The 72,089-nt window shown below is 49.1% G+C and overlaps 2 protein-coding genes and 1 pseudogene across 2 annotated transcripts; 2 read left to right on the forward strand and 1 right to left on the reverse strand.

The window, feature by feature from the left end:
- Positions 1-12,829: 12,829 nt before the first annotated feature.
- Positions 12,830-17,409, reverse strand: LOC127326354 (sugar transporter ERD6-like 4). The gene is made up of 17 exons (XM_051353221.2): positions 17,004-17,409; positions 16,811-16,900; positions 16,381-16,440; positions 16,204-16,269; positions 15,862-15,927; positions 15,678-15,753; positions 15,399-15,463; positions 15,228-15,320; positions 14,907-14,987; positions 14,743-14,827; positions 14,362-14,408; positions 14,201-14,263; positions 14,060-14,119; positions 13,872-13,937; positions 13,734-13,793; positions 13,295-13,409; positions 12,830-13,220 (listed from the first exon to the last, which is right to left on the reverse strand). The coding sequence occupies exons 1-17, from the start codon at positions 17,298-17,300 to the stop codon at positions 13,108-13,110; spliced, it is 1,503 nt and encodes a 500-aa protein (XP_051209181.1). The 5' UTR covers positions 17,301-17,409; the 3' UTR covers positions 12,830-13,107.
- A 1,740-nt stretch (positions 17,410-19,149) lies between these two features.
- LOC127326294 (DNA-3-methyladenine glycosylase 1-like) lies at positions 19,150-20,507 on the forward strand. Its single transcript, XM_051353146.2, has one exon. The coding sequence runs from the start codon at positions 19,165-19,167 to the stop codon at positions 20,104-20,106; it is 942 nt and encodes a 313-aa protein (XP_051209106.1). The 5' UTR covers positions 19,150-19,164; the 3' UTR covers positions 20,107-20,507.
- A 2,119-nt stretch (positions 20,508-22,626) lies between these two features.
- Positions 22,627-40,308, forward strand: LOC139834985 (uncharacterized; annotated as a pseudogene).
- The last annotated feature ends 31,781 nt before the right edge of the window (positions 40,309-72,089 follow it).

The raw sequence follows: 72,089 nt of genomic DNA on the forward strand, positions 1-72,089 counted from the left end.
AGAACTCTTCTAAATCTAGCATAGACAACTTCTAGCTCATTGTGCTACCTTTTAAACAACACTTAGTCTAATTTGAGATTGAAATTATATTTTATATGTGACAAAACCAATATCGGTGTAACACCTTACAGCGATTTGTTTGTCATTTCTTCATACAAAAATATATATATATCCTTAGTTCTTCTAAAGTACTCAAGGATATTCTTACTGTCGTCCAATGATCATCATATGAATCATTCTGGTATATGCTCATAACACTTTATAGCACATGATATCTGATTGTGTACATATTATTCGTGATCTATAATCACTCATGTGTTTTTACTCATTGAGTGTCAGATACACTCAAGTCTTGTTAAACCTTCACATGACAAGAACATTTTCTTAATATTTCTATATTGAACTACTTCAATATCCATCATATGTACTTTGACTTAAACTTATTTATGTGTTTCAATCTATCTTCATAGATCTTGACACTAAATTTGTTTCAGTCCATATCCTTTCATTGAAGTTAATTCTCAATGAAACCTTTTAATCAAGTATATAATTACATCATTTATAACCAACTATATGTCACCTACATAAAGTATTATAAATGTGTCTTAGCGCTCCCACTTAATTTCTTGCAAATGCAAGCCTCTTCATCGTCTCTGATGAAATCAAAAACTTTTTGACTATTTCATCTGGTGAAGATTCCAACTCCGTGATACTTACTTCATCCAATTGAAGCTTGTATAGCTATCTAGTATTCCACGGACCAGCAAAACTCTTGGTTGTATCTTGTATACATACTTCTGTTAAGTAGTGTATTTTGCCATCCTACTAGCATATCTCATAAAAGAAATATGTAGTGATTACTAGAATAATCCACATAGACTATAAGCATTGCTACGGAAGATCTAATCTTATCGTATTCAACTCTTTGAATTTTGTCGTAAACAATTTTTCGACAAGTCAAGCTTTCTTCAAGGATATTTCATCCAAGTCTATCAATTTCATAGATCCATTTACTTTCAAAAAGTATTCATCTATCTTGGATTTTATGGCGTATAGCCATTTTAACGAAGTCAGGGCCCATCATAACTTCTTTGTTTGTAGTTGGTTTATCATTGTTCAAAATCAATCCTTTGTCCACAAATCATTTATTTGATCACAAAGTAAACCATACCTACAAGGTTCAATATGTACTTCGATCTCCATGGCTAAAACACTTTGTAGTCATGAGAGCCATGATCGTCGTGGCCGCTTCCGAAACCAATTCCGATGCTGTGCTACTCTGATCATTATGCTTAGGTTCATAAACCTTATCAAATTATATTGTCCTCCCACTCAAATACTTCACTCGAAACAATTTCTCGGAAATAAGAAACATTGACAAACACTTTTGTCTTTGTCTCGTGGGAAGAATTCCCAATTAAATCTCTGGGATAACCAACAAAGACATTCATCCGATTTTGGTTGACTATTAGGGTTTATACCCATGCCATAACTTGTATGGTGTCATTTCAACGGATCATGATGATGCTCTATTCAGTGTAAAAGCGGTAGTCACTAAAGCATAATCCACAAAAATATAATGGCATCAATATTTTATCTCATCATTGATCCAACAAAATTTGGATATATCTCTTGGATACTTCATCATCACTATGATATTCCAAGAAACGTAAGTTGTAGAACAATTTCATAACTCTCTTAGATGTTCGCTAAAACTCGTAATTCAAATATTTCCACCATGATCCAATCATAGATATTTGATTTCTATTACGATGATTTCCACTTCATACTGAAATTTATTTGAATCCATTCAAATGTTTCAAACTTCTTCCTTATTGAATATATCCACATATATATACTCAATTCATTGTTGAAAGTTTTCATGAAGTAGAAGAATCTCCCGCACACAACTATGCCCAGTGAACCACATACATCATCATGTATTTTTCCACTAAGTTAGTTGTCCGTTCTACTTTTGGCCTATGAACGGTATTTTAATCATTCTCTTTAGAAAAGATTTGCAAGCGCCAAATGATTCAAAAATCAAATGACTCCAAAAATCCATTTGCATGGAGTTCCTTCATGCGTTCCTTTCTAACATGACCTAAATGGCGGTTCCACAAATAAGTGGAATTCAAATCATTTGCCTTATGGCATTTTAGCGTCAGTGTTATGTATGTGTGTTTCACCATTAAGATTTATAATAATTTATCCATCGTATATGGAGTAATGTCGTAATTTGAACAACTCATTGTTTTCATTTGACCAGAGCAAAATAACAATTATTAAGTTCTTTATTATAAATTCTAAGGGCTAGATAGAATGCTAATGACGAACATAATAACACTTTATTTTGTTCCAAAGTGAACATTCTTATCATATTCCTTGTCAGTCCACTTAGGCCATTGTATTCTTGTATTGCGTTGTTTTGTATGACACTTCATACCAACCAATATAGTACTAATACCCAAGAATTTCATAGTGTGACTTAACTAGAAATACAACCATAACATGTATATCATTTATATACACCCGAGCTAGACTTTCTAGTCTTTTCTTTTTCTTTTTGCCAAAATATCTTTTGCAGTTTCTCTTTTAGCTTTCCTCATTATTCAGAGAAACATATCAACTTCAATAACTTCTCGGTTTGTTGGTCGAATACCAATAACCTTGAGGTTCTTACTTTGAAGTTGATCATCATATGACAAGTGTTCCAGATTTCACTATTAGTAACTTTGTAATATGATGAACAATTTCACTCATAATTTTATCCATCATATCATGACGACTTTCCGAGACCATGTCTGTACATGCTAGGCTCGTAAAGTTTTAACCTTGGTATTTGCATGTGCAAATCTAGCTTGCACCCGTTGTATGCACTCGTAGAATCTATCACACCCGATCATCACGTGATGCTTCGAAACGACGAGTCTTAATAACGGTGCATATTAAGGATGGTCACTTCATGGATATGTGAATATTGTTAGTGCCCCAATAGTTGGAGGATTGTGACGCCTGGCGTCTTCAACCTTCATACATTCCCATAAAACTTATGAGTTTATGTAGTCTCACCAAATTATATTCTATTATCTTGTAATAAGGTCTTAGATATCACATATATCTCATACCTTGATTATTTCTGAAAACTAAATTTTCAGCTCCTTACTTTTCAAACAAATTTGAACTTCAAGTTTGACGGAGACAAGATAACTTTAGGTACTAATTGAAAACATAGCTCTTTGAATCAACAATGTGAGGTTTACTAAAAGTTTGCAATAGGACTTAAACAATTCTTGATTCTTTAACAATACGGTACCAATCCGTAAAGTTTCTTGTCAGATTTTAACAGTATTTCTATCTCAATAACAAGACTAGCGCATAGTAGAAAACGGATGCCAATTCTACAAAATTAATTCAAAATACTACTCAGACTATGTTTATGATAATTAGTTCATGTTTTAATCTAATTACTAATGAACTCCCACTTAATACAACATCCCTCATAGTTGTTAAGTGGTACACGATCCAAATCCACTACACCAAAACCGATCATCACGTGAGATGATGTAGCTTCAATGGTGAACATCAACATGTTGATCATATCATCCATATGACTCGTGTTCAACCTTTCGGTTTCCGTTGTCCCGAGGCCATGTCTGTACATGCTAGGCTCGTCAAGCAAACCCACGTATTCCGCGTGTGCAACATGGCTTACACCCGTTGTATGTGAATCGTTGAATCTATCACATCCGATCATCACGAGATGCTTCGAAACGACGAACTATTACAACGGTGCATACGAGGGGAGAACACTTTATTATCTTGATATTAATGTGAGGGATCATCTTATAATGCTACCGTCGCGATCTAAGCAAAATAAGATGCATAAAGGATTAACATCACATGCAGTTCATATGTGATATGATATGGCCCTTTTGTCTTTGCGCCTTTGATCTTCATCTCCAAAGCACGGACATGATCTCCATCATCAACGGGCATGATCTCCATCATTGTCGAGCGAAGGCCAAGGTTCATGGCGCCGTCTTCATGGTTGTTCACCTCATGTAGCAACTATTACAACTACTTTGAAAAACTACTCAACATGAAAATTAAAGACAACCATAAGGCTCCTGCCGGTTGCCACAATACAATAATGATCATCTCATACATATTCATCATCATATCATGGCCATATCACATCACCAAACCCTGCAAAAACAAGTTAGACGTCTCTAATTTGGTTTGCATATTTTACGTGGTTTAGGGTTTTCGTGTAAGATCTAATCTACCTACGAACATGAACCACAACGGTGATACTAGTGTTGTCAATAGAAGAGTAAGTTGAATCTTCACTATAGTAGGAGAGACAGACACCCGCAAAGCCTCTTATGCAATACAAGTTGCATGTCGAACGAGGAACAAGTCTCATGAACGCGGTCATGTAAAGTTAGTCCGAGCCGCTTCATCCCACTATGCCACAAAGATGCAAAGTACTCAAACTAAAGATAACAAGAGCATCAACGCCCACAAACCATTGTGTTCTACTCGTGCAACCATCTATGCATAGACACGGCTCGATACCACCGTAGGATAACGTTGCATAGAAAACAAAAATTTTCCTACCGCGAACACGCAATCCAAGCCAAGATGCAATCTAGAAGACGGTAGCAACGAGGGGGTATCGAGTCTCACCCTTGAAGAGATTCCAAAGCCTACAAGAGGAGGCTCTTGTTGCTGCGGTAGACGATCACTTGCCGCTTGCAAAAGCGCGTAGAAGATCTTGATCACGATCGGTTCCGACGCCACGAACGGGCAGCACCTCCGTACTCGGTCACACGTTCGGTTGTTGATGAAGACGATGTCCACCTCCCCGTTCCAGCGGGCAGCGGAAGTAGTAGCTCCTCTTGAATCCGACAGCACGACGGCGTGGTGTCGGTGGCGGTGTAGAAGTCCGGCGGAGCTTCGCTAAGCTATGCGGGCAATATGGAGTGGAGGAGCAAAGCTAGGGTTTGGGAGGGGGTGGCCGGCCACTCAAGGGGGGCGGCCAGCTTATGGTCTTGGGGTGGCCGGCCCCCTCCCTTGGCCCCTCATTATATAGGTGGATCCCAAGTGTTGGTGTCCAAGTCTTCGAATAAGACCCGAAACCAAAACCTTCCATAGGAGGGGGAAACCTAGCCCAACTAGGACTCCCACCCAAAGGTGGGATTCCCACCTCCCATGTGGGGGGTGGCCGGCCCCCTATGGTGGAGTCCACTTGGGACTCCACCCCCACTAGGGCTGGCCGGCCATGGAGGTGGAGTCCCTTGTGGACTCCACCTTCCTTGGTGGTTTCTTCCGGACTTTTCTAGAACCTTCTAGAACCTTCCATAGAACCTTCCGCGACATTTTATTTCACATAAAATGATATCCTATATATGAATCTTATTCTCCGGACCATTCCGGAACTCCTCGTGATGTCCGGGATCTCATCCGGGACTCCGAACAAATATTCGAACTCCATTCCATAATTCAAGTGCTACCATTTCAACATCCAACTTTAAGTGTGTCACCCTACGGTTCGAGAACTATGCGGACATGGTTGAGTACTCACTCCGACCAATAACCAATAGCGGGATCTGGAGATCCATAATGGCTCCCACATATTCAACGATGACTTTAGTGATCGAATGAACCATACACATATATTACCAATTCCCTTTGTCTCGCGATATTTTACTTGCCCGAGGTTTGATCTTCGGTATCACTCTATACCTTGTTCAACCTCGTCTCCTGACAAGTACTCTTTACTCGTACCGTGGTATGTGGTCTCTTATGAACTTATTCATATGCTTGCAAGACATTAGACGACATTCCACCGAGAGGGCCCAGAGTATATCTATCCGTCATCGGGATGGACAAATCCCACTGTTGATCCATATGCCTCAACTCATACTTTCCGGATACTTAATCCCACCTTTATAGCCACCCATTTACGCAGTGGTGTTTGGTGTAATCAAAGTACCTTTCCGGTATAAGTGATTTACATGATCTCATGGTCATAAGGACTAGGTAACTATGTATCGAAAGCTTATAGCAAATAACTTAATGACGAGATCTTATGCTACGCTTAATTGGGTGTGTCCATTACATCATTCACACAATGATATAACCTTGTTATTAATAACATCCAATGTTCATGATTATGAAACTAATCATCTATTAATCAACAAGCTAGTTTAAGAGGCATACTAGGGACTTCTTGTTTGTCTACATATCACACATGTACTAATGTTTCGGTTAATACAATTCTAGCATGATATATAAACATTTATCATAAACATAAAGATATAAATAATAACCACTTTATTATTGCCTCTAGGGCATATCTCCTTCAATTACTCCATATGCTAGTTTTTGGTACTGCGGGTACCGCTGTTTGGAAGGCGATAAAACTTCACTGATGAAATATACTGGCCATTGCACTCCATGGAGTTTTCCTTCTTCTTCTCTTTCAACAACTAGCACCGTGCTAACTACTTGGGGCGTGGCTGCAATATATAGCAGGAGAGGTTCCTTTTCCTTCGGCGCCACCAAGATTGGTGGTGTCGAGATTGTGCGCTTCAAATCCTCGAAAGCTCTGTCGGCCTCTTCGTTCCACTGGAATTTCTCTCCTTGCTTTATCAGAGTGTAAAATGGTAACGCTTTTTCTCCCAACCTGGCGACGAATCTGCTCAAAGCTGCGACTACTTGATTAATCTGCTGTATTTCTTTCAACTTTGTTGGCTTCCTCATTGTTACGATAGCTTGTATTTTGTCGGGATTTGCTTCAATTCCTCTTGCTGAAACTAGAAACCCCAGAAGTTCTCCTGCTGGAACGCCAAAAGAACACTTCGTCGGGTTCAGCTTGAGGCAGAATTTGTCGAGGTTGTCAAAGGTTTCTTTGAGATCTTCGATCAGCGTTGCTCCCTTTTTTGACGTTATGACGACATCGTCGATGTATACTTGCACGTTTTTCCCAATCTGTGTCGCCAAACACTTCTGCATCATCCTCTGATATGTTGCTCCCGCGTTTTTTAAACCAAAAGGCATTGTTCTGTAACAAAACACGCCGTAAGGTGTTATGAACGCTGTTTTGGCCTCGTCGTCTTCTTTTAGTCTGATCTAGTTATAACCAGAGTATGCATCCAAGAAGGAAAGACGTTCACATCCTGCCGTGGAGTCGATGATTTGATCGATCCTTGGGAGGGGAAAGTGATCCTTAGGACAATGTTTATTGAGACACGTAAAGTCGACGCACATGCGAAGGACTGTCGTGTGTTTCTTCGGCACCATCACTGGGTTGGCTACCCATGTGGCTTCTGTAGATATCTCTTTGATAAAACCAGCATCCTTAAGTCGATCTATTTCTGATAGCATAGCTTTGCGGTTTGGTTCCGAAAAACGCCGCAAGGGTTGTTTGATTGGTCTCGCGAGAGGATCCAAGTTGAGGTGGTGCTCGGCAAGTTCCCTGGGTACTCCTGGCATGTCAGCTGGACACCATGCGAAGATTTTCCAGTGCTCACGGAGGAACTCAACGAGCGCGCTTTCCTATGCGAGGTCCATGTTGCTTGCGATGGACGTCGTCTTTTTCGGGTCTGTCGGGTGAATCTGCACCTCCTTAGAATTTTTCTCGGTGTTGAAAGTTGATTCTTTATTTGGCCTTCCAACGTCTGGCAGCACGTCGTAGTCAGTCATACTCCTTGAAGCCAGGTACTCAGCTTGCATCCCGAAAGTTTCTGATATCCGATGAAAATCCTTATCGCATTTATCGGCTAAGGCGAAGCTTCCTTTGACTGTGATTGGTCCCTTAGGTCCAGGCATCCTCCACAACAGGTATGTATAGTGTGGCACCGCCATAAATCTAGCATATGCTGGTCGTCCCAACAGAGCGTGGTACTGCGATGGAAAATCCACAACTTCAAATTCCAGCCTCTCGATTCTATAATTCTCTCGGGTTCCAAACTGAACGTCAAGATTGATTTTCCCCAATGGATAACTTGGTTTCTCCGGTGTGATACCATGGAACCTCGTGTCTGTTGGCTTCAAGTTTGCTAGGGATATGTTCATCTTCCTTAATGTATCTGCATACATAAGGTTTAAGCTGCTGCCGCCGTCTATGAATACTCGAGAGACATCAAATCCCGCAATAACTGCTGGTAAGATAAGTGCTGACTGTCCTGGTCGAGGAACTTGCTGCGGATGATCTGCTATGGTGAAGCCAATATCTTGTCCTGACCAATTAAGATACTCGACTGTTGGTGGAGGCATTTTTTCTGCCATGAACACCTGTCGTGAGATTACTTTCTGAGCTCTATTGGATGGCCTTCCCTTTTGAATCATCGACACCGCTCCGTTGGAGTTAGGATCAACGTAAGGTGGTGGTGGAGGTGCTGCCGCTATTCTGAGCTGATGTCGATTGTCTTCTGTAATCGCGGGGGGAGGTGGCAAGTGAATCTCGCTCCTGGGTTCTCGAGGATTTCTCTGTGCTGCCCGAGCGTTAGCGTGCTCTGCCCACCTTAACATTGCTTGGAAATTGCGACAATCTTTCTGCAGATGTCCTGACTGTCTTTTTTCCGTTGCTGTCGAGGAAAAAGTGCATCTGACACGGCCCATTCATCATCTCTTCAGGAGACACGAAAGGCCTCGGGAACCTAGGCCCGCTATTTTGCTGTTATTTCGAGAATCGTCCATATTATCGCCTCGCTGCTCATTGCTTCTCTGATAATCATCTCTGTTGTTTCCTCCTGTGTTTGCCCGAAAACCTGCCGAAATTTGTCCTGGAGCGTCATAGTTCGGGTACTGCCGAGGAAATCGTCGCCTCGGTTGATAATTTCGACCACGGTCCTCCTCTGGCGACCTGTGCCGTTTGTTGTGGACAGCATCTTCTCCATCTGCCCATCTGTTTGCTATTTCCATTAACGCGGATACTGTCTTTGGGTTGGTCCTTCCCAAGTCCTCGACAAAATCTCCACGCCTGATTCCTGCGACAAACGCATCTATCGCTCTCTCGTCAGATATATTTTCTGCCGAGTTTTTGATGATGTTCCACCTTTGGATATATTTTCTCATTGGCTCATCTGGCTTTTGTCGACATGCTCTCAACTCCTCTAACGACGCAGGTTTTTTGCATGTGGACCGGAAGTTCTTGACGAACACATCCTCGAAGCTTTCCCAGCTGTCGATAGATCCTGGAGGAAGTTTCTTTATCCAAGATCGTGCGGCTCCACTCAAATGCACCTGGATGCTTTGCATAGCTGTTGCCCTGGTTCCTCCTGTGAGCTTCACCGTCTCGAGATAATCAACTAGCCAGTCCTCTGGATCTTGAAGGCCGTCGAATTTCTTGAAGTTGTCAGGTAACTTGAATCCTGAAGGTACTCGAGTTTTTCGGACTCTCCTTGTGAAGCACGGCAAGCCACACATATCCTCGTCGTTAAGCTCTGGGGATTGCCGATGTTCCCTTCTGCTTTGCCGCGCTCTGTCGACCCTTGCTTGTGCTGCCGTGTCTCTTGCTCCACTTGGTCCTTCAGGGGCTGCCGCTGCTGCTGCTGCAGGTCGTGGACTATTTTGCCTTGCCGCTCCTTCGGGAGGCGTTGATACAAATGCTGTCCCCATAGCTCCAACTCCTGCTATCGCCATATTGTATAGTGTTTCCCTTGGATCTCCTGGAGGTGGTTTAGATGCGAGGATAAAAGCATGTGTCGCCATATACCCAGCCTCTGGTGTCTTAGGGATGATGTTTCCTCTTGTATCTATCGACATAAAGGACATGTCGAGGTTTTGGACCAAGTGCTCTCTTTCTGCTTCGGGTATGTGTTGTAACCTTGATCTTGCTCTGTTCCGAGCCTCCCTGTGGCTATCACCCAAAGTTCTAGATTGTCGACTTAGATCTGCCCTTCTCCTGCTGGATGCAGAAGCTGCCTCCTTTCTCCTGTTTAACTCAGCTGTCTGTTTTTCCAATTCTCTTGCAGCTCGTGCGAGCCTATATTGATATGCTTGCAATTCCTCTGGCGTGGCTGTGGTGGCCATTGGTTCTGAGCCGTCCATAGCTCTCGCGGCTCTATCCCACGCTGCTTGCGGGAGTTGAACTCTGTGTCGTGGCTGTGGCCCGACGTACTTATTGCCCAGGCCTCGTCGCAGATCGGAGGGATCGACGTATGGATTTCCCAGATCGTCGAAAGCCTCGGATGTTTCCTCTTGATCATTATTTGGCTCTTCAATGGCATAAATCTGATGATATTTTGTATTCAGATCTATGTTGGGTTTGGTGACACCATCGTTGAGATTGATGAAGACCTTGCCCACTGTAATAGATTTGTCGATGAAGTCGTAACTGTCGACACTGCTTGAGCCATCACTTATATATGAGTCCGCAGATGACTCAAACGACATGTCGCTGAAGATCTTGTCGAGTTTCTCTCTTGCCCTTGTGCTGACGTAGTGTGTCGACGAAGTTTCTTCTTCTCCTGATTCGGTTGGCGATGTATAGCTTGAAAAATCGGAATCGACCGCCGACGATCCCGACGAAATCGGAATTTCGACACGATACGATCCTTCCTTCTCGACGCGAAAGCGAAACTTTCCGAACGTCATCTCCATAGGCTCCGCCAGATACGCATCTTGATCCATTGCGTTGCTTGCGGTTGATGATGTCGAAGATCTTGAACGTGCCATCGAGATCAGATCCTTACGCCTCTAGTTCCCACAGACGGCGCCAATTGACAAAGTATTAACTTGTCAATGCCTATGGATTGTAGGCTAGGGTTTAGTTGGAAGTAGAGGGCAAGTAGATCTCGAAGGTTTCAGCCGAAAAGTACTCGATGATTATGAAAACTAGGGTTTGTAAACAATGATTCGATCCCTTCCTCGTCCCTCGACTCCCCCTTTATATAGGAGGCGGAGTCGAGGGATTCGTGTTGTACAAGTTACAGAGTCCGGTATGGTTTCTAACTCATCCCGCAAGATTACAAATAACGCTTCCTATTACAACTCCAGCTTTCCTTAATAATATCTTGGGCTTCTGAATCTTCTTATTCTTCGGGTAGTGGGCCTTCAGTAAACCCCGGGTACTATCTTCGGCAGGCCCATTTGGGATGCCTATGTCAGACACGAACAAAACACGTCCCCCAAACGCTCAATCCGGCGCGGTTTGGGGGACGCTTTGGGGGACGCGACTGGAGATGCTCTTAGTACCGTTGTTGGAACCCCACATTCTTGGTATATTCACGAAGCTTGCATATCTCCTATCTGCAATTCCAGATTGCTTTTGATCTTGCCCCCACTCATTGAGCGGATGAATGTTTCTGGTACTCATCCAGGGAACTATACTATCCTGATACCGTGCGGTGAGGGGCAGAGTTAACGCGCGCTGTGTGATAACAATGAGTTATGGATCTTGCTCCCGTTGGCTGATAAATAGAAATGGGAATTAGCTTTTAGTATAAACATTTGTCAACTTTGCACTTGGTCTACATTTCTACGGCATCATGGTTATGTGTACCCGACAATTGCCATGCCGGGGATGTTGAATCATGAGGGTGCAACAGCCGGCCAAATAAAATCTTCATAATATAGGAAAGTGGGCCTGGACAAATAGTCTCGTTTTTTTTTGTGATGTACAACAAATAGTATCATCTGCCCATGCACAATTCTCTCCTCAGTTGCAACTCAACTTACAACTGAAAAAAATCTCAGTGGCAATTCGACTTACAACCGGAAAACCTCAGTTACAAACACACTTGAAACTGAAAAGAAAAAATCAGCTGCAACCCAATGTGCAACTGAAAAAAAATCTCAATTGCAACACAACTTGCAACCCATAGAACATGAATCATGATGCAAATCTAATGGTGTAGGGCTCGGCTGAGAACTAAGTTTGTTCTCATCATGCTAAAAAATAGCAAACTCGGAAAATATAGGTAAGTTCAATTTAGAATAAAAAAAACTTTGCAATTATAAAAAATTATTACTCCCTCCGTTCCAAAAAAAAAAAGCTTCTAAGTTTTTTGTAGATAGGGATGTATCTATAGCTAAAGCATGTCTATATTTCTCCGTATTTAGAGAAAGTTGAGAAGCTTTTTCAGGAACAGATGGAGTATTATTATTTTGGTTGAAGAGAAAAGTCACAAGAATATCTCACAATTCCAAGGGAGTTACATTAAAATCTGAAGGTTTGATTCCTGGGTGAAAAAAAAGAGAGAACACATCTATATGCTAGTCAAGGTCTATTTAGCTCAAATTTGAAATTAAGCTAGCAAATTGTAAAAAAAAAATCCATTACTCCTTAGATGATGACACTTATCCACAGAATATGATGAAATCACACTGAAAAAAAGCTGTGTGTCGCTCCGAGCGCAATGGCCAGCGGTACCGGGCCGTGAGCCGCACAGTCTGGTCACGACCCCGTGGCCTTCCTGCATGGGAACTAATGCGCTGGTCTGTGTGCCAGAATGGTCGGCGACCATCGGTCTATGCGCCGGGATGCCACGGGATGAACTCAAAACGTGACTTCAAACCACAAATCGGAGGATCAAATGGAAGAACTGGTGTCAATTTAAGTTCGCGCTATTTTTTAGAGCGTTTTTAGATTTTCTCGAAACAAAAATTGGATGGGGTGGAGGTCAAATTTCTGGCGACCAATCCAAATGACAGAGCAAACTGATCAAGCCCAATGAGGAGGCCCAAATGTACATTGTGCTATCCATGATCATGGTCTTTTTGCACAAGATTTCAGGCACAAAGGTAACATATTACAACTACTACCACATGTCCGTTGAATTATATAATATATCACTTGCTGAGGGACCCAAAAATCTATCTGAACAAAATTTATTATTGGGCATTACAACTCAATTATTCTACTGGGCACTTCTTAATGAGACCAAGTAACCAACAAAACTTGCTTTCTCCTACACACTTCCTGACTTGCAAAGGGGCTGGGTGACTGTCTTGCTGCACTCCACCCCCAAAATTCTATTGCACATACAACACTGATACACTACTACTATTACACAACACATGATACAAATCCCTGCAAAAACCATGCCTGCATGTCTACCACATCCAGACCTTGGGAATAGTGCCTTCTGGGCTTCAGCGGAAAGAGAACGCAATCTCCTCTAGCGTTCTTCCCTTGGTCTCTGGCACCCACAGGCACACGAAAAGAAGGGACCCCATACACACCGCGGCGTATATAGCGAATGTTCCTGTCGAAGGAGGGCAATGCGTTGTGAGATACGGTGTCACCAAAGACAGAGGGAGGCTGGAATGCGGGACATACCTCCGTTGCTCCAGCTTAACATCAGGCTCGCTGTCATCGTGACGAGCCACGCTGTCATCCAGTTTGCGAGGGTTGCGACACTTCCCGCAAGACTCTTTATATTAACAGGGAGAATCTGCAGGAAAATAACCGCGAAGATGTTAAGTTCCAGATAGAAATTTGCTCTACATAGTCTGATAACTGCAACTTAAAATCACAGATCTTAGGAACACTAAAGGGGGACAAATTGCAATCTGTAGCTGCAGGATCTGGATCCATTTCACAGGGAAAGGGTGTTGTGAGGAGGGTCTGGACTTGGGGTTGCAGTGCCACTTGATAAAAAAGGAAAAGGAGGCTATGGAAGAGATTCATAGCTATGAACAAAAAGTGGCAAGTAATAGTGGTAACAGCTACATAGGGAGAAGGTCATATAGATGCATTGAACATAACAACTGTATACCTCAGACATTATTATCCATGGGATGGCTCCCAAGCCAAGAGAAAATGCAATCACAAATGCCTGCAGTAGAAAAAGTGAGGCATGAAACCTGCTTCTCTCAACCAAGAATAAATAAGTGTATATAGAACTGCAACTAACCACAAGTCCGGCCAGTGAAAGCATACTCATTACAGAGTATAAATGAGAACCCTCCGTTATGTTGTCCTGTTTCAGAATTGACAATAAAATAAATCACAAAGGGAAACTCGAGTAGTATTCATTAATCTAGATTAGACAATTGTACAGCTAACCATTATGTATACCATTAACACTTTAAGTGGTGTTACCTTCACAAAAAATGACACGGAAACAATGAGAAGAGTGATGGTCATTCCTGTAGTAGAAATCTGGAATAAATAAAGAATTTAATGAACACAGCTGATATTTTCTTAGAATATTGTGCAATACACAATTGTGATGCAACTAACAATGAGAAGTAGCCGTCGACCAGCTTTGTCAGTCAACCAGGTTGTTACTCCAGTAGCAACCACCTAACAATGATAAGATTCCGTTAAGTATGCAATACCAAGACCACGATTCCACTAAGTTCATAGGCACAATGTGGATGTAACTTATAAGATAAGTATACCTGAACAGCTCCCAAACCACATGTTGCTAGATTAAAATTTTCAATACCTGTTCAGGAAAGAACTTCGTCAGATATCAGACTTGAATTACAAGCTATTTGTTATTGCTATTGCCAAGGTATTAAGGCCCAGTATTGCAATATGAGCTTCCAGCAAGTTAAAATCAAACAGGGTACCATTGAATTTTTCAAATGTTCCAAATATCCCTATCAAACTGCTATGGATACGCAGCATGCTTAACGCTATTTCAGTTTTAGCATTTAGTTCGATCACAAGTTCACAAGTATTGTGTAGAATTATTAAATACTATGTAAGTGAAACTATAACACGCAGGCATGCTTAATTAGCAGAGCATCATCATGTCATATATAACACAAACGTACCAGCAGCTTTGAAGATACTTGCAGCATAAAAAAATATCCCATTGACACCACTTAGTTGTTGAAGTACAAGGAGACCAATGCCTATCTACAGAAATTAAACCAGGAGGCAAATGAGGAACATTGATGTGTCCACAAAGCGAAGTACTTAATGGTAAACCACCAACCATAAGAGGAACACTATATCTCTTCTGCTTGATATCTGCAAATTGTATCGTTGTCCTCCTCCTCGATGATTGAACTGATCTCTGTGTTGTCAAATGTAAAAAATATATAATTTACATTTATTTGTGAACTTGTTAAACATTTAAGCATAAAATGGCAGGTGAAACATTAAGAATGTAAAAAAGATATATTCCTCCTCGTGTTCCTTAAAAGAAAAGGATTGTCATGTGAAACATTAAGCATAAAATTGTCGACAATGCATACATATGGCCTGTAGCATATGACTTGACTGCAACAAAATTACTCCTGCTACTAGTAGTTACCTTTATTTCATTTACTTCTGCTGAGATGTCAGTCTCAAATCCTCGCAGGACCTGCAGCGAAGATTCAAAATCCTCCATCTTTCCCATTTTGGCCTGAAACAACAATCTGTTCTATTTAGATCCTGCTGATAGTGTCAAAAAAGGATAATGAAAACATATCAAGTCACTTACCAACCACCTTGGTGATTCAGGAATAAAGAACAATCCAGGTATCAGGATTGAGCAAGGTAAAATTCCTACAAAATGTGAAAGTGACAGAAAAGAGTTAAGGCAAACAATTTTTAGCGAGGTCGTGAAGGGAGGGTCCTCCTAATTATTTCATAACAAGTGAAAAGTGCAACCGATAGCTATAAGCGAACAAATGATTTATAACAATGAATGTAGCAACTTAGCTAAACTGAGTTGGACGAGTGACACATTTTTAACATAATAGTGCATTGTCCATCTTACCAAGAACAGCAAGTATTCTCCAGGGAACAAACATGCCTAATGTGTACGCAAGCAATATACCAATTGTAACAGAGAGCTGCATAAGAAAATCCGAATAGGGTTAAAAATGGCAGATAAAACGGTCAGACAAGAAGACAGATACGCATAAATATTTTGTTATTGCTTATATGTAAAAACAAATGACCTGATTCACTGCACCCAGAGCTCCTCTCATGTTTTGTGGAGCTATTTCTGCTATATAAACTGGCACCTGAGACCATGAAACGGAACTTTCAATTCAGAAACTGATACCAGGCGTGAAAATATCCAAGTTTAAGCAACTATCAGGCCCGTAAATCATAACATTGTTGGACAATGAACACCAGCTCGAAAAACTTAAAACCAAGTGGCACGCGCGAGTTAGAATGATGCCTACCTATGCTGCTACTATAATGCAAGGTAACACTATAGTTCAATAGCATACACGATTATCAGTTTATGTTTGGACTGAATTTTTTTACAAGATCAAGAGCAGAGGGAGACAGACCACATAGGAAATTACACCGACGCCAAATCCTTCGAGCAAACGGCCCATGAACAAAAAGGAAGAATCCTGCGCAAACAAGTCAGACATAAATTACACAGACATAGGATATCACTGAAGCAATCAACCTAAATGAACAAGCCTTGAGATAACCGCGGGGGGAGGTTAAATCATTCTTACATTTGCAAACGATATTGCAAGCCACCCGATGATGTTTGGGATCGCGGCGATCATCAGAGACTACAAGCCAGCAAAAAAATAAGCATTGTCAGTCGGTGCACGAATTAATGAATCTCATTTCTGTCAGAAATCCACAGCCGTAAATAAATCCTTGTAAGCTCTCACGCCAAATCTCAGTTACTACCATGGCCACACACAGAAAAAAAGAGGGACCATGGTCAGTTACTGCACGAGTGAATCTCGTTACCATTGAACGCATAAATCCTTGTGGTCTCTCACCACCAAAGCTCGTTTAACACTCTACTACTAACGACGGTGAAACAAAACATTCAGGATCCGGTCTGACAGTAGACACACTGAATAGTTAACACCCAACAGCTGTCAAAATGTAGGATGAGACATGGGTCAGAGGAGGGCATGGAGATCTCACCCCCTTCCGGCCGATGTACTCGGCGATCTGCCCGCTGGCAATGGCGCCCACCATGGCCCCGACGTTGGACAGGGATCCGAATATAGAGAACTGCGCGCACATTATAAAAAAAAAAAAATCAACAACAACAGCAGAGCATCATAAGCACCATCGAGTGAGGTAAGCGTAGAATGTATGCGAATGATATGTTCACCTCGGAGAGGGATAGTCCGAGGTCTGCGATGATTGCGTCCTGCGTGGGCGAGGAGTAGCCGCATGTGAATCCGAACTGGATGGGTCCGAGCGCGACGATGAGCGTGCAGAGCACGGCGGAGACGGAGCTGTCGCGGAGCGCGTAGGCGGAGGACTCGAGGCGGTCCATGACGCCGCCGCCGCCCGCGGCGGACATCCGGTACCAGCTCCCCGTGTGCAGGAAGGGCTTCCGCAGGTCCGAGGCGGACGACGTGCGGCCCCCGCCGTCGTCGCCGCCGCTCTCGTCCCGGAAGCTCATCGCTGTGGTCAGATCGGGTTCGCTGGTGACGCGATTTCTTCTCGCCACTGATTGCCTGATTGCGGGAGGGAGGGAAGAAAGACAAACGACCACGGTTGTGTCCGTCCTTGTTTTCTCTATATGCGCATGAGATCTGGTGAGCTGGACAGACGTACCTTTCCACCTGTTTCTTGTCATACAAAATGGACGGCTCTCCACGATTGTACCTTACAGTATTATTTTTCATCAAACAAGAAAAGGTTAATCTTTAGTAATTGGTTATTACACGCTTAGTCTGCAACCGTTCGTTCACTATCGAACAAGAGGGGAGTTGCTATCTTCTCTTCTGCTCCAAAGAAAGAACTAGTAGTAAAATCTATTTTAGCTAGTATTCCTATTTATTTGCTATCCTTGTTCAAATTCTCTAAATGTTTCTTGAACCTTATTATATTAATACTCGATTGGCCAATTGCCTATGGAACGACGAGGAAGGGAATCACAAACTTCACTTAGCTAACTAGCCTTGTGTGTGTATATCGGAAAAGAATTTGGAGCTAGATATGGGTATCCCTAACCTTCAAGATTTAAACTTGTGCCTATTAGGATCTTGGATTAGAAGATAGTACATCCAAGGAGAAGGAACTCTTTGGAAGAAAACTGTTGATAGCAAGTATAATACTAGGGACCAAAATATACTTTCTACCTTCTCGGAGGGGTTATGTGGCCAGCTGAGGCTGTTAAATTTGGTTATGAATGGAAATTATGGAATGGTAGGAAAATTAGGTTTTGGGAGGATATTTGTTTTGGCAATACCAATCTAGCTACCCAGTTTTGGGATATTTATATTATATATCCAATAAACATACTAAAACTGTAGCTGAGCCGTGGGATGGGACTAATCTTAGATGTGATTTAAGGAGGACTTTATATGAGAAGATTATGGTCCAATGGCATGAATTGGAAGTTGTTGCTAATACTTTTAGCTTTGTTGATGAAGAGGGTTAGCTTATCTGGTCTTATGAGACTAATGTGGTTTATTCTTCTAAAACTATGTATGCTATAGTTAATTTTAGAGGGCGTGGAATCTCAAAATTCTCCCTAGGGTACATGTTTTTCTTTGGTTGCTTTCACATAATAAAATCATGACTAGGGATAATCTTAGAAAAGGGGATTTCCCAACCCATAATCGGAGATGCAGAAGGAGTTAGATTCCACGAGGTCACGCCGGATCCAGACGAGGCAACGTGGCGAAGATCACAGAGGAGGTGAGGTGGGAGAATCGGGAACAATCCAGAGTTGGCCGAAAAATTCCTCAATTACCTCTAGGTTAGATGAGGTCGGGTCCCTAGCGTGAACGGCCAAGATATCCCAGGTGTAGAGCATCCACGTGGCGAACATGGCCGATCCCCATACGCGCTGGCAGGTGGGGTAGAAGGGGTCAAACTTGTGGAGTCCGCGCGTGGGGTCAGCGGGGGGAAACATGGTCAAATCCCTCGGCCATGGCGGCAACGACGGCGCTGGAAGGTGAATGGAACCAACGACCTAGTGCGGCGACTCCCGGAGCATAGGAGCATGGCGCCCGCCCGCATCCATAACTAGGGAAGGGTAGAGGAGCACCCGTCCATGGCGGTCATGGCGAGCCGGAGTGGGGCAGGGCATAGAGGGAGGAGAAAAATGCCACATTCAATTTCAGAAAAGAGAAGAGATCGAAGAATTCCACATTCGACACGTCTAGACAGCTCTTGGGATGAGATTAGATCTACGCCTTAGGCTGTGTTGCACTTTAAGGGCGTTTGCAGCTCCGAAATACCACAAACGCCCCCAACCCCCAATCCCAACCCAACCAGGTCAAAGAACCTAGCTTTTTTCCTCTTCCTCCATCTCCATGGGCGAGCAATCCCTCTCCCAGCCCCTCTCCCCGTCGCCCCCCGCCTCCGCCGCCTCCACGCCCGCTCTCTCCGCATCCACCACCCTCGCCGCCGCCTCCGCCTCCCGCCCCAAGAAGAAGCAGCGCTCCTCCGACTCCAGCGCGTCCAAGAAGCCCCGCCTGGCGCTGTCCGTCCGGGGCCGGCCCCTGTCGGCGGACGGCGAGGTGGCCGCGGCCATCCGGCACCTGCGCGCGGCCGACCCGTCCCTCGCCGCCGTCATCGACGCGCACGAGCCCCCGGCGTTCCACTGCCCGCACCGCCCCTTCCACTCGCTCGTCCGATCCATCCTCTACCAGCAGCTCGCCTTCAAGGCCGCCGCCTCCGTCTACTCGCGCTTCGTCGCGCTCCTCGGCGGCGAGCCCGGCGTGCTCCCCGACGCCGTCCTCGCGCTCACCGCCGACCAGCTCCGCCACATCGGGGTCTCCCCGCGCAAGGCCTCCTACCTCCACGACCTCGCCCGCAAGTACGCCACCGGGATCCTCTCCGACGCCGCCATCGTCGCCATGGACGACCGCTCCCTCGCCTCCATGCTCACCATGGTCAGCGGCATCGGCACCTGGAGCGTCCACATGTTCATGATCTTCTCCCTCGCGCGCCCGGACGTGCTACCCTCCGCGGACCTCGGGGTCAGGAAGGGCGTGCAGATGCTCTACGGCCTCGACGACGTGCCCCGACCGTCGCAAATGGACAAGCTCTGCGAACAGTGGCGGCCCTACCGCTCCGTCGCGGCGTGGTACATGTGGAGACTCATGGAGGCCAAGAACACCACCATGCCTCCTCTCATCACGCCGGCACTGCCCGCGCCAGGTCAGCCCTTCACGCTCCAGCAACAACAGCAGCACCAACCGGCTCCCATCCAAATCATCGATCCGGGTCACATGCTTCCAGGGTTGGGCTGAATTCGCTACTATCTCAACCCTGCTCATTACATCTTCATCTTAGATGGATGCTTGCTTGCTTGCTTGCAATCTGAATCTGTCGTCGCTCCATTTGTGTACCATCATTCATTTCTCTATAGCCCAACAAGTAGTAGCACTTGATTGTTAGTTAGTACTAGTACCCAAGAGTCTTCCCAGCATGCCTCTACTTTATCTGCAATTATAATAATAATACATTTAGAGCCTGTTCTGTTCTGTTCTGTTCTAAGGGCATGTTATCTCTACCCCCATCTTGATTATACTTCATCAAATGTTATTGGTTGTTTGCATAATTTTGTATCCCCATGCTGATAATAAATTGTCATCGGTCGCTTGTGTAACTCTAATGTTTCCCTTGGAATAAAAATGTTCTAGTTGAATCACCTGGTGGAGCATATATGTATTTCAAGACCATAATGCACAAACAGAACACTTTCTTTTTTGCCATGATTCAATTGAATCAGTTTTCATCATAGAGATGTCTGACAATGTGGGCTATCATTAGGTTGGCATGCCATACTTTCTCTTCGATGGATTACTTCAGGTGTTCAACTGGATAAAATGTTGAGCCTGTTGGCAGAAATGTCTGCCCAGTCAATACGGAACAGTGGTCTGAGTTTTTGTAGTTATGACAAACATAACAGAGTGCCAAGTCCTGATTTTCGAAAAGCACTACTCAAGTTGTCAATGCAGAATGGCCTAAATCCCTTGCTCTAGTCACTTCACAGCCATATGTGCTATAGAAAACCATCATCGATGATTGCAATAGTAACTTGGTAGATCCGTTGCTGTTCAGATGTCCATCAGCTGAAAACATATACCCTTTGAAAGGCAATGCCCGAGGTATTCTGCTGATACCTCCCTTCTCTCAGATCATCAACCATATTGGTCAGAATTTAGTTGAATCAATTGTCATTGAAATGTGGGCATCTAGGTTTATCATTAGTTGGACAGTGCCATATTTCTCATTAATATATTAGGGCGGGCCTGGTGCAGCGGTAGAGCCTCGCTGCCTGTGACCGAGAGGTCCCAGGTTCGAGTCGCGGTCTCCTCACATTGCACTTCGTGAGGGTAAGGCTTGCCACTAACACCTTCCCCAGACCCCGCACAGTGCGGGAGCTCTCAGCACTGGGTACGTCCTTTTTATATTACCCCGGTGTTTAACTGGAGAACATGTTGAACTTGTTGGTAGATATGCCTGTGGAATCAATACTAAGCAATAGCCTTAATTTTTTAGATGTGATAACTGATAACATGCCAGCCTCTCAATCCCAAATGCAGATTTTCTAAATACAGTACTCAAACTTGTCAGTACAGAATGACCTGAACCCCTTGCTTAGTTTGCACACAGTCGTTGGTGCTACAACATTTGAAAACCATCCTCAGTGCTGGCCATAGTAACTTGGTAGATCCGTCAATCTTTAGATGTCCAGGTATTGAGCAATTTTGAGTGTTTGAAAACAAAGAGCTACATGTAGTCCGGCCTCTTTTTGTCCACTCTAATATTTTATTTTATCAAGTGCAACCATATGGAGGTCAAGACTAGTTCAGCTTATTCTCTTGTGTTGACGCTGTGAATTTTGAAAGGGTCAAGTACCAGGTTTGCTCACGAGTTAATCTATGATGTTGAGTTTTGAATGAGCCATCATGGTCATTTCAGTGTACTTTGTGATGCACCCTTGACAGTTAACAGGGATGAAGTCCTGAAATTACGACGAAGAAAGATCACAGAACATACAGTGTCTGACCTTTTGTCTGTCATTTGTCCCACTTAACATATGATGCAAAGAGAAGTAGCGGTGGTCAAGTTTAAACTCGATAAACCTCTTGTTGATTTATGGCAAGAGTGCACAAGAATGGCTCGCAGCTGCTGCCTAAGATTGGCTGGTCTTTGACAACAGATTAACAGGTGCAGGCACAAGTAGCTGGGCGGCAGAACCTCTCAGGTGAGCTCACCCACACATCATCTATCATGCCAGGATATGCCCCCTTGCTCTTCCCAAAAATATTAGCCCTCTGAAAGAAGAACATATTTCTGTGACTGTGATTGCGTGAATATACCCCGAACAGATACCAAATTCCATGGGGCCATTCTCCAGTTTCCTCGTCATTAACGAGCTGAGGAGTAGATGATTTTGCTATCATCAGTGATGAGTAGGAAGGATTAGTGCAGGTCTCGATCATGAGGCTGTGTTAAGCGCGGCAAAAATAAGCAGCTAGCTAGCATGGTAAATGCTCTCAGATATCCGCCATTGCCGGGATGCACCCAAGAGAGTGACAACAAGCACCTCGACCGATCGCCTTGATCCGTCTGATCATCGGGCGTGCAGTGTTGGTGTTGCAATGGCACACTATAAATAGCACTGCATGCATAGCTGCATGAGTTTTATAGTACTAGTACACAGGCAGCTGACAGCTGATCCAGTGAGTAGGATGTAGGAAGAGAAAGGTTCAGGTTAATTTGGCTAGCTAGCTGTAGTACGTACACGTAGAGGTGCGGCCATGGCCACCGAGAACTACGACCCGGACCAACCGGTGTGGTGCACCGGTACCTGCCCGTCCGGGCCAAGCTTCCGGCGTTCGGAGCCAAGCCGGCATTCGTCTGGGCCGACGACGGGACGCGGCCACCGGCGGCACTCACCTACTCCCAGCTCGACGCCGCGGTGGAACGCATGCATGGCGTCCGGGCTCCTCGGGACGCTCCGGCGAGGTGACACCGTGCTCGTGCTCGATCGCCTCGTCAAGCTCCTCTTCGCGCGCGGGGCTCACGGCGGTGCCCGTCATACCGCCCAACCCGTCCAGGCCCGGCCCGGCTCACGCGCACCTCCTGCGCCGCCGATGCCGACGCCGTCGCTGGCGCGTCGGGCACGATCGCCGCCGCGCTGAGCGGGCTGCGGTGGCTGTCCGTCGAGGAGCTGGAGGGAGGAGTGGCGGCGGGGTGCAGGCAAGGGGCGGACGACACGTACCTGATCCAGTACACGTCCGGCGCGACGGGCGTGCCGAAGCCAGTGGTTGTGACGGGACGGCCGGATCGGCAGCACTACGGGAAAATCAGGCGCTGCCGTGCAGCCAAACTTTGCCGTGAGCTGCCGCACGGCAAAGATTTCTTTGCCGTGCGTAGCAAGAAGAGCGCACGGCAACGAAAAAATGCACGGCAAAGTATGAGCGCAGCGCACGGCAAAGAAACGTATCACGGCAAAGAAAGATATGGCGCACGGCAAAGAAATTTCTCACGGCAAAGAATGGGAGCAGCGCACGGCAAAGATTTTCGGACGGCAAAGACCCTGCAAGCCGCACGGCAAAGAAAGAGCGCACGGCAAAGGCCTGGGCACTGCCGTGCAGCCAAACTTTGCCGTGCAGACAGACAAGTTGCACGGCAAAAGGTCCTTTGCCGTGCGCTTCTCCCTTTGCCGTGCGCCAATCTACATTTTTTTTGTTTTTCTAACTATTTTATTTCATCTACTACTTATATTTATTTTGTTAATTAGTTTTTCTTTTTGATGACTATTTATTACACTATGTGAAATACAAAATTAGTCTCCATGCTCATCCCCCACATATATCAGGGTTCCGGTGCTCCGGCGGCCGTCCCCCTCCTTCCCCCCAAAACAGCGGGACGGCGGGTCTACCCCCTAGATTTCTCCACGCGACGTTCCACCAATATACCTTTTCATAGTTTTAGGTTTGTTTAGTCCATGGACATATGGAAAACCATGTGTGGTACCCTTTGGCACAGTCTAGCCCCCGATATACCCGCGGCGGGACACTTCACCGTACACGTCCAGGAATCTGTTAAGTGTTATCGCCCGAAGGTGAGGAATGTCAGACCGGGGATCCATGCCATGCACCATTTGGTGAATTACACCTAGCATCACACTTTGAAACATAGAATAGGTCCACATGCAAGGTTTGGTGGGGTTCCGGTGCTCCGGCGGTCGTTATCCCCCTCCTCCCCCCAAAACAAATGGAACGTGTGCCCGGCGGGACTACCCCCTAGATTTCTCCGCGCAAGGGTGCACCAATGTAACTTTTCATTCTTTTAGGTTTGTTTAGTACATATACACATGGAGAACCAAAGATTGGGACCCTTTGGCACATATACCAAGCCTAGAGCCATTATCACACGATCGACGGTGTGCACGGTCTACCTGGTTAGGGTTAGGTGTAGGGTTAGGGCTAGGGTTTAGGGGCTAGGGCTAGGGTTTAGGTTAAAGGGTAAGTATTTATGGTTAGGTATAGGTTTAGGGTTTAGGGTTAGGGTTAGGGTTTATGATGCATGGTTCTGCAGCTCCGGCGTCGTGGTTTAGGGATTTAGAGGGGTTTAGGGCTCGAAGCCTCCCCAGTTTAGGGTTTAGGGTTTAGGGGAGCTACTTTTGCACCATTAGACCTTGCACCACACTTTGACACATATCATAGGTCCACATGCAAGGTTTGGTGGGGTTCCGGTGCTCCGGCGGTCGTTATCCCCCTCCTCCCCCAAAACAGCGGGAACGTGTGCCCCGGCGGGTCTACCCCCCTAGATTTCTCCGCGCGAGGGTGCACCAATGTAACTTTTCATAGGTTTAGGTTTGTTTAGTCCATGGACATATGGAAAACCATGTGTGGCACCCTTTGGCACAGTCTAGCCCCGATATACCCGCGGCGGGACACTTCAACAGACACGTCCGTGAATCTGCTAAGTGTTATCGCCCGAAGGTGAGGAATGTCGACCGGGGATCCTTGCCGAGCACCTTTTTGTGAATCACACCTTGCATCACACTTTGACACATAGAATAGGTCCACATGCAAGGTTTGGTGGGGTTCCGGTGCTCCGGCGGTCGTTATCCCCCTCCTCCCCCAAAACATCGGGAACGTGTGCCCCGGCGGGTCTACCCCCCTAGATTTCTCCGCGCGAGGGTGCACCAATGTAACTTTTCATTCCTTTATGTTTGTTTAGTACATATACACATGGAGAACCAAAGATTGGGACCCTTTGGCACATATACCAGCAGCTAGAGCCATTATCACACGATCGACGGTGTGCCTGGTCTACTGGTTAGGGTTAGGTGTAGGGTTAGGGCTAGGGTTTAGGGGCTAGGGCTAGGGTTTAGGTTAAAGGGTAAGTATTTATTGTTAGGTTTAGGTTTAGGGTTTAGGGTTAGGGTTAGGGTTTATGATGCATGCTTCTGCAGCTCCGGCGTCGTGGTTTAGGGATTTAGAGGGGTTTAGGGCTCGAAGCCTCCCGCTTTAGGGTTTAGGGTTTAGGGGAGCTACTTTTGCACCATTACACCTAGCAGCACACTTTGACACATATCATAGGTCCACATGCAAGGTTTGGTGGGGTTCCGGTGCTCCGGCGGTCGTTATCCCCCTCCTCCCCCCAAAACAGCGGAACGTGTGCCCCGGCGGGTCTACCCCCCTAGATTTCTCCGCGCGAGGGTGCACCAATGTAACTTTTGATTCTTTTAGGTTTGTTTAGTACATATACACATGGAGAACCAAAGATTGGGACCCTTTGGCACATATACAGCAGCTAGAGCCATTATCACACGATCGACGGTGTGCTCGGTCTAATCGGTTAGGGTTAGGTGTAGGGTTAGGGCTAGGGTTTAGGGGCTAGGGCTAGGGTTTAGGTTAAAGGGTAAGTATTTATGGTTAGGTTTAGGTTTAGGGTTTAGGGTTAGGGTTAGGGTTTATGATGCATGGTTCTGCAGCTCCGGCGTCGTGGCTTAGGGATTTAGAGGGGTTTAGGGCTCGAAGCCTCACCATATTTGGGTTTAGGGTTTAGGGGAGCTACTTTTGCACCATTAGACCTTGCACCACACTTTGACACATATCATAGGTCCACATGCAAGGTTTGGTGGGGTTCCGGTGCTCCGGCGGTCGTTATCCCCCTCCTCCCCCAAAACAGCGGAACGTGTGCCCCGGCGGGTCTACCCCCCTAGATTTCTCCGCGCGAGGGTGCACCAATGTAACTTTTCATTATTTTAGGTTTGTTTAGTACATATACACATGGAGAACCAAAGATTGGGACCCTTTGGCACATATACCAGCAGCCTAGAGCCATTATCACACGATCGACGGTGTGCTCGATCTATCGGTTAGGGTTAGGTGTAGGGTTAGGGCTAGGGTTTAGGGGCTAGGGCTAGGGTTTAGGTTAAAGGGTAAGTATTTATGGTTAGGTTTAGGTTTAGGGTTTAGGGTTAGGGTTAGGGTTTATGATGCATGGTTCTGCAGCCTCAGGCTGGCCGTGGTTTAGGGATTTAGAGGGGTTTAGGGCTCGAAGCCTCCCATCTTTAGGGTTTAGGGTTTAGGGGAGCTACTTTTGCACCATTAGACCTTGCACCACACTTTGACACATATCATAGGTCCACATGCAAGGTTTGGTGGGGTTCCGGTGCTCCGGCGGTCGTTATCCCCCTCCTCCCCCAAAACAGCGGGAACGTGTGCCCCGGCGGGTCTACCCCCCTAGATTTCTCCGCGCGAGGGTGCACCAATGTAACTTTTCATAGGTTTAGGTTTGTTTAGTCCATGGACATATGGAAAACCATGTGTGGCACCCTTTGGCACAGTCTAGCAGCCGATATACCCGAGGCGGCACAGTTCAGGTACACGTCCGTAGAACTGCTAAGTGTTATCGCCCGAAGGTGAGGAATGTCGACCGGGATCCATGCCATGCACCATTTTGTGAATCACACCTTGCATCACACTTTGACACATAGAATAGGTCCACATGCAAGGTTTGGTGGGGTTCCTGGTGCTCCGGCGGTCGTTATCCCCCTCCTCCCCCAAAACAGCGGAACGTGTGCCCCGGCGGGTCTACCCCCCTAGATTTCTCCGCGCGAGGGTGCACCAATGTAACTTTTCATTCCTTTATGTTTGTTTAGTACATATACACATGGAGAACCAAAGATTGGGACCCTTTGGCACATATACCAGCAGCTAGAGCCATTATCACACGATCGACGGTGTGCCTGGTCTACTGGTTAGGGTTAGGTGTAGGGTTAGGGCTAGGGTTTAGGGGCTAGGGCTAGGGTTTAGGTTAAAGGGTAAGTATTTATGGTTAGGTATAGGTTTAGGGTTTAGGGTTAGGGTTAGGGTTTATGATGCATGGTTCTGCAGCTCCGGCGTCGTGGTTTAGGGATTTAGAGGGGTTTAGGGCTCGAAGCCTCCCCAGTTTAGGGTTTAGGGTTTAGGGGAGCTACTTTTGCACCATTAGACCTTGCACCACACTTTGACACATATCATAGGTCCACATGCAAGGTTTGGTGGGGTTCCGGTGCTCCGGCGGTCGTTATCCCCCTCCTCCCCCAAAACAGCGGAACGTGTGCCCCGGCGGGTCTACCCCCCTAGATTTCTCCGCGCGAGGGTGCACCAATGTAACTTTTCATTATTTTAGGTTTGTTTAGTACATATACACATGGAGAACCAAAGATTGGGACCCTTTGGCACATATACCAGCAGCTAGAGCCATTATCACACGATCGACGGTGTGCCTGATCTACTGGTTAGGGTTAGGTGTAGGGTTAGGGCTAGGGTTTAGGGGCTAGGGCTAGGGTTTAGGTTAAAGGGTAAGTATTTATGGTTAGGTTTAGGTTTAGGGTTTAGGGTTAGGGTTAGGGTTTATGATGCATGCTTCTGCAGCTCCGGCGTCGTGGTTTAGGGATTTAGAGGGGTTTAGGGCTCGAAGCCTCCCCAGTTTAGGGTTTAGGGTTTAGGGGAGCTACTTTTGCACCATTAGACCTTGCACCACACTTTGACACATATCATAGGTCCACATGCAAGGTTTGGTGGGGTTCCGGTGCTCCGGCGGTCGTTATCCCCCTCCTCCCCCAAAACAGCGGAACGTGTGCCCCGGCGGGTCTACCCCCCTAGATTTCTCCGCGCGAGGGTGCACCAATGTAACTTTTCATAGGTTTAGGTTTGTTTAGTCCATGGACATATGGAAAACCATGTGTGGCACCCTTTGGCACAGTCTAGCCCCCGATATACCCGCGGCGGGACACTTCAGCGTACACGTCCAGGAATCTGTTAAGTGTTATCGCCCGAAGGTGAGGAATGTCGATCGGGATCCATGCCATGCACCATTTTGTGAATCACACCTTGCATCACACTTTGACACATAGAATAGGTCCACATGCAAGGTTTGGTGGGGTTCCGGTGCTCCGGCGGTCGTTATCCCCCTCCTCCCCCAAAACAGCGGAACGTGTGCCCCGGCGGGTCTACCCCCCTAGATTTCTCCGCGCGAGGGTGCACCAATGTAACTTTTCATAGGTTTAGGTTTGTTTAGTCCATGGACATATGGAAAACCATGTGTGGCACCCTTTGGCACAGTCTAGCCCCCGATATACCCGCGGCGGGACACTTCAACAGACACGTCCAGGAATCATTAAGTGTTATCGCCCGAAGGTGAGGAATGTCGACCGGGATCCATGCCATGCACCATTTTGTGAATCACACCTTGCATCACACTTTGACACATAGAATAGGTCCACATGCAAGGTTTGGTGGGGTTCCGGTGCTCGGCGGTCGTTATCCCCCTCCTCCCCCCAAAACAATGAACGTGTGCCCCGGCGGGTCTACCCCCCTAGATTTCTCCGCGCGAGGGTGCACCAATGTAACTTTTCATTCCTTTATGTTTTTTTTAGTACATATACACATGGAGAACCAAAGATTGGGACCCTTTGGCACATATACCAGCAGCTAGAGCCATTATCACACGATCGACGGTGTGCCTGGTCTACTGGTTAGGGTTAGGTGTAGGGTTAGGGCTAGGGTTTAGGGGCTATGTCAATGTTTTAGGTTAAAGGTTAATTATTTATTGTTAGGTTTAGGTTTAGGGTTTAGGGTTAGGGTTAGGGTTTATGATGCATGCTTCGCAGCTCAAGGCCGTGGTTTAGGGATTTAGAGGGGTTTAGGGCTCAAGCCTCCCGGGCTTAGGGTTTAGGGTTTAGGGGAGCTACTTTTGCACCATTAGACCTTGCACCACACTTTGACACATATCATAGGTCCACATGCAAGGTTTGGTGGGGTTCCGGTGCTCCGGCGGTCGTTATCCCCCTCCTCCCCCAAAACAGCGGGAACGTGTGCCCCGGCGGGTCTACCCCCCTAGATTTCTCCGCGCGAGGGTGCACCAATGTAACTTTTCATAGGTTTAGGTTTGTTTAGTCCATGGACATATGGAAAACCATGTGTGGCACCCTTTGGCACAGTCTAGCCCCCGATATACCCGCGGCGGGACACTTCAGCGTACACGTCCAGGAATCTGTTAAGTGTTATCGCCCGAAGGTGAGGAATGTCAGACCGGGGATCCATGCCATGCACCATTTTGTGAATCACACCTTGCATCACACTTTGACACATATAATAGGTCCACATGCAAGGTTTGGTGGGGTTCCGGTGCTCCGGCGGTCGTTATCCCCCTCCTCCCCCCAAAACAGCGGAACGTGTGCCCCGGCGGGTCTACCCCCCTAGATTTCTCCGCGCGAGGGTGCACCAATGTAACTTTTCATTCCTTTATGTTTGTTTAGTACATATACACATGGAGAACCAAAGATTGGGACCCTTTGGCACATATACCAGCAGCTAGAGCCATTATCACACGATCGACGGTGTGCCTGGTCTACTGGTTAGGGTTAGGTGTAGGGTTAGGGCTAGGGTTTAGGGGCTAGGGCTAGGGTTTAGGTTAAAGGGTAAGTATTTATTGTTAGGTTTAGGTTTAGGGTTTAGGGTTAGGGTTAGGGTTTATGATGCATGCTTCTGCAGCTCCGGCGTCGTGGTTTAGGGATTTAGAGGGGTTTAGGGCTCGAAGCCTCCCCAGTTTAGGGTTTAGGGTTTAGGGGAGCTACTTTTGCACCATTACACCTAGCAGCACACTTTGACACATATCATAGGTCCACATGCAAGATTTGGTGGGGTTCTGGTGTTCCGGCGGTCGTTCTCCCCCTCCTCCCCCCAAAACAGCGAAACGGGTGCCCCAGCGGGTCTACCCCCCTAGATTTCTCCGCGCGAGGGTGCAACTATGTACATTTTCATTCTTTTAGGTAAGGATTTATGGTTAGGTATAGGTTTAGGGTTTAGGGTTAGGGTTAGGGTTTATGATGCATGGTTTTGCAGCTCCGGTGTTTCAAAGACGCATAGTCATCGATCATCGCATGCCGGCCTGGCATGACAGGATACGATCTACTGAGGAGGGTCAAGGTAAAGATATTTGCATAGCCTTTATTCTTGCTCTGCTAATTTGAGCATGCATTCATTCATTTCATAGCATGGTACACATTTTCCTCCTTCTCTTCACGATCGAGTCTTATTTACGGCTTTCTCTCAAGTTAGTAGTTGTATTCTATATATGTAACCTCCTACAATGGTTTTGAGTGAACCAAAGCATACTATCTAGCCTCAAATACCTTATATCAATGTCAGCACTAAAGGGTACAAAATCATCCTAGCAACCTTATAAATGAAATGATAAAAAAAAAAAAAAAAAAATCGTTGCCGTGCGCAGGCGCACGGCAAAGAAGCCTGCCGCACGGCAAAGGCCGCCCTGCGCACGGCAAAGGGGCGCCGCACGGCAAAGGCTCTTTGCCGCACGGCAAAGAACCCCGCACGGCAACGATTGCGGATAAGAAAACCTGGTCGGGACGCGCCCGAGCCACAAACGCGCGCCTCTCTCGTCCCCTCTTCTTCGCGTTGCCCGCCTCGTCCGCCGCCTCGCCCGCCGCCTCGCCCGCCGCCTCGCCCGCGGCCTCGTCCATCCACCTCGCCGCCTCGCCCGCCTAGACCCCATCCACCTCGCTCGCCGCCTCGCCCGCGCGCCCGCGCACATCGCCCTCCCAGCCGTCGCAGCCGGCACCGCCACCTCCGCCACCGGCCGCCCGTCCCTCGCTGCTCGCTTCGAGCTCGCCCGTGGCCTCGCCCCTTCTACTTCGCCCCGACCCGCCTGCCCCGTCCGCCGCCGCGCCTCGGCCAGTCTCCCGCGCGACGTGTATGGCTCCCCGGCCTTCTCTTTTTTTGCCTATTTTTGCCTATCTTTGGATTGAGGGTCGAGCAGCGAGAATGGTGTGGTCTGCTGCGTGCGCAGCATCTCGATATTGAGAAGAGAGAAGAGAATAGAGAGATTTAGTATGCGGACAATTGTGTTATATTAATTCGGTAGTTGCAAGAAATTAATATGCTGCGAGATTTAGTATCATGGCAAAGTTTTAAATCGAGAGAGTCTGAGCGATGAGACATCCAAATCGAATATCTAATAGGAGTATATATATTTTCCGTAGCAACGCACGGGTATTGTGCTAGTTGATATAGGGTAGTTATAAAATAATTAGCATGCAAATAGGAGGGAGTGGTGCTAGTAGATTATATCCCAAACGGGGTTAATAGAAAGTTAGAGTTGTGGAGGCGATGTTGTATGTCGCGGAGTGTTGGCCAACGAAGAGATGACATATGAAGTGTTGGATTGGTTGATGCGTAAGAAGTAATACAGGGCGTTGGAGTGGGGAGACTTGAGATTGCTTTGCAGTTGGATGCTTCCGTCCTATCCTATCCCATATGAAGCGATAGAAATCAACCAATGACTATTTTTAAAAAGTCGTGTTCACTTGCATGACTATTTTATTTCCTCGGTATGCAGGTGATGCTTCGAGGTGGACACGGGGGGCAGCGTCGCAGGGGTGTTTGACGGGGGGCAGCGTCCCGGATCTTCTTCGGCGATTCTCTCACGCGTCTAGGGTATAAATCTCCCTCCCACCTTTACATGTACCTAGGTTTTCTTTTTGTCTAGATCACCAAGTCTGTCGCGATACCTAGGCGTCTCTTCCCGACCGTAAGGGTTACGCGGATAAATATGCATTAGTGGTCTCGCATATTATGAACCGTAACTCTTACGGCATTTATCGGGACAGCCGGCGGATGCGTAGTTGGGTACGTTCTCCCAGCTCTACCCCGATCCGAGACAGGATTTCGGTAGCGCCTCCCCGTTGTTCTCCGGATGCACACCCCTCTCGGCTTTTTGCCGAGACGTGTATCGGGAGAGCAGCGGGGAGGTGCTGCCGAAATTCTGTCTCGGATCGGGGTAGAGCTGGGAGAACGTACTCAATCTACGGATCCGGCGGCTGCTAGGAGCCCACCTAGTAGAGTTTCAGGTTGATGCACGCGTAAAAAAATAAAGATATGATGCATTTATTTCCTATTTGATATATAAATGCTATGTTCGTCTGTTTTGTTGCTGATTAGAGGATGGATAATCGTGGCTGGATGTACGATGGCAGAATCAGCCAAGTGCAACTATACCGATGAATGGGGAGAAAAGACCGAGCAGCTTTGTGGATAGGGCGTTTGCCATCCCTACCAGACCTATAAGTGTTTGGTGCCCTTGTAGTAAGTGCGCTAACCGAAAGGCACAGGACAAGGAAACTATGAGTATGCACCTGATCAAGTTTGGGTTCACACCGTCCTACAGGATTTGGACTTACCATGGAGAAAAGGCAAAGAAACGTGCTAGGAAGGAGGTGCGGCAGATTCAACCTAGGGGGGAATATGACACTGGTTTTGATAGGTGCTTAGAAAACTTGGCTAATGGTAATGTGCCTGAAAGCTCTCATGTAGAGGTGGAGACACCTCAGGATGCGGAGACAAGTGAGGACCCGGAGGAAAACACAAAGGAGTACTATGAGGCTCTGTTTGCTTCGCAGAAACCCCTACATGAAAATACAGAGGTTACCCAACTAGATGCCATCGCTCGCCTTATGGCCTTGAAGTGCCATAGGAACTTGTGCGAGAGATGGGTTCGATGAACTTCTGGTCATTGTAGGCAGCCTTCTCGCCGAAAGGGCACCTCTTGCCGCAAAACTTCTACTATTCGACCAAATTGCTCGTTGACCTTAAGATGTCATCTCAAAGATACACGCTTGTCCAAAGGGATGCATGCTATTCGAGAGGAGCACGCTGACACAAATTATTGCATCAAATGCAATTCCTCTAGGTACTTTGAGGTAGACCGCAATGGTGATGGTCGAAGAGGCAGACCACGGTTGCCAAGAATATCCTCCGCTATCTTCCAAGCTTCTACCGAGGATCCAGCGGCTCTTCATGACCGAGGATACTGCCCAACAGATGAGGTGGGCCGTGGAAGGAAACAGGATACACCGACAAGATGATACATCCGTCGGATGGTACCGCATGGAAGAACTTTGTGAAGAAATTTCCACCGAAAGCAGGTGACCCGAGGAGCGTAGGCAGCTTGCGATATCAACCGATGGGTTCAATCCATATGGTATGTCGGCTGCAGATACGGTTGTTGGCCGGTGTTTGTTATTCCCATGAACCTCCCCCCGGCATCCGCATGAGATCGGAGAACATGTTTGTGTCGATGATAATCCTGTGGCCCAAATACCCGGGCAAGAACATGAATGTGTACCTGGAACCGCTGGTGGATGACTTGGTTCGTGGCTGGGAAGGTCGCGGGATCCGAACATATGACGCATCAAAGAAGGAGTACTTCGATATGTATGTGTGGTACCACACGTCCCCGCATGACCTGCCAGCACGTGCTTTGTTCTGCGGGTGGTGTACACATGGGAAGTGGCCTTGCCCACAAGCAAGTGCATGTGCCGTGACTTTCTTCTGGCTAAACAAGGGAGGCAAGTATTCATGCTTTGATGAAGCTCGACAGTTCCTTGAGCGGAGGCATGCATACAGGAGTGATGTAAAGAGTTTCAAGAAAGGCCGTGTTGTCCGTGGCCCGAAGCCAATTCCGAAGACCGGAACGGAAATCAAGGCCGAGTTAGATGCTCTTCAGCCTAGCCCCGATGGGAATGGTTTCTTAGGATATGGGGAGACACACCAATGGACTCACAAGCCGTGCTTATGGAAGCTCCCTTACTTTGAGTTTCTCGAGCTCCCGCATAACATTGATGTAATGCACACCGAGAAGAATATCAGTGAAGCCATTTGGAGCACGATTGTGGACACTGAGAAGACGAAGGATAACATAAAGGCTCGAATTGATCAAGAAAGGTGGTGTGATAGGCCAGAGTTGAACATGCAGCCACCTAATGGTGCCAAAAAAACTTGGACTAAGCCACACGCTCCGTTACGCCTCACAAAGGCCCAAAAAGGGAGGTCTTCCAATGGATGAAGGACTCCTTGTTTTTCCCCGATGGGTTCGCAGCCAACCGGATGAGGGGCCTGAACATTGAAACGCTGCGAGTACAAGGACTCGAAGAGTCATGACTACCACATATGGCTTGAGCGGATAATGCCGGTGATGATTCGAGGCTATGTCCCCGAGAAGACTTGGCGAGTGCTAGCGAGGTTGAGTTTTTCTTCCGCCAGATTTGTGCTAGGGAGTTAGACACTAAAGTGATTGAGAAGCTGGATGAAGAGGCACCCGTGTTGCTTTGCGATCCGGAGAAGATCTTTCCTCCGGGGTTTTTTAATCCGATGCAACACATGATCCCGCACCTCGCGGAGGAGTGCTTAAAGGGGGCCCGAATTGGGGCCGTTGGCAGTTTGGTCCCGAGAGAGAAACACAAAAGCTTCGTCAAATGACTCGGCAATAAATGCAAGATCGAAGCATCCATAGCCGAGGCAGTCCTGAACGTGGAGGTGGCAAACTTCACCACTAAGCACTATGATCCCAACATTCCCACAAAGCACAACCCGGTCCTCCGTTACAATGCCGCCAACAATGAAGAAGTACCCAAGCTTAGCATCTTCGTGGGGCTTGGTGGCAAGTCAAGTGGCTCGAAGCCGTACGTAACGGACCTACCCGAGCGGACCTTGATCCACTCGTATGTCTTAAACACCATGGTCGAAGTGAAGCCGTACATCGAGTAAGTGCGAACCATTTAATTATTCGCAAACATTCACTCGTATGTTCGTGGCTAACTCTTCCTCTTTTCATCGGTATAGGAAATTCAAGGCTATACATTGGAAGAATACCCACAGGGAGCCTACCCGGAAGAATCCAAGCAAATTTTCGATAAGGGAGGCGGTTTCGGTTTCAGTAGCTGGTTTTGTAATTTGGTACTATTCTATCCAAATTAGCTAGCACTTCCTACATTTATCGGTCATTTCTCGTTCTAAACTTCTTGTGCTAAACTTGTAGGCAAGAACTGACAAAGAGATGAAGTCGTAGCTAAGAAAAATTGCTAGGGGCTTTGACCATTCCGTAGAAGCGTTCAACTCCTATGACGTGAACGGGTATCGCTTCTGCACCCATCAATACACAACAAGCCGGCCCAACGCGAAGACAATAAATAGTGGGGTGGTATGTCAAGGTGATGATGGGCTCCATTACTATGGAAGAGTCGAGGGTATATACGAGCTGAATTACGGGTTTCACAAAGGGCTAAATCCCGTCGTCTTCAAATGCCATTGGTTTGACCCACGTCGGGTGAGACGGGATCCTGAAATTGGGTTGGTCGAAGTTGAAAGGAACTCCGTTTATAAGGGAGAGGATGTGTACATCTTGGCAACCCAGGCCTTTCAAGTATTCTATCTCCCGTACGCGTGCAGAAACCCGACAAAACGTCTACATGGATGGGATGTTGTGATGACGGTGCCTTCACGCAATAGGCCGCCCCCGCCAAACAAGGACGATTACCGCCGCGTAGACCCCACAGCAAGGAGTGTCGAGTTTTATCAGGAAGAAGGGCTCCCCGGCCATTTCACAATCGGCTTGCCGACTATCGATGACATGGTCGTAGACGATGAACAAGAAGACGCGGGCATGGATGGAGACAATGCAGAAGATGAAGCCGAGGATGTTCCGTGCCCCGGAAGACCTGAGTTTGCTCGAGGCGTTCAAAGCAGGGATTGACCTCGATGCAGATGGACCACCTCCAGGTTTCATTGATGATTATTGGTTCGCCGAGCCTGATGACGATGAGGAGACACGCGGTCCAATCACGGATGGCGACACAGGCTACTGATCTATGTAGTAGTAATTGTGAGGCTAGCCTATTTGTAATAACTCCGTGTAATAGAGATTGTCTAGCTAGGTTATTTGTAAGAACTCCGTGCTATGTTTGAGAGAACTCTATGGTAGCTATTTGTTGCTTCCACTAATTAATTAATGTTCATCCTTTTGCATTATTTGTTGCTTTCATTAATGTTCATCTACTTATATTTCTGTTGCTTTCACTAATATTTATCTCTTTACAATATTGCGTACTAATAAACCTCTCTCTTCATTTGTGTTTGCAGGTGATTGAAGCATGCCGCCAAAAAAAAGGGGTGGCGGTCTTAAAAAGAAGCTCAAGGACTTGGTAGGTGCAGGGACTTCGAGGCGGGGCCGAGCTACTACCCCCCCTCCTAGCCCCCCTCCTGTCGCTCCCACAGGGCGGCCGCGTAGGAAGAATGCGACGCGGGTACTCACTCCTAGTCCTAGCCCCCCTCCCGCAGCCGATGATGATGACGAGGAGGAGGACCAGGAGCACTACGGGGGTGGGGAGGACCAGGAGGAGGAGGTGGGGGGGGAGGACCCGGAGGTGGTGGGGGGTGGGGAGGACCAGGAGGAGGAGGGGGACGAGGAGGACCTCTCGGAGGATGAGGGGTTGGGGAACTTAGTGTTCGATCCTGATCCAAGCCTAGAGTGGTGTGAGCCGGAGGATTACCAGTACGTTCCAGCTTTGGAGAGGCTGAGGCCACGTGATAGGAAGCCATATCGGCGTGGGATAACACAGCCCCCTCGCCGAGGAGCTGGCGCCACAGTGCACGTTGTTCTTGTGCCCTATGGAAGGAGGTACATGTTATTTTTTGGCATTTCGTTATCGCAATATTGTCATTATCAAAATAATTATCACATACATATTGATGTTGTCGTTTCATGGTGCAGCTCGTTCCAGCTTTGAAGACCCGACGCAGAGACCGCCACGTGGGTACTCGAACATCCTTGGGGGCCTACTTAGGTGGTATTTCCCTGGGATAGTCAACTTGCCTACTGGTGGCTGCGACGTAGCTTGGAGGTGGGCGCACTACAGCCTCGCGGAAGATCCTCTTGGCCGCGGCACCGCGGCGGATATGGTTGTTGCCAAATTCTGGGTACGTGACTTTTGACTTCTTACCATTCATACACTCTCCTTGGTTCACAATAATTGCACTAATGCCCCTTGTTTTACCTATGTGCATGGTTGCAGAAATACTTCAAGAGGGCCGAGGGCAAGGAGAATGCGTGCGATGATGTCCTACACCAGCTTGCAAGGAAGAGGGTGATCGGCATGCACTACGAGGCACGTGTTCGGTGCGTCCCGCGATCGGCACGCCGACCGCTTCGTCCACATGAGTAAGGAGGACGCTCGCGACACGCTCATGCAGCCGTGGCAGTACTTGTGTATTTGCATTTATGTGTTATTGATTTCTTTATCGCCATGTAGTTTATTTTACCATAATGGGTTTATCTTGTGCATGTAGAACCCTCCTCAGTACGTCGGCAACGACGATAGGTGCTTTCGTGCGATGGTCATGTGGTGGACATGCCCCCAGTACCTCAAGAAGCACGAGGAGGGCAAGGCGAAGCGGGCAGAGATGCGAGGTGGATCGCATATCCAAGGCAGCATCCCCATCTCTCTTCACCTGCAGAAGGAGGTGAGCAAATTAATGGTTCCTTCATTCTTTGAATTCATGTTATATATTTGTTAACTCCGCAAGGGTGTGTCACTTCACTCAATTACATGTTCTCTTTTGCAGGAAGTCAGGACAGGAGCGAAGCCTAACGTCTTTGCCGTGCTAAAGAAGATGAAGCAAAGGAAGACGCCAGATCCCGAGACGGGGTCCGTGTGGGTTAACCCGCAATCCGAGACCCAGTGCACGGCGTATGTCTCCAAGTTCAAGCGAAGCACGGCGAGGACGCCAATCCAGAGGCCGAGGACTTTGACCACGAGGTCGCGGTGCTTGCGGGAGAAGGCTTGAAGCATGGCCGCCTATGGTTTGGTGACGGGTGCGTCGACCCAGCGAGGGTTCCCTCTCTCCGCGATCCGTCGTGGTCGTAAGAGCGGCCAGCCTGAGGTAGAGCCCCGGCCACGGGCTTCGGATCTAGCTGTCGAGCGGTTACGGGTATGTTCTTCCTCGGGTCTCTACATTTCCTTTACATGCTTTCCATTGAAATGTTAATGACATCGCGGCAACACAACGTAGGAGGAGATGGCAGCGAAGGAGCAAAGTGCCCAGGAGCACGCACGGAACATGGAGCGGCAGATTCTGGAGTACCAGACGAGCAGCAGATTACGAGATGATGCAGCAGATGCAACAGCAGCAGCAGCAGATGATGCAGCAGCAGCAGGCACAGATGAGCTGGCTCATGAGCCAGACGGCTCTGTCTTCTCCACCGGGGAGTCTTCCTCCTCCACCTTACTCCATGTGGATGCCGCCACCGCCCACTCAGACCCCGGGGACACCTATCACCGTCAACAACATGAACATCATCCGGAGCATGAACCTCGGTGAGTCCTCCTACGCTTGTGCCCAACCCGCTACTTGTGCTTGTTCAAGTGTTCAATATGCAAATGCATGTTAATTCCATCAACCTGCTTATAGATTTTATGTCACAAGGCAATGACAATGAGGCCGGCGGAAGCGGAGGAGGACAATAAGGTTGATGGCATGGTCTTGATGGATTTGTGGACTTTCCCGTTATGGATTGTACTTGTACTTGATGTGTGTTGATGTATTTGTGGACATTGCACTTGTACTTGATGTATTTGTGGACATTGCACTTGTTATGCATAAACTATGTGTGCTCGATGTATTTGTGGTGTTGTTCATGTGTTTGGTGATGCTATGGTGAATATATATGTTGTATATGTTATATATATGTGAAATGCAATTTTGAAATGCAGGGAATAAAGAAAAACAGAAAAAAATGAAAAAACCAGGGGCCTTTGCCGTGTGTATGCACACGGCAAAGGACATTTGGTCACTTTGCCGTGTGCATACACACGGAAAAGGCGCCACGTGGCGCAAGCCTGTGCTCCTGGGAAGCCAGTGTGTGTCCCTGGAGAATCCTTTGCCGTGCGTGCTTTGGGGAGTGGGCGCACGGCAAAGAGGAGAAGCACGGCAACGAGCGGGCGCACGGCAACGTCGGGGCGCACGGCAGCGTCGGGGGCGCACGGCAGCGTTTGGTGGCACGGCAGCGTCGGGGCGCACGGCAACGTCTGGGCGCACGGCAGCCTCCAGGACGCACGGCAGAGACGGCGCGCACGGCAAAGGAGTGGGCGCACGGCAACGAGCGCGCGCACGGCAAACGCTCGGTCGCACGGCAACGAGAGCGCGCACGGCAACGAGCCTTTGCCGTGCGGTTTGGTCAGGCGCACGGCAATGTCTTCTTTGCCGTCGAGGGCGTTGCCGTGCAGACGCTGCCGTGCGCCGACGCACGGCAAATCCTTTGCCGTGCAAATAGGCCCCTTTGCCGTGCGATTGGTCGCACGGCAACGTAGTGTTTTCCCGTAGTGCAGCCCATAACGTGCGGGCGGCGAGAAGGGCTTACGACCGACCAGCGTGATCGTGTCGTGGTCGTGGTCGTGGCTGCCACAGTACCACGACTGCGGCCTCATGTTCCTGCATGCTCCTCACCGTCGTCTCCGGCGCCACCCGCGTGCTCGCGTCCCCCGACGCAATCCTCCGCCGCCCGCGCCTCTGAGTTCAGGGCGACGTGCACGCCCGTGCCGTCCTTCACGCCGCCGCTAGTGCTCAGGCGCGGCGACCGGTGCAGCTGGGCAGCCTGCGCAACCTGATACTGATAAACGAGCCGATGTACAAGGCGTGCGTGGACGAGTTCGTGCTGCACGCGGGGTCCGTACGGCCTCGCCGAGAACTGCACGTTCGTGTCCACGGCGTGGCGGCGGAGCACCAGCCAGCGCGCGGAAGAGCTCCCATCGCACAGGGAGGTCCTGCCGTCCGCGAGGCTCGCTTTCGTCGAGATCACCGTGGTGAACGAGGAGCGCGGCGAGCCGGTGGCGGACGGCGTACGTCGAGGGGGGAGGTGTGGGTTTCATCGCACAGCAACGTCTCGAGGCGTTCTGCGGGGAGGGCCGGGCCGGGTCGTCGTGCTTCGTGCGCACGGGCGACGTCGACCGCGGCGTGATCACGGGCGGTAGGGATTTATGGGCACCTTACTCTGACTCTGGAGCACTTTTTAAAATGCCCCTAAATACCTTTTTTGGAGGTACTTTGGTCAAAATGCCTCTAATGTCGTACCTATTGGGGTAATTTGGAGAAGTGCCCCAGTAGGTATATATATATATATATATATATTGGGACAGTTTGGAGAAGTGCCCCAATTGGTATATACCTATTGGAGCAGTTTAGAGAAGTGCCCCAATAGATAAGCACTTTAGATAAGTGCCTCAATTGGTACGTCTAAAATGGTCAAGTCAAATTTTGTCTACAGAAGCAATACCAAACAAATTATGTAGAAAACAATAATAAAATCAAGTGCTCAGTTATAAAATAATAAGATTGCTTACTAAATAACAATAAATTCTGTTCAAACTACATAAACAATAGATATAAACATCTAGTCAAACTAGGCTAGCTGGTATTGATGATTTTTAGGCCTAGCTCTGTCCTGCTTGGGCAGTATTTCCATCGCACGACCAAAGTACCATGGTTCTTTCTTCAGCTATAGTAGCACTCAAGTAACTAGCAATCCACCAGACAACCGTTCTATTGCTAATTCAGTATCTAATACAGATGCAAAGTATGCTTGATAATTTTTAGATGCAATCTCAGCTGTGAATTCAATCCCAACAAGATATAGAAACGGCACAACAAAGCCGATTTCGCTACCTTGATGATGGTGGGGACGAGGGAGCTCCCGTTGGGATTCTTGCGCTGCGGCCGCTTCCCGCCGCCGATGTCTGTGCGCATGTGGGGATCACCGCCACCATGCGTGCGCACCTGTGGTTAGCCTGCGTCTGCTCGTCGCTGGACTTGGTGGCTATTGAATGGAGGCACACAATCGGGGAAGGAGGCGTGGAACCGACGAAGGAGTTGAGAACTTGAGGCAGTGAAGGAGTAAAGGGAGAGGGAGAGGGCCCCGGACCCGGAACCGGAGGAGGAAGATCGGCCATGGAGGCTAGTGGCGCTCCTGTGACAGAGGCGAAGGAGAAGACCCTATCATATCGCTGAAAGAAGTCCATATACCCCCCTAAGTTTCAGGTTCAGCAAATGAGAGCTCAAAGCGCTGTGCTTTGTTTGTCAATCTGGAACCTTGCATCGTTACCATTTATCTTCTGCTGGATTGCAAAGGCCAAGATCTCAAACAATTCCTATGTCAGAGGTAGTGCCTGTTGGGGCAGCCCGAGGCTGCACCCTCTCTCTCTTGGACCTCTGCTCTCGCACGAACAAGAACAGAAGGTGGAGATGACTGGAGTAGAAAGTAGAGACTCGGACGCCCGAATTCTTAACACTGACTACAAGCAGTACACGGGAGAGTATATATACACAGAGTACACACGCACGCACTCCCCACTCGTCCACGTGCTACGAATGCGCTCCCATGATCCGCTCGCCATGCACGCCACAACGCACATGACTCGCCCAGCTCCAACAAATTGCCCAGGATGCTCCTCCCGCTACTCTCGCAACAGCTCGGACGCGGCCACACACCGGCCTCCGACCCGAGAGCCAGAACACAGACGCGCCCGATGGACACACCCGTCGTGGTTTATTTGCTAACAGTGCCAACTGAAGGGAGGATGCAATGGCTTCAGTATTTTCCTCCAATCGCTGAAGCCCACTGGACATCACCACGGAGCAGCGATCGCTCGAAGCTCCACCCTCTCTGCTCAATCGAGGTCAGAGCGACGGCAGACGCGCGTCTGCTCGAGTCGGGAGGAGCTCCAATATCGCTGAATCGGGGAGGACCGCGGTGGATGCAACCTCTCTGAGCTCGGCAAGATCGACTGGAACGCGGCGCAGCAGCGGCCCAGGACGGGCAGAGCGGCGGCGCAACGTCAGGCAGAGTGGTGACGCAGGACGGGCAGAGCGGATATTTTGGTGTCGCTATGCGTCAGAACACCTAAATCCGGGTTTGAGGGGTTGGAGGGGGTGATTTGCCCGGTTTTATATAGTTAGGAGGTGATTTGATCCAGTTTAAAGTTAGGGGTTAGCATCCTGAACCCGAAACTTAGGGGGGGTATATGGACTTCTTTCTCATATCGCTAGGCTGAAGGAGTAGTCTTTTTTTTTTGAGAACCAGGAGTAGTCGCTGCGTATGCGGCGTGATGCGGCAACTGCGGGCCGGCCCGCACACGCCGCTTCATTTTCTTGCAATTCCGTGGAAACTCGCATGTGTAGCTAAATGGGCCCAAATTTGCGGCGCCGCGGACGGCCCACACCCGCTTGCAGCTAAATGTTTGGCTCTGCTCAAAAAAAAAAGGAGAGAGCTCACGCCTCCCAACCTCGCTCGAGCCATGCAGGAAGTCCTCCCCGTCTCGAAACCCTAGCGCCGCCGCGATCCGTCTCCTCTAGCACCGGTGACCTGGAACAGGCTAGCACCGTCCCTCTCCTCCCTTGCCACTCTTCCCACCTGCGACCCCAACCACGGCCTCGTGCCGCGGCGGCCGTGACCTCGTCGCCAAACCCTAGGTACTCCCCGAGCGTGAGCCATGGCAGCGAGGAGAGGGAGAAGACGACCTTCGCGGCCCACCCGCTGTACGAGAAGCTACTGGAGGACCACGTCGCCTGCTTCCACGTCGTCTCCCCGGGTGAACAGCTTCGCCCACATGGACGCGCAGATTGCGGCCAGGCCGCCCCCGCTCGTCGCTGCAACCGAGACTGGGAGCGGTCTCTCTCATAGATGACGACGTCTCCACCACCACCGTCGTGTCCGCTCCTCCCTCCGATGCGGTCACCGTTTCCATCCACTTCACCGTCGCCAAGGTGAGCAAGGTATCCGGATGATCTCTGACTTTTCCTGCTTCTCGAGTTCCGATTAGTTGGTGCTCGAAATTCCACAGTCCGGGCAGCAGGTTTGGGTACTCGGAATTGTAATAGCTATGTTTCAAATTGACACGCGTGAGAGTGAACGTCACGCGGAATCTTGATCATAACCTGGAGCCGCTTGTCCAGGGCGTCAGAGGAAAGATTGTCTTTGATTGCCCTTTGACTTCGCCTTCACGAGGTCGAGCTTTGGATTTGTTGGCGGCCACTTCCTCCACCTTCTTCTCCATTCGCTCCTTTCCGGCTTGTTCCGCCGGATCGGTGCTGGCTCCTTCAATGGTTTTGCCGGATCATTGAGCAGGATCCAACCTGACTGGGACGAGAGGCGGAGGAGCAGAAGAGATGGGCGTGGCCGCGATCGGCTCCAACTGCGAGGGAGGCGGAGTAGAAGAAGACATCTACATTGAATGAAAACTAAATTTAGCCGGAGCTGCAATTACTCACAGATCATCCCTACCAACACCGATGAAAAGCTCGAGGCCGGAATACTTACCGGAGATGGACGCTGCGGCGGTCGGAGTTGCCGGTGGTGAGGTTTTGCTGCGGTGGCTCGCCGAACTTAAGAACACCGAAGAACACGGTGCGGCGGCGTGAACTCAGGTAGACTCCGGCACAGGGGAAGATGAAGCTCGGTAGCTCGGAGGAGAGGTGAATCAGGAGGAGAATGGTGCGATTAGAGTGGGCAGCGGTGATATTTATAGGCGTGGGCTGAGATTTGTGCTCCGCATCCTGTGGTTGGAACGCAAGCGTTGGCTGTTGGATGGGCCACACGTGTCCAAAACCCTAGCGGTAAAAATGGCTAAGGATCAAGTTACCATTCGAATTACCCAAAAATGGCACCAAGATTGGCGGAACCGTTTGAACCTTTGGAGGATCCGGGTAAAAGTTCCAATTGTTAAGCCATTATCTCTACAGGGTAGTAACCCAGAGACTCATTTCACGATGAGGTCAATGGATGAAGTCCCGCGGGATGAATGACTTTTCCGCCTTACAAGCTGGAAAAGAAAGTTTCATGAAGTCGGAGTTCTTCAAGTTTCCCCGAGTTTCCGGGAAGCTTGCCCGACATGAAGATGGTTCGAGCAAGACGGAAAGGGAGGTGAACCTCGGAGAGCTCTGGGGGCTACTGTTGTGGGTATACTTCATGGGTGTACCATCAACAGTGGCTAGATCCAGCAAGCCCGGGTGGCCCATAGATGGTGATGGTGGCATATGGCCCTTCGGACGGCCCAGATGCTGTTGATGAAGATGGAGGAAGTCCAGCCCAGAAACAAGGAGCCGGATCCACCGACCTACTCTGGAAGTCGGATCCGGCTTGGCCCATCAGGGGTAGCCGGATCCAGTACGGCATATAGGGAAAGGCAGACCCTTGACGTGCACAGCAATGTAATGTTCCATAATTAGACATATTGTATTCCGGCTAGGACTCTCCGTAGAAACCTTAGATCCTGGCGCCTTTATAAGACGGATCCCGGGATCCCTAGAGGCACAACCAGAACTCGTTGTAATAACGCAAAAAGCGCCCAGATAATTCCAGACAAGCAACAGTAGGCCCTGTCCTCGAGCATGTGTTCCGAAGCTGGGTAAATCGCGTACCACCGTCCCGAGGACTCTCCGCCCAATGGCCCCTACTTCTTCTTCCCTCCATGAGAATCCCTCCTCTAGAGTACCGTCGAATAGGCGAAGACACCTGGGAACTTGAACCTGGGTGGCTGGGTTGTACATCCACTTTCCTAACCAACTACGCTAGGCTCACTTCTTAAATTAAATAGTTACCTTTTTTCCAAGATAGTAATGCTTGATTGCTTTTTTAGTTGTATAAATTAAATATGAAAATTAGACAATTAATGGTGTGTGTCTATGGTTTGTTTTGAAAATAACTATTTAATGAAGTTCCTCTTCTGCCACATCATGGTTTTGAAAAATAACTTTTGCATATCACTTTCTGTAGTTTACTAAACACTAACTTAAGAGGAAAAAGTGGTCTTCTTAATCCATGAGGGAGCGCAATCTGCTCCTAGGAAACACACATGTGAAATAATAAAATAGTACAGTCCAATTGTTCCAGAAAAGATTAGCAAAAATAACTTGATTTATATTTCATTCTCGATCTTGCGAGGAGCTTTCAATGGCTGACTTCTCGTAGCATGGCACCCCGCATTGGAATTTAAGAAAAGGAGCATCACACACAGAAGAGTTTTTGAGCATTGAGCGAGAGGGTTGCAAATTCTTAACACTCTTAATACTTTCGTGTTCAAATAAAAATATAAAATAAATCTAATGATTAGTACTCACTTGTTTTTTATTGGTTCGTCGCAAGGCAAAGAGTATCTATAATAAATAGTATTACATACCAATTGATGAACATATACTATAGCACGCTGTTAAACTCCCATCAAATAGATGAACATGCCAGCATGTTTAAATAAATGCTTTACTCGTAAACTAGAGAGTAGGTACTTTTTAAGAAAAATAACTTTAGAACTTGAACTCATGACAGCGCCAATGTATATTACGTGGTGGGTCGTCTTGGTTTATTTTAGGAGGGCATGGTCGATGAGCACGGGAAGGACCACCATCATCTTCTCCGACCTGTTGCCCTTTGAGATATCGTCGGCCTTCTTCTTGTCGTCCCCGTGGCGGCACACGTCACAATTCAATTCCATGTTCTTCGTCTTGGCATCATCGAGGAAGGTACGGACGTCAGCGAGATTGGTCTTGCTTTCTAGTTCCCTGGAGAAGTCTTCCAGCTTCACACCACAGTCTTTAAAGCACCTCTCATCGGCTTCAGATATGTCCTCGACGTCATAAAGCTCGGTCTTTGCGTCGAAGCCTGCATCCGAGATCACCTGAGCTGTCGCTCGGACCGCGAACTCGGCCAGCCCACGCACGTCGGTGCACATTTTTGGCTTGACGAGCTGGGCCTCCGATAGGACGGAGACACATGCCTCCGCGTAAGGCGTGCCGCTGCAAGCTGGAGTGATGCAGTCGTCGCCGGTGACGATGGTGGTGGAGATGAAAAAAGTAAGGAGGATGCCGATGGTGGTCAACATGGTGGTGGAGAGTTCTTCCATGATGATTGCTTGTGGTACAAAGTTATGGTTCCACTAGTGGAGAAGAGGCCTTTGGTCCCAAGCAAATGTCCCAGTGCAGAACCAAACCGGGACCAATGGGGGGCATTGGTCCCGGTTTGTTTTGTCCAGAGCGACCCCACCAGCTGGAGCCTGTCCGGTAGTGGCCTTTGGTCCCGGTTTGTACCAAAAACCGGGACTAAAGGGTCGGCCGCAGGGCGCGTCAGCCCGTGTCAGGGGTGGGAAACCTTTAGTCCCGGTTTGTAATACAAACCGGGTCCAAAGGCCCCCCTCTGGGCCCGGTTTGTATTACAAACCGGGACAATGTGCCCAATTCTGGTTATATAACCTTGCCCCTGCTCAACTGTGAGCCACACTTGTCCATTTTTTCACTTTCTTCACAAGAGGGGTGTATTGCTCTCCTCTCTTATTCACATGCACAAGAGGTGTTCGATGAAATGCTTAAGAGGATTTTCCACTTGAGTTTACACAAATCAAGTCAAACTTAACTTGCTTTTTTCTTCTTCATCGAGGTTAACAACTTTATCCTTTTCATCTGTAATTGATAAAATGCATGTGTATATATACATCGTGATGTTCTGTAATGGTTTTGATCAGCTTAATTATATCATGCAGATGAATCGGCAATGGATGTACATTGACCGACGGTTTGAGGAGTTCACTTCGGGCCTGGATAATTTTATGGCCGTGGCGGAGGCAAACAAACATGGTGGCTTCATGTATTGTCCATGTGTTGATTGCAAGAATACCGTAAATTACGCTCACTCGTGTCTCATTCACAGCCACCTTCTGCGATTCGGTTTCATGCCCAGTTACTATTGTTGGACCAAGCACGGAGAAAGAGGGGTTATGATGGAAGACAATGAAGAAGAGGAAGAGGATGATGACGGTTATCCCAATTTCCCTGAATACGATGATACTGCAGAAGGCAATGAAGACAATGAAGTAGAAGATCAAGAGGCACCAGATGATCCTGCTGATGATGATCTTGGTCGGGCCATTGTTGATGCAAGGAGAGAATGTGAAACTGAAAAGGAAAGGTTGGCCTTCGACAAGATGATAGAAGATCACAACAAATTGTTATACCCAACTTGCGAAGATGGCCATAAAAAGCTAGGCAGCACACTAGAATTGTTGCAATGGAAGGCAGAGAACGGTGTCACTGACTCAGGATTTGGAAAGTTGCTGACAATAATTAAGAGGAAGCTTCCAAGGGGTAACGAATTGCCCGCCAGTACGTACGAAGCGAAGAAGATTGTCTGCCCTCTAGGATTAGATGTGCAAAAGATACATGCATGCATTAATGACTGCATCCTCTACCGCGGTGAGTACGAGAATTTGGATGCATGTCCGGTGTGCACTGCATTGCGGTATAAGATCAGACGAGATGACCCTGGTGATGTTGAGGGCGAGCGCCCCAGGAAGAGGGTTCCTGTCAAGGTTATGTGGTATGCTCCTATAATACCACGGCTGAAACGCTTGTTCAGAAATAAAGAGCATGCTAGGTTGTTGCGATGGCACAAAGAAGACCGTAAGAAAGACGTGATGTTGAGGCACCCTGCTGATGGCTCCCAATGGAGAAAAATCGATAGAGAGTTCCCAAACTTTGCACAGGATGCAAGGAACTTAAGGTTTGGTCTAAGTACAGATGGCATGAATCCTTTTGGAGAGCAGAGCTGCAGCCATAGCACCTGGCCTGTGACTCTTTGTATATATAACCTTCCTCCTTGGTTGTGCATGAAGCAGAAGTTCATTATGATGCCAGTGCTCATACAAGGCCCGAAGCAACCCGGGAACGACATTGATGTGTACCTGAAGCCATTAGTCGAAGAACTTCTACAACTGTGGTCCCTAGCAGGTGTACGTGTGTGGGACGAGCACAAGCAGGAGGAATTTGACCTAAGAGCGCTGCTTTTCGTAACCATCAATGACTGGCCTGCTCTTGGTAACATTTCAGGACAGTCAAACAAGGGATACAATGCATGCACGCACTGTTTACATGAGCTCGAAGGTGATTATTTGGAAAAATGTAAGAAGGTCGTGTACCTGGGGCATCGTCGATTTCTTAGGACTACCCATCCCGTAAGAAAGAAAGGCAAGCATTACAACGGTGAGGCTGATCACCGGAGGAAGCCTCCCCATCGTGATGGTGTTGATATATTTGGTATGGTCAAGGATCTAGATGTAATATTTGGAAAGGGTCCTGGCGGACGGTCTGTTCCGAATGACGCTGTCGGACACGCGCCCATGTGGAAGAAGAAATCTATATTTTGGGATCTACCCTATTGGGAAGTCTTAGAGGTCCGCTCTTCAATCGATGTGATGCACGTGACGAAGAATCTTTGCGTGAACCTGCTAGGCTTTCTGGGCGTGTACGGGAAGACAAAAGATACACCAGAAGCACAGGAGGACCAGCAACGTAGGAAAGACCCCAAAAAACTGCATGAGAGAGTTAAAGTACGTCATTACTCCAGCTACGCTCTTACAAAAGCAGAGAAGGAAATATTTTTTGAATGTCTGAGCAGTATCAAGGTCCCGTCTGGCTTCTCCTCCAATATAAAGGGAATAATAAATATGGAGAAGAAAACATTCCAGAACCTGAAGTCTCATGACTGTCATGTTATAATGACACAGTTGCTTCCGGTTGCATTGAGGGGGCTTCTACCGGAAAATGTTCGACTACCCATTGTGAAGCTATGTGCATTTCTCAATGCAATTTCTCAGAAGGTAATCAATCCAGAAATTCTACCGAGGTTGCAGAATGATGTGGTCCAATGTCTCGTTATTTTTGAGCTGGTGTTCCCACCATCCTTCTTCAATATTATGACACATCTCCTCGTTCACCTGGTCGATGAGATTTCCATTCTCGGTCCTGTGTTTCTACACAATATGTTCCCCTTCGAGAGCTTCATGGGAGTCTTAAAGAAATATGTTCATAATCGTGCTAGGCCAGAAGGAAGCATCTCCAAGGGCTATGGAACAGAGGAGGTCATTGAATTCTGTGTTGACTTTATTCCTGACCTTAAGTCGATTGGTGTTCCTGAATCGCGGCATGAAGGGAGACTAAGTGGAAAAGGCACGCTAGGAAGGAAATCAATGATATGTAGGGACGGGATTTCTTTGACTCAAGCACACTACACAGTTCTACAAAGTTCCACCTTGGTGGCTCCGTATATCGGTGACCACAAGAACTTTCTACGCTCCCACAACCCGGGGAAGTCGAACGATTGGATTAGACGTGAACACATGTCGACTTTTGGAGGTTGGTTGCAAAAACATCTCATGAATAACAAAGATATTGAAGATCAGTTGTACTTGCTGGCCCAGACACCATCTTCGACTGTAGTGACTTTCCAAGGGTACGAGATAAATGGGAATACATTTTACACGATCGCCCAAGATAAAAAGAGCACCAATCAAAACAGTGGTATCCGATTTGATGCAATAATGAATGAAGGCCCAAATGACACATATTATGGTTACATAGAGGATATATGGGAACTTGACTATGGACCTTCTTTTAAGGTCCCTTTGTTTAGGTGCAAATGGGTCAACAAAACAGGAGGCGGGGTTCAGGTAGACAAGTTGTATGGAATGACAACAGTGGATCTCAACAATCTTGGGTATAGAGACGAACCATTCGTCCTAGCCAAGGATGTGGCCCAGGTTTTCTATGTGAAGGATATGTCTACCAAACCAAGAAAAAGGAAACATAAGGAAACAAATACATCAAACGATGAGCCAAAGCGCCACATAGTTCTTTCTGGAAAAAGAAACATTGTGGGAGTGGAGGACAAGACAGACATGTCAGAAGATTATAATAAGTTTGATGAAATTCCACCCTTCAGAGTGAACATTGATCCAAGCATCAAGTTAAATGATGAAGATGCTCCATGGTTACGGCCGAAGAAGATTAAATGATGAAGATATTAAAAGTGGCAATCAAATTCCCATTTATTTTTGTGTAATCATTTAACTGTATGTAAGATATTAAAAGTGAAGATGCACCACGGGAGATTGCCCAACACTGTTAGAGGAGATGTAGTCGTTCAGGGGCTTGCAGGAAAAAATTCCAAGGCGCAGTTTCTGAAGATGCCGTAGGGCGTGTGCACCAACGACATCTTCGAGAAACTGCGCCACGGGAGATTTCCCAACCCTTTCCCCAACACTGTTAGAGGATATGTAGTCGTTCAGGGGCTTGCAGGAAAAAATTCCAAGGTGCAGTTTCTGAAGATGCCGTAGGGCGTGTGCACCAACGACATCTTCGAGAAACTGCGCCACGGGAGATTTCCCAACCCTTTCCCCAACACTGTTAGAGGAGATGTAGTCGTTCAGGGGCTTGCAGGAAAAAATTCCGAGGAGCAGCTTCCGAAGATGCCGTAGGGCTTGTGCACACCAACGACATCTTCGAGAAGCTGCGCCACGGGAAATTTCCCAACCCTTATCTTCATCCATGGGAATGAAACTCTGGTTGGCTTGTTGATCTGCTTGGCAAGGTGTATCGATGCTCCTTTTATAGGCACGACATCTCTTCTACTTTGTCTTGTTCCTTCGACAGGGCGTCGTGCGCTACATGCTTTATCTCATCGAGCAGTGCGTCCACCAATGCGTTCTTATCCTGCCGACATCTTTAGTCCCGGTTGTACCCACCAGCCGGGACTAAAGGTTACCCACACGTCCTTATCCCACCGACAGTTTTGTTAGATGACAAAAAAATGATCTTTAGTCCCGGTTGTACCCACCAGCCGGGACTAAAGGTTACCGTCCTTATCCCACAGACAGTTTTGTCAGATGACTAAAAAAATGATCTTTAGTCCCGGTTGTACCCACCAGCCGGGACTAATGTTTTCGGCGCCACTGCGTTCCCGCCTATTTTTCTTCCCGCGCTTTCCACTGCTTCCCGCCTCCGTCCTCCCGCCATTTTTTCACTATATATATGTAGGGTTGGCCTCCATTTACATATCACATCTAGACTCATATATATCTGCAAACCTCAAGAACTCTGTCCCATGGCTTCCATCGTATCTCTAACCCTCCGGGAGGTGGAGGCGCTTTGCGCGTCGAACTACCCCTGCCCGCCGGGCTACCGCGTCCCGACCGGCTGGTTGCTGAGCGTTGGAGGCGTACCAGTCCCTCCTGTCCCTCTAGGTGTGGCGCGCGAGATGGCCATCACGAACCACTACTACTTCGAGCTCACGCCAGAGCAGCGGAGGAATCCCCAGTGGCATCCCGACTACAACCCGACTTGGGAAAGCTTCTTCATCAATCGGCGTGAGAGGGCGCTTGCCAGGCACGAGGTGGGCGGCCCGCCTCCTTCGAACTTCAACGAGGCCGGCCGTCGGCTGTGGTGGCGCGGCCGGACTCTCCAGGGCGTCATGGCCTACCGTGGCCCCCGCCTGCGCTACCCTCAGTCCCAGCCCACGCGTTCTCTCCTGCCAAGGTTCGACTACCGCGACCCCGATGCCAGCGACGATGATGACGGCGAGTACGACGACTACAGTGGCGAGTACTATAGGGCTAGGCACGAGGATGACTGAATGACTCGAACAGTCGAATCTGGCCATGTATCTTAATTAATTTTAGTTGAGCTCTATACTTTCATTCCATGTATCTGGCGGGAACTTTTCTCATCATCAGCGTCTGCCACAACGACTTTATTGAAAAGACAATTAAAAAAGATAAACAACTAGTCTAGTCGATCTACTCGTCGTCGGAGGTTGTCTCGGTCCAAATGTCGTCCCACCGAGGGTCGTTGTCGGCCCAAGTTGTATTCGGGTTGTCGAGCTCGAACACGGCGACGGCCCGACGGTGGCGCCTGTTGGACCTGCGATGTGCCCGGAGGTCAGCGAAAAACGCGTCGGTGTTGTCGACGTCGTTGGGGAACTGCGCCCTCCACTGGCGCATCAACTCCTCGTCGTGCTCGGCGATGGCGATCTGGCGCTGCACCTGGCGGTGGCGGCGACGGTCCTCGTCGTCGACGAGGCACGGCGTCGGCGCGAGGAACTCCGCCTCCTCTAGCGATTCGACGTCTGGGAAGTTCATGTCGCGCCGTGGCCGCCGAAATCGCCATGCGGCCGCGTCGTAAGCGCGCGCCGGCAGCTCCGGGGTGTTGTACGTGCCGAGGGTGAGCCGGAAGCCACCGGCGCGCATCTCGGCATAGAACCTACCGTTCGGACGCGCTCGGACGCCACGGAAGCCGGACGAGCCGCGACGGCGCGGCGGCATCCCGGCGATGGATGAACGGAGGCGACGACGATGTGTGGTTCCGCGCGCACGCGGCACTTTATAGCACAGCGACGCGGCAAGTTTGGCGACAGGTGGCGCGGGGAAGCGGCGGGGCGTGGCACGTGGAAGCGGCATCTACACGTCGCACGGCGGTGGCGGCGGGGCGAGGCACGTGGAAGCGGCGGCGACACATGGCACGGGGAAGGGACACGTGGCACGGGGAAGGGACACGTGTGGCACGGTGGCGGCGGTGGCTAGTACACGGCGGTGGCGATGGCGGCGGTGGCCAGTACACGGCGGTGGCGGTGGCGGTGGTGGCCTGTACATGGCGGTGGCGACGGTGGCCTGTACATGGCGGTGGCGGCGCTGGCGAGTACATGGCGGTGGCGGTGGCGGCGGTGCACATGTGTGCGTCGGTGGCCAGTACGTGGCCTTTTTTGTTTTGAAATAAGGCGGGAACAAATTTTTTTAAAATTTGGCCTTTGGACCCGGTTTGTATTACAAACCGGGACTAAAGGCCTTTTTTGCCCGCGCAGCGAAAATCGCAGCAAAAAAGACCTTTAGTCCCGGTTTGTATTACAAACCGGGACCAAAGGGGGGCCTTTGGTCCCGGTTGGTGCCACGAACCGGGACCAAAGGGTTCTCCACTATATAAGCCAACACTTCGTCTCCGCGGAGATCAATCCCGCGGAGACGAAGCAGTTCGACGCCGCCAGGCTGCCGAAACGCCGCGCGCGCTGCTCGCCGTCCACCGCGCGCACCGCCGCCGCCCGAGCCGCCGCTAGCCACCGCCCGCGCCGCCGCCAGCCGCCGTCCGCGCGCACGCCCGCGCCGTCGCGCCGTCCGCGCGCCGTCCGCCCGCCGTCGCCTCCTCTCCTCGGCCCGCGTCGCCGCCCACCGCCCACGTCGCCGTCCACCGCGCCGCCGTCGCCGTCCGCCGCGCGCCTCCTCTCCGGCCGCCATCACCAAGGTGAGCCCCCGGCCCACCTTTTTTTTAATTTTTTAGATTTTTAGATTTAGATTGTTAGTATTAGATTTTTAGAAATAGTAGTATTAGATTTTTAGAAATAGTTAGTATTAGATTTTTAGAAATAGTTAGTATTAGATTTTTAGAAATAGTTAGTATTAGATTTTTAGATTGTTAGTATTATAGTTAATTAGAAAAAAATTTATGAAAATAATATTTGTTAGAAATAAGATAGAAAATTATAGTTAAAAAATTATAGTAGTGAAAATTATTAGTATAGTTAATCCGATATGTTAGAAAAAGTAATGAAAATTATAGTTAGAAAATTGTTAGTATAGTTAATCCGGTAGTGCGGGCGGCGCTGCCGGTGCGCCGAGTCTGTGGTGGTGCCCCTACCGGCGCCCGTGGCTGTGCCGAGTCCGTGGCGGTGCCGCCGCGACATAGTGCCGACACCCCTGCTGGCGCCCCCAAAATAGAGTATATATGTAGTGCCGGCGCCCCCCAAACGGTAGTGCCGGCGCCGACTAACATAAAAGTAGTGAATTTATTTTTTAATTTATGTTAATGTTGGTACATATATATATGATTTGTTTTCGTAGCTACGATGCCGCGATAGCGACAGCCGGCACGCCGTGGTCTGACTCTCACCGAGCAGATGGAGCAGATGGGGGAGGTCCGGGACTGGGCTCCGCCGGGGTGGCACTGGGAGGTCTTAGCTTCCGGGTCGCGCACCTTGGTGCGGAATCCGGGTCCCGTCGTCGACCCGGATATTCTTTGGTGGAGGTCTTATGGGCCACGGTCGTTTCAGAGGGAGCCGGCCCCGCCGGAGGAGGTAGCTCAGCGCATTGAAGCGGAGGACACGCACGTTCGCCGTTACATGTATGCGTTAGACAACATGTATAGGACCGGATGGAGCGTTATGCGGGGATCTCATGTTAGCTATGCTCCCGTTGTTGTTCCGTGGCTTTGGGGGTACACCCAGCGCGGCTCAGGACCCGGTCGGCGCCCTCTAGGACCCGGTCGGCGCGGTTGAGTGGTTGTAGTAGTGATTGATGTATTAGGGTTAAATAAACATGAACCCGATCTATGCATGCATGTAACTGCACTATCTGCTTTCAGCACTATATTATCAATCCTTAGTTAAGAACTACATATGTAACTCCATTTTCAGTTTTCTGCATTATCCTTAATTTGATCATATGATGGTTCCTATATATAGCTTGCAGGTCGTTGTAGAAAACATGGACAGAGATGAAATTCAAGAAAATTTCATGGAGAACCTCATAGCCCACGGTACTCTCGATGATCGCGACGACGATGTCACCGCAACTTATTTGAATGACTCCGGTGAGGGAGCGGAGAATATTGAGGAAGAAGATCCTAATGGCGCCGGTGAGGAACAAGATCATCATAATGGCTCCCGAACTGTAGTTATCACCGAGGTATATAAATTAATTAAGCCGCTGTTGATCGACTAGATGCATTAACTAATTAAATTGTACTGACTATGAATTATTTCTTTTTTAGCCCTCCGGATCGAGCACTTCTTCTGTAAAGTCGAGGAAGCGAGGCCCGGCCAAAAAGTTGGACGCCGGTGTTAGGCACGACATCACCCATATCCGTAATGATGGTAAACAGATTGCTCCAGAGAAAGGTGCAAAGGCATTTATAGCTCAATGCGGAGTGCTTGTTAGGGACCACGTCCCGATCACCGTTCGAGAATGGAACAAGCCGAAGGGACTAGTGCTGTCTGCAGAGGAAGAAGTTCAAGGTCTTTATATCGATGATGTAGCCAAAGACAGCATTCTGACCAAGCTCATGGCACATTTCAACATAGTACCTCCAGAGGGGGATGCCGCTGAAAAGGCAAAGATGGAGCAGGCCCTCCGCGACTTTGCCAAGAAGAAGATGACCGAACTATTCAAGAACCACAAGAAAAGATTGCGCGGCTTTATCAAGAAAGACAAGACTCCGGACAGTGAGAAGGTAAAAGATCACTGGGACGAATTCGTGAAGTACAGCACGGAGTCAGAAGAATTTAAGAAAAGGTCGGAAACAAAAAAGGCAAATGCTGCGTTGAAGCTATATCACCAAATTCTGGGTCCAGGTGGATACAGGGCTAACCGTCCTAAGTGGGAGGCAGCTGAGGCGGAACTGACCAGGAAAGGGATCAGATTAGGGACACACGGTTGGATCGAACGGTGCAAGGAGTGGTTCTACGGGATTGGGGGAACGTTGCATCCAGAAACAGGGAAGTGCATCTATAAGAAAGCTCATCTGAAGGTTCCCATTGAAGCCCTAGAACAAGCACATAGGGACGTGGAGGAGGGGAGGTTCCAGCCCGACAGAGAGAACGATGAGCTGACACGCGCCCTTCGGAACAAAGAACACGGCGGACGAACACGAGGCACAGAAGGCTCCGTTCCGTGGAAGTATGGCTTTCCTGCGGAAAGAAAGAGATTTCCTGATAAAAGCCATGAGAGGAGAAAGGCAAGGGAAACAGACCGCATAGCGTCCTTAGAGGAGGGTTTTAGCACCATGAAAGCCCAATTAACCATGGTAACCCAAGTACTTACATCCCAGATGGCTCAGGGGCAGGCTGTAGATCCTGCATTGCTTGATGCTATCGTCCCGCTGCAATCTCAACAACACTGAAAAAGCAGCGTGGCTTCCACTCAGCAGGTGGATAATGATGATGATGACCAGGTGGTCGAGCCTCCTCGCTACCCCCCCATGGATGATCTCACTGAGAGCCGTCCTTGTGAGCTGCATGTTAAAGTTTTCAACCTATCCTTCAAGGCGGCGGTCGGCATCCTCTTACCTACAAGGTCTTACCATTGCCGTCCGGTCCAAGACGACTTTGCTGTTGTGATGGTGGATGAAGTGTTGAGAGAATATGAGGGGTTGGCGCTTGAGCACCCTGCAGGTGAAGATGGGGAAATCAAAGAACTGGGAGAAGCCCGTAGAACCACCGTGCAATGGCGGAAGGAGAACATTGTGTTTCCAGGTGAGAAGCCACCAAGTAGGCCACCTCGTCCGCCTCCTCCGCCACCTGCGCAGTCTCCGCGTGATGATTCTCCTCTGCGCGATGATGATTCTCCTGTGCATGAGCAGTCTCCTCCGCGTGAGAATACTCCGCCGCCTCCTCCTCTTCGTCGTTAGGAGACTCCGCCGCCTCCACCTAAGAAAAAGAGGAAGCTAACCGCGGCACCTCCTACAGCTCCAAAGAGATCATCAACTCCGATGAGGGCACAGACTCCAGAGCTGTTACCACATGAGCAGACTGAAGAGCAAAAGGCGTTTCTTGCGCCGAAGAAGATGTTTATTCCACCGCATACAGTGAAGCACTTTGCCGAGACGAGAATGAAGAGACCTGAGCTGAGAGCTGATTATGACCGCTCTCTTGGACAGTCCTCTAGAGCGAGCGAAGAAGCGAAAAAAGTCGCCCAACTTGGACAGCAGGACAAACAGTCCATACCCCACTTCGTCGTGCAGTCCTATGATGATCCAGAGATGGCATCGATGATCGAACGGGAGGCTAGAGCTCAGGGAGCATCAGTTGAGTACGAAGATTACTATCCAACGGCTGAAGTCGTAAACAAGTATAGATACGGACATGATCTCGTCAAACCTGGTGAGCTCGCGCGTCTAGGGACTCAGATGCGAAGGTTGCATGAATGGTACCTGAGAGCCTGTCGAAGAAGTGATCGCTACCTCATGGTGTATCTTAGAGATGAGCATTACTTCCGGGGGCGGGAGGAGATAAACCTTGAGTTCGAAGAACTGTTTCAGTTATTCAATCAAGACGCCCTCGACAAAGCTGTCATCAGTTGCTACTGCCTGTAAGTGATTTATTTATGTAATTAAGTCTGTAGCTCAGCGCTCATTCATTTGCACTAACAATTATCCTCACTATATTCTTTGTGTACGCTATACATTTAATTATGTGATAAGGTAGCTCCCACGGGAACCACCTAGATTGATGCCCGATCTTTCACAGCGAGAACCTGGGGTAGAGAATCCTCCCAACAACGCGATGAACGCAGCCTGGAGAAGAGGGAACGAATCCAGCAAGCAACAGATCGGTGAACGACCGCCTCAAACCAAGAGCTAGACAATTCTTGATGAACACAAGAACCTTCGCAGCGGATATAATAGATAACGGCAGCGCCGTACCCCCGGAGGGATGATACACGTGATTACACGCTATAGGGAAACCCTAAACTTTTAGACTAAACTTTTACTTTTCTAAACCCTAACCGTGCCATCTCCTTATATGAGAGGGAGAGCTGGCCGGCCGGCCCCCTTATTGGGCCTAACCTAGTTCGACTTGGACAGGCCCAAGTCAAACAGACTCTATTAAAACCCTAGATGGCCCACAGCATGACCTGGCTACATTATTATCTCCTAATAACAAGATTATAATAAACTACTGGCACAACCTTAGACCCAAATATCATATCAATGGCTGTCCTAGAGTACCAGGCCCGGATATCCATATCATCTCTCCCCTTCTTCAAGAAGCGTTGTCCCCAACGCGTGAGGGTCTTCTGGAAAAAGGTGACGTGATATGAACATGACACGTCCTCGCCGTCCTCAAGTCTTGCTTGCCTTCCACACCACATCCTCCCTCGCGGCCTTCTCGACTTGATACAGCACTTGGCGCCTCCTTTCTTCTCCACATGAGCTTGGACTTTGGCGCCAATTCCTTCTTCTTCTGAGGTCTTGATGGAACACTGTGTCGCTGAACATGACCCTGCATAAGATGTGTAATGCCTGGGCCACATACATGTCTCACACATCCATCCTTGCCTCGATGCATCCACGGTGTCGCGGAAAACTGGACTGCAGTACACCGAGCATGGTAGTGCCGCTGCCCAACATCTCCACTGACGCGCTGCGTCATATCCGGTCTGGGCGCCGGTTGACCGGGCTGCTGATATGGATATCCGGGCCTGGTACTCTAGGACAGCCATTGATATGATATTTGGGTCTAAGGTTGTGCCAGTAGTTTATTATAATCTTGTTATTAGGAGATAATAATGTAGCCAGGTCATGCTCTGATACCAAGATGATATGGGGTGGCCCGATCTTCTCAGTAAGCAACGGTGGTGATGATGATCACGGGGTGATGGCAGCGGAGAAACACGACGATGAAGTGGATGATAACTTGTATGACGCAACGAGATCTCTCGATTGGTCCCTGTCGCCAATGCAACAGCTCTCAACCCTGCAAGATATTCGCAACTCCACACACTTGCGCACGTAGCCGCCGACCACGAAGCGGTAAGTTGCAACCGTCTAATTCCCAATGGAACAGCAGATCACACAAGACTTTTTCAGGTTCTACACGATATCAAGCAATATGGTGTAGGGATTCAATAGTTTTGCATGAGCAAACAACTAAGAACTAGGGTTTATCTTAAACTTGGTCTCAAGCAGCTAGGGGGTCGTCCTGGGGACTTATATAGGCGTCCAGGACAAGTCTTGGTCGAAAAGATACAAAGAAAACCGACCCAGAATAGATCTGGTCGAGAAAGACTCGGACGAATCCGGTCTGGAATCCGGTCAACCGGGCTGTGCGCCGGGCCGTCCGGTCGTGGGTCCGGTTCAACCGGGCTGGGAACCGGGTTGTCCGGTCGTGGGTCCGGTCGACCGGGCAGAAACCGGGAAACTGCGAGGTTTCCGGTTTTCGTCCGGTACGAGCGTCAAAATCCGGTTGGCGCCCGGTCCGGTTGGCGCCCCGGTCGACCGGGTCAGGGACCGGGCTGCCCGGTCTGTGGCCCGGTCTGACCGGGTTCTGGACCGGCCTGGACTTTCTGCTTCTCCTCTCGCGCCTTCCTCCCGCTCCTCCCTCGCGCGTCCATGAGATATCTTCATGTCCAGCTCATGTCCAGCTTCACGTCCAACTTGACGTCCATCTTCATGTCCAGCTGCCCCTCTCCTCCTCGTGTGATGCTTGTCTCCTCTTGATACCTAGATATCCGGGCCTGGTACTCTAGGACAGCCATTGATATGATATTTGGGTCTAAGGTTGTGCCAGTAGTTTATTATAATCTTGTTATTAGGAGATAATAATGTAGCCAGGTCATGCTGTGGGCCATCTAGGGTTTTAATAGAGTTTGTTTGACTTGGGCCTGTCCAAGTCGAACTAGGTTAGGCCCAATAAGGGGGCCGGCCGGCCAGCTCTCCCTCTCATATAAGGAGATGGCACGGTTAGGGTTTAGAAAAGTAAAAGTTTAGTCTAAAAGTTTAGGGTTTCCCTATAGCGTGTAATCACGTGTATCATCCCTCCGGGGGTACGGCGCTGCCGTTATCTATTATATCCGCTGCGAAGGTTCTTGTGTTCATCAAGAATTGTCTAGCTCTTGGTTTGAGGCGGTCGTTCATCGATCCGTTGCTTGCTGGATTCGTTCCCTCTTCTCCAGGCTGCGTTCATCGCGTTGTTGGGAGGATTCTCTACCCCAGGTTCTCGCTGTGAAAGATCGGGCATCAATCTAGGTGGTTCCCGTGGGAGCTACCTTATCATGTGGTATCAGATTTCTGGGTTGCTCACGGCGAGGTGTTGTTGATCGATCTCTTTGATCGGTTTGCATCGGAGAAGATTAGCTCTAAGATCGGAGGAGTTTGGCTCTCGGTCGAAGGAGGTTGGTTGGAGGAAGTTTGGCATAGTTTGGTGCATCCATGGCTGTTTCGGAGGTCAAAATCGCGAAAAATCGCCACCAGACTCGGGAAGAAGACGAAATTTCGCGACCAGGAAAAATCAAGTCTGAAATCCGGTCAACCGGGCCAGTGACCGGGCCGGCCAGCGTAGAACCCGGTCAACCGGGCGCCCAACCGGGAAGTTCGCAAATTCGCAGATTTCCGGTTTGGCCCCGGTACGAGGCAGCCGATCCGGTTGGCGACCGGTCAACCGGACCCGAGACCGGGCAGGCCGGTCTGGAGGCCGGTCCAACCGGGCCCTGGGCCGGGACGGCTCAAACTACTGCGGTTTTTCCTCCGGCGGTTTCTCCTATTGCTGCGGTGGATTCTCCGGTGATGGAGGCTGCTGCTGGGTCTGTTTTTTTGGCGATGAAAACCAGTGCTGCTTCTATTTCTACTGTTTCGTCTGAACTTACATTACGTATACGTACTCTGGGTTGGGAGTCCGACATTTACTATGACTACCTCGCTATGAGGAATCGTACACCATTTGATGCAATCAAGTGGAGGTTGTCTAGTTCTGCGACACCGATGGAATATCAGATTTGGGAGTCACGAATTGATGGTGGTTTGAAGAGATGTAAGGAAGTGAATAGCACGTTCGGTGGCCAAAATGAATTTGATCTTGCATACAGGCGTGTTGATGCTGTTGTGGCTAGTTGGTACCGTAATGCTCTCATAGTTCAGGGTATCATTGGTCTACGGTCTAGTTGGGCAGATTTCAAGCAGTTTTTACGAGATAGCTTTAAATTTGCGAGCTTGACTAAAACGGTGGTGTGCTCTAACACTACCGTGAAGGAGGTTGTTCCCTTATCAACAGTCATTGAGGAGAGGAAACCTGGCTCTGATACCACATGATAAGGTAGCTCCCACGGGAACCACCTAGATTGATGCCCGATCTTTCACAGCGAGAACCTGGGGTAGAGAATCCTCCCAACAACGCGATGAACGCAGCCTGGAGAAGAGGGAACGAATCCAGCAAGCAACGGATCGATGAACGACCGCCTCAAACCAAGAGCTAGACAATTCTTGATGAACACAAGAACCTTCGCAGCGGATATAATAGATAACGGCAGCGCCGTACCCCCGGAGGGATGATACACGTGATTACACGCTATAGGGAAACCCTAAACTTTTGGACTAAACTTTTACTTTTCTAAACCCTAACCGTGCCATCTCCTTATATGAGAGGGAGAGCTGGCCGGCCGGCCCCCTTATTGGGCCTAACCTAGTTCGACTTGGACATGCCCAAGTCAAACAGACTCTATTAAAACCCTAGATGGCCCACAGCATGACCTGGCTACATTATTATCTCCTAATAACAAGATTATAATAAACTACTGGCACAACCTTAGACCCAAATATCATATCAATGGCTGTCCTAGAGTACCAGGCCCGGATATCCATATCATTATGCAGAATGAAGAAGCTCGAATGCAAAAGAGGCAAGCTCCTACCGCTGGGGTTCATTGACCCAGACACATTTCATGAAGTTACGGTTCGAGACTTCACCAAGGACACAGAGGACAACATGGTAATGTTTTTAGTGAAGCAAGCAAACAAAGAGGATATATTCTTTCCCTACAACTTCAAGTGAGTGTTATATATAACATACATTATGCTTGTGCAGCTTCCACTTTATTCTCGTAATCATTGAGCTATGCTTGTGCAGATTCCACTTTATTCTCCTAATCATTGATCTTCACAAAGGAGTCGTAAATGTCATGGACTCGAAACGTAAAGAACATGCGGAATGGGCGGACATGGCTGCCATCCTCCAGAGGTAATTTCAATCAATTTTGTATTGGCATCTTCATCTGTTTTAATTCGACGATATCATCAACTAATCAATAACTCATTTACTCATTATTGCCGGGCAGGGCTTGGAAACGGTTCATCAATACTGTTCCGGGTAAATGGAAACCGGAGCTTACATTTCAAGATTACCCTATAAGTAGTACTATATATATAGCTATGTCCGTGAAACTCTATATATGATATTTACTTTCAATACGATGCTTGATTGAAACTCTATATTAGTTTGATCGAACTATTTTTTCATAAAGTGTATGAGGCAGGAACCCGGGAATAACTTATGTGGATACTACGTCTGCACCTTCATTCGTGACATGGCCTGTCCCAAGGGTGGGGATGCCCGTATACACCAAACTCGTGTACGATAACAATTTTTCACTTAATTAGTACCATCTATTGTATTGAGTTCTATTCATATATATATACTGATCTCCTTTTTAAAATATATAGATGATACGCCTGCGGGACACTCTCATAACGGAGGATCAAATACGAGCAATTCAAGAGGAAATCGCGGGATTCTTTCTTACCGAGATCATTACCCCAGGTGGAGAGCACTATGCGAAGGTCGTATCAATATGTTGAGCAACTTCGTAGAAGCTAATAGATTTAGTAAAGAGATCCGACTCTATATTGTAAATATGCATGCATTACGTGTACTCTTGACGATGTCTATATATATTCACGATGATATTTTGTGGTTTCTTGAATGATATATATGCATTGCTGAAACTCTGCCGTGGCAGAGAAACGCCATGTTTCTCTGCCGCGGCAGAGAAACGCTGCTACAGCCTAAACCTGTGCCGCGGCTGAGAAATAGCAATTCTCTGCCGCGGCAGAGAACATCCAGGCCCCGTTCGTAACACGAACCGGGACCAAAGACCATCCACCGCGAGCGCCCTGACCGCACCACGTGGCGCGGCCTTTAGGCCCGGTGCAACTTTGAACCGGGACTAAAGGGGACCCTTTAGTCCCGCCTAATTGGTCCCGGTTTGGAAACCGGGACTAAAGGCCCAAATGAACCGGGTCTATAGCCCCGTTTTCCACCAGTGTTCGGTACGGTGGAGATGAATTAGCTTGCTAGATATATATCCATCAATGTATATTAATATGCGGACAAGCCTACGTCTGAGGCGACAAATAGAATGCATGCACTTCCTGTCCACCTTCTCTCCGTCCGCAACAAGCGAGACACCAAGTTCCTTACCTCGCGTGACCGGTTATCTCGCTTCGCTAATTTCAGCTTGTTTTATGGGGCTACAAGCTACCCTGCATGGAGCCGGATTTGAATGCCAATGTGTAACTTAGCTAATATTAGCTTGTCTTTTTTTTTTGGATACACACTCTCTTGCATGCAACTAATTTTGGGTGGTCAATATTTTGAAACCAACTATACCGAGCTGAGCGTAACTAGGATGCACATAGATGCATCTTTCCGGGAAGAGATCGAGTGCGACCGGGTGGGACAATTAGTTGCATGTCTAGTGATATTGATTTGTATTGTGCTTGTTAATGATTTGTTAAAAGAATTGATCAAGCTTTGCATGGATTGGCTTTTCAAAAATAATATAAGCTTTATATATCGGTGTTTGACATGATTTTGTACGTGTCAATATTAGTATGAAATCCTAGGTGAGTTCAAATACAGATTGTGCTCAAATACAGATTTTGTACGTGTCAATATTATCTGTTGCGTCAATCGATGCTTTTCTCCGTTCTTTACTCCCCGCGACCCGCCGCCACCAGTCCATGTCAGAGTCTACTCAGTAGGGAGAGACTCTGTACCTGTCCAAAACAGAGAGCCGGCCTGGTCGCCATTGTTCCTCCAACCAACTCTCCACTCTCGCCGCCGGCGAAAAAGACCAGTTTTTCTATCCGCGCCTGACCCTGTGCGCTCGTGGGCTGACGCCGCTGCCCATGCATCTTTCCCCAGTCCCCACAACCGCCGCCGCCCAACGCACATGAAGAACGGAGACGAAACCCTCGCCTCCCCCACCGCCACCGCCACCGCCGTCGAGGAAGCGTCGCGCGAAAGGAGGTTAATTACCGCCCACCCCGCCAAGTCCTAGCCTGTTGTCGCCGCCAACGCCGACCTCTGCGCCACAAAGCTCGACCTCGAGGAGCAGCTGGCCAACGCGCGCCGCGGAGGCCCACCGCCTGGAAAGGTTCCTCTCCCATGCCCGGGGCGACGTGGCCAGCGTCGAGCACGCTGCCGCCACAACCGAAGGGGAGGTGGCGTCGCTCCGCGCGGAGGTCGAGCACTCGAACGCCTCCAGGCCTCCTCGAATGCAAGAAGGCTCACCATGAGGTGGATGTGCGCCTCGTTTTTTCAAGCTCCGCCTTAGGCCACCTCGTTTTAGATCTCAATCTCTGATATTTGTTGCCTTCTCACACTTGTGTGGACTCCCATGGGTGGCGACGGTTCTGCTCGAAGACGGTTCAGCAGCGGCGTCGAGCTTGCGGCCATGCTGGTTCCGCTCGAAGACGACGACTCTTTTTCACAAGCTGGGTACCAAGCCGTGGACGAGGGAGATGACGAGGGGACAGAGCTTCAGTGACGAGGTGCTGAACCACCGGCGACGTTTCGGCGGCGACAACTCTTCTTCAGACGCTGGATACCAAGCCGTTGTTGGGGGGATGACCCCCGGTATGCTAAAGGCATGCCAAACCGGATGGTTTCAGCCATCAAGATACCGGTTTAATATTGATACCGGAGCTCAAAGATAAGGATTTGGCTAAGTGAAGTTAAGCCGGTATCCCCACAAGGGGTATACCGGAACCGGATGAAGAAGATACCGGGCAACCGGTAAGAAGGGCATGTCGGCAATGCTGGTCAAAGATTCTATCTGGAGCTAGAAGACAAAGATGAGCGAAGCAAAGTAACTTTATACGAAGCCCTGACACCAAAGGTGGACCATGACGCCAAAAGGAGCCGGAGGACGTCAGGCTCCCTGATTAAAGATACTGATGCCGCCATTTATGATTAAAGTAGCTTTATAAAGTAGTTTGTCTAGTCAAAGATGCCATTAGGGTTTCTTGCCCTGTAAGCCACCTCTCCCCTATATAAGGAGAGGGGGCGCCCCCATTACGGGCACGATGTGATTTTTGGTGCGTAAAACACAAACCTGTAACCTTGTGCGATATAAGAATCAAGGGATCTAGAGCAGAGTTCCTCCTTATGTCTTTCTTCTTGTACCTTGGTTCTTGAGGAAAGCATCCGGAAGTTCATCCAATCTGATCCTAAACCCTCACCCGAATCCTCTAGCGTCCATCCGGCCCCAACTTAAGCCATCCTATAGCATCTGTCTGTTCACCACGATGACAGTTGGCGCCCACCGTGGGGCAAAAAGCGGCGCTTGATGGAGTTCACATTCGGGCGGGCCTCCTTGACGTCGCCGGCCAGCGCACGGTGTCCGCGCTGGTGCAGCACCTCTACTCCATGGACTTCATCGTCGACAATGCGGGCTGCTTCGCCAACGGCGGCCTCTTCCCCGAGAACGGCCGCATCATCGAGTTCGGCAGCCACCGCGTCTACTTCGGCACCATCCCTGTGCGCCAGTACCTCTCGCCGGTGCTGGTGGCGCCGGATCCGCCAAGGTGGCTGTGTGCTGGCCGCGCTGCCGGCAGCGTGGAGGTGATGATGGCTGGCGCGGTCGGCGCTGGCGAAGATGAAGAAGAAGAAGGAACCAGGACGCGTGGGGCCAAGCCGCCGCTGGAGCGCGGCACAGGCGCTGCGGGAATGTCTTCCGCGCCACCGGAGACACCGCTTCAGGCGGCGATGAACGTCCTCGCCACGCCCATCGCGCAGAACATCGACCCGGCAGCAGCGCAAGCGGAGCTGGAGGCACAACGCAAGAAGCTGCTCGAGAACGGCAAGGACATCGTCAGGGCGCAGCGTGAGCTGAACCTAACCCTACGTGAGTACAACGCTGCCCATGGCTTTGCTTCTGTTAGCGCTCAGGCTGCTAGGATACCGGAAAACCGGCTTAAGGCTCGCAATCTAGATCAGGATTTGCGTAAGGAGTTTCTTGCCGGAAAAAACACTTCTGCATCTGTAAGCATCATAGAAAAGCCTAAGTATAGTAGCCCGGATAAAACTATAAAAGCTGCTAGGGCTGCAGTAGAGCTGTGTGAAACGCTTTCCGGAGACGCTCTGGCAAAACAGCAAGAGCGTGTCAGGGAGCTGCTTGATACCATCGAGCAGCAAAATGCTGAGCAGCTAGCTAAGCTGAACAAGGCTGTGGCCTCACAATTCGCGCGTTCGACAAAGAATGCCGGTAGCAAGTCCCAGGGGCAGGCATCGTCCCCCCATCCGGACAAGAGAAAGGAAAAAGATGTGAATGCACAGCAGATGACTATGTACGATCCGGTGCTAGCCGGAAAATAGAAAGCCGGGCAACACGATGCCGGAAGGAAAAGCCAAGTGGCAGGTCGAGGCTACACCAACCGGGGCTACGCCGGAAACAATCATGCCGGTAAACACGAAACCGGGAAAAATTACCAAGCTGCAAGGGCAGCGTATGAAGAGGAAGGAGCCCTTCCCCCAAGGTACCGGCAGGCAAGGGCCGCGGTACCGGAACTTCACGATGAAGCAGACTCAACAGCTGAAAGACTCATGGCGTACCGGAACCCGCTGGGGGAACGCGTGGGAGAAAGGTATCTGCCGGAACGGGATGCGAGGCACCGTCTGGATAGAGTATATCTGTCCGAAATGATCGAGGCAGAAGGTCCTCCGGGCCCAAAGTGCTTTGGTCCAAGAATCATGAAAGAGGAGCCACCAGTTCGCAACTTCCAGCTGCCGCGTGACACAAAAACATATGATGGAACCACCAAGCCGGAGGATTGGCTTGCGGACTATGTGACCGCAGTCTATGTTGCCGGTGGCGGAGGAACCGTCACTGGAGGAGGAAACCGGCGCTGGGCCGTAAGAATTGTACCGTCATTCTTGGTGGGACCGGCACGAATCTGGCTGAACAACCTGCCGGCAGGGAGCATAAACGGCTGGCTGGATTTTGAGGAGGCATTTGTGAGCAACTTCAGTAGCACATATCGGAGGCCTGACAGGCCGCAGCAGCTCGCCTTGTGCGTGCAACGCCCAGGTGAAACAGATCGGGATTACTTGACCCGGTGGAACTCCACAAGGAACTCTTGTGAAGGAGTGATTGAAGCGCAGGCCATAGCTTGGTTTTGCAACGGCTGCAGAAGAGGTTCGCCGCTATGGCAAAAGCTGCAACGAAGCATGCCGACAACTCTGGCGGAGATGATACGCGTGGCAGATAGCTACGCGTTGGGAGATCCAATGCAGCTGGCGGTACAAGCTGATCCGGCACAATCAGGCCAGCCACGCCAAGAGGAATACCGGGAGAACCGGCACAACAAAAGAAGGGAAGACTTTCCGGATCGAAGATATGGTCCACAGCAAGTTGCTGCGGTGCAGGATAACTCCGGCCCTAGCGGAAGCCAAAGGCAAAAAACTGGATCGCAGCCATGGGCGGGTCCTAAGAAACAGTGGGTTAAGAAAGAGCCATGGGGCCAGAAGAAAGATTGGCAGGAGCACATCAGATACACCATGGAGGCAGCAATGGAGCAACCATGCCGGTTCCACACTCCGCATCCCACTAAGCCGGCAAACCATCTGACAAAAGATTGCTCTTGGGTCAAGCACTTGATGCTGAGAGGTGCGGTAAAAGATGCGCAAGCAGAAGGATGCTCCACAATGTTACCTCCCTCGCATGACATGTTGCACCAACACCCGCTACCACCACCACCACCGCTTACCGGAGCCAATGCTATACCGGTGCAGCCCCAGCAGCACCAACAAGTTCACCAGGTGGCTGATGGCAATGGCCAACCACCTCCGCCGGCACCCCTTGGCCGGAACGTGTACCACGACCCGGACATGTGCTGTGTTGTGTTCGTCACTGAGCCAACAGACAAGCAAAGCCGGCATCGCCGTTCCATGGAAGTAAACGCTGTGATGCCGGCAGTACCAAAATACATGTTGTGGTCTCACCAAGAGATTACCTGGTCGTTCGAAGATCATCCAAAACTAATGCCGAATCCGGGCGGATATGCTCTCGTTGTAGATCCTATCCTGTATGGGCCGACGACCCGTGTTAAGTTCAGCAAAGTGCTGATAGACAATGGAAGCAGCATAAACATCATGTACCGGCTGTTGACTGCCAAAACCCACCGGCGGGCAGCGACTATCAACACCGTAGAGCCGGGAACAACCTAGAGCTGCGGCTGGCTGAGGTCCCTCCGAGCGACGGCCCGCAAAGCACTTCTGGTCACACGTCCGATGCTGGATGCAAGGGCGTGCCACCTGACCTATACCTGGTCAGGAAGGTGATGGAGATGCCTCGCTTAGTTTCCTGCAGGGCATACACGTAAACGTTAAATACGAGCCTCGATCGGCTCTCAGGTTATCCTGTGAATCGGCTCAAGGAGCCGATCCACCCATGATTCGTACAGGGTGCACGAATATATGGTGGTCCTGCTTGATCAAGATAAAGCTAATACGATCTACGACGATTTAGGGTTTTCACCGCATAATCGGATCATCCTACTCACGATTGGGCCTCGCGGCCACGCACGGTGATCGTAAGCCGATCCTAGACAAGGCCTAAAAACCAACACGAGGTTGATCCCCGGAACATCCTGTCTAGGGCCAACGAACGACACCCTACGTGCCACTGGATCCTCCAACCCTTTGTAAGGCCTAACTATTGCAGATATTAAACTAATCCTTGCAGAACAAGGAGCAATCGTAACGGATCAGATCTACTCAATGATGATCAAGCGGGGTGCCGCCCCCACACCTAAGATAGGCGTGAGGGCGGCTAGATATGCAAGGGTTGCACTACACTAGCATGTTACGCGAAGAACTATGCTAACCCTAACAAATCTATGATAACTACGTTGCTCGCCATCAACAAGGCTTCAGTACGAGCAACGCATGAACAACGTGGAGCTTGTGCTGCCTAGATCGCAAGATGCGATCTAGGCAGCATGTCGCTTACCGGATAGAAACCCTCGAGACGAAGGAGTTGGCGATGCGCCGAGATTGGTTTGTTTGGGTTGAACGTGTGTTGTTGTTTATTCCATAAACCCTAGATACATATTTATAGTCCAAGGGACTTTCTAACTTTAGACGTGCACCTAACCGTACACGGGTAAAACTCTAACTAACCGACACGTATCCTAATATGTTACAGATACACGGGCAATTCGCCCAACTTGGTACATAAGGCCGATTCGCGTATTTCTTTCATGTATAAATCCTTCAACTTCATCTTGATCGCGGCCCACCTCTGACTCGGTCAAATTCTGGTGATAACACATGCCCCCCTGGTTTTGGAATTGGTAATTCCAAAATCACTCTGCTTTCTTTTGTCGGGTCATGTCGTGGCAGAAACGTTGCAGTATCCTTTATCATGATGCCTTGCCTTCTCAACTTCCCCGCGTGACTTGGCAGTTTTTTTTTTCTTCAGGCACCACTTCCTCGGAAACTGCTGTGGCATTGAATTTCCACTATATCCCCCTTTATTTAACCGCTACGCACAGTTCTCCTCTGCATCTCCTTTGCATTAGCACTCCAAAAGCCCTCCTGCGCTACCATGTCTTCTTCCTCCTCTGCCCCATCGGATCTTGCCAGCCAATCCTCCACGTCCCGTGAGCCGACATCGGAGTACAACCCGGCGGAGGTCCATGCGGCCAACACCCGCCGCGCCATTGCGGCCGGGGAAGAGTCCAGCCACGACTTTTCCATCTGGTCAGAAGACGACAAGTCCCTGACCGACGGGGAGAGCGACCTCCGCTCCCTCGCTGTTGGGGAAACGGCGGAGGAGAGCGACGACGACAACTTCTCCTGCGACTTCACCTCTTCCGAGGAGGAGGAGGAGCAGGAAGATGAGGAGGAGGACGCCTCCTCCGATGAGCCGCCGGCCAAGCGGTTCTGCCCCTGGCCGGGCAACCTCAGCGATTTCGACAGCGACGATGACGCTGACGAAGAAGATGAGGACAATGAGGGCCCGATCGGCGGCCACTGGAGCGACGACGAGCCCACCGGAAGCAGCGCCGACAGCGGTGATGATGGCGACGACGAGGGTGGTGACAGCCCGTAGATAGGACCTCTAGAATAGGGCCAGTAGTAGTAGATGGGGCAATGTATCCCCTAGTATTTCCTTTTGAGAGCAATCAGCTCTTCATGTAAGAAATCTCGCCTATCATTGAAGAACTTTTCCCCAATTTGATTTTGCCGATTTCTTCTGAGTTTAATTTAGCCGATTCCTTATCATACTGATCTTGCCGATTCGCCCCCGTTGCCAATGCGTAATGAGCCGATAGCAACGCATCGGTCCTTTGAAATTCACCCTTCCCTTCTTCAACTGATGATTTTCTAAATCTGGTGGATAATGTAGAATTCTTCAGGAAAACCTTTGAATCCTTCCAACCAAACCCAATGGTCCTCTTCAATACTCACCATTCGTGAAGAAGGTTGTAATGAAAGATCAGCCGATGGTATCCCAATCGGCTCCTTGAACAGAACAAGACAGAGTATCCACCAGGCCTGCTGCCCCCCGAGCCTTGCTCGAGGCGAGAATGTCAGAAGAGTGCGCCAAAGCCGACCCCCTTCCATTGTTTTACTACTGCGAAGAAGCAGAAGGCGCCACAGTTGGCCTGGATATGGTGGAGATTCAGTAAACCTCGCATAATTCCACTAGAGTCGATGGCTGCGCATCGGCTGCTTCTCAATTCTAAAGTCGATGCCCTTGCATCGGCTATCCAAATTTTTTTTTTATTTGGCCGATTTTCTCCTATCGGCCCCCAATATTTCATTGCACACATGTCCTCCTGCATCCGTTCCCAAGTTCATCGTGCTTAGGTGCCCCCCGAGCCGAATCTGTCAGGGCATGGCAGATATCGGCTCTACAATTCATACGTCGGCTCCGGTAGGAACAAGGACGAACACAAGCAGAACATGTGGTGAGGACAATTTTGGCCGATTGCTGGGGTCGGCCTCTATGATGATTGAGGCATTGACTGAAGGTTCTGTAATGTCCCCTCAAAGATTTTTTGGGGCCGATCACAGGGATCAGCCTCGCCATGTTTGATCATCGCTTCGCTTCAGCTACATGGTCAGGCCAGTGGATAAAACCAGCTTAACCCTTCCCTTCGTCACGTCGATGCGCTCGCAGTCGTCCAAATTGATACCTGAGAGGGGTTCTTGGCCTGCTGCTTCCCATGCGTTCATGCCAGCCGTTGAAATTTCGGCTGAGTCATCGGCCTGGACGACCTCTACCTCATCTCCATCCCACTGTATTATGCATTGGTGCATCGTGGAGGGAATGCAGCAGTTGGCGTGGATCCAATCTCTTTCTAGCAGAACAGCATAAGTGCTCGTGCTATCGACGATGAAGAACGTTGTAGGGATAGTTTTCCTTCCTACGGTCAGGTCCACATTCAGAACACCTTTTGCCTCAGACGCTTGGCCGTTGAAATCGCTCAATGTCACGTTGGTCTTGATTAGATCTGAGCTAGAGCGTCCCAGCCGACGTAGCATAGAGTACGGCATGACATTGACTGCCGCTCCGGTGTCCACCAGCATCTTATTTACAGGCCTCCCATCGATATATCCTCGCAAGTACAGGGCCTTCAGATGTCTGTAGCTCTTTTCTCGTGGCTTCTCAAAGATAACCGGCCGTGGGCCGCAGTCAAGTTGTGCCACGGGTACCTCGTCTAATCCTGGAGCACTGAACTCCGAAGGGAGGATGAACACCATGTTTGTACCAGCCGATGTTCCATCATCGGCTTTCCTTTGCTTGGGGCGCCACTCCATTTTCCGTGGACGACCCTCTTCGACCAGGGTTCGCTGAACTTTCGCAGCCAGATCAGGTCGTGCCTTCCTTAACGTATGCAAGTATACCCTTTCGGCTTCCTCCAGACCGCGCAAACGCTGAACCCTGCGCTTTTGTGAACGGCTGAGTCCATCAGGGCACCACCTTGGACGGTGGTACCTGTCTTCTTCTTCTTCTTGTCCCTCGTCTTCGGAATCCTCGAGATCTGCCCACCGAGGGGACTCAGCACGTTTGCTCTGTGGCGGGAGAGGCCCTAAGCGCTCAAACACAGATACGTTGGCTGCCTCCTTCTTCTTCTGGTTGCATTCTGGGCAATTGCCGATTGTGGGCAATCGGCTCATTCCTGAATCCCAGCAGTGCCTGAAGAAGGGACAGTCCCAGTGCCTG

The sequence above is a fragment of the Lolium perenne genome, chromosome 1, assembly GCF_019359855.2.
Source record: "Lolium perenne isolate Kyuss_39 chromosome 1, Kyuss_2.0, whole genome shotgun sequence".
Taxonomy (NCBI): Eukaryota; Viridiplantae; Streptophyta; class Magnoliopsida; order Poales; family Poaceae; genus Lolium; species Lolium perenne.

What these genes read in the sequence shown, in the direction of transcription:
- LOC127326354 (XM_051353221.2), bottom strand. Translation starts at nt 17,300, where the DNA reads ATGAGCTTCCGGGACGAGAGCGGCGGCGACGACGGCGGGGGCCGCACG. An exon ending in CCGTGTCATTTTTTGTGAAG is followed by an intron (nt 13,938 to 14,059) that starts GTAACACCACTT and finishes ATTCTGAAACAG; the next exon opens with GACAACATAACGGAGGGTTC. An exon ending in TTTCACTGGCCGGACTTGTG is followed by an intron (nt 13,794 to 13,871) that starts GTTAGTTGCAGT and finishes TTTCTACTGCAG; the next exon opens with GCATTTGTGATTGCATTTTC.
- LOC127326294 (XM_051353146.2), top strand. Translation starts at nt 19,165, where the DNA reads ATGGGCGAGCAATCCCTCTCCCAGCCCCTCTCCCCGTCGCCCCCCGCC.